Source organism: Hyla sarda, chromosome 2 (genome assembly GCF_029499605.1).
Source record: "Hyla sarda isolate aHylSar1 chromosome 2, aHylSar1.hap1, whole genome shotgun sequence".
NCBI lineage: Eukaryota > Metazoa > Chordata > Amphibia > Anura > Hylidae > Hyla > Hyla sarda.
In genome coordinates this window covers 514390550-514462638 of record NC_079190.1, presented here as the reverse complement: position 1 = coordinate 514462638, position 72089 = coordinate 514390550, and the positions used below count along the sequence as shown (strand labels likewise).

At 46.4% G+C, this 72089-nt stretch overlaps 2 protein-coding genes across 2 annotated transcripts; both read right to left on the bottom strand.

Annotated features, from left to right (window-relative positions):
* Positions 1-26413: 26413 nt before the first annotated feature.
* On the bottom strand, positions 26414-36321 carry LOC130357536 (leukocyte cysteine proteinase inhibitor 1-like). The gene is made up of 4 exons (XM_056560231.1): positions 36307-36321; positions 33968-34072; positions 27275-27376; positions 26414-26565 (listed from the first exon to the last, which is right to left on the bottom strand). Exons 1-4 carry the CDS (start codon positions 36319-36321, stop codon positions 26437-26439), a joined length of 351 nt encoding a protein of 116 aa, XP_056416206.1. The 3' UTR covers positions 26414-26436.
* Positions 36322-47441: 11120 nt separating this feature from the next.
* Positions 47442-54611, bottom strand: LOC130357535 (cystatin-A1-like). Its single transcript, XM_056560230.1, has 3 exons — positions 54504-54611; positions 49920-50021; positions 47442-47570 (listed from the first exon to the last, which is right to left on the bottom strand). Exons 1-3 carry the CDS (start codon positions 54609-54611, stop codon positions 47442-47444), a joined length of 339 nt encoding a protein of 112 aa, XP_056416205.1.
* Between the last annotated feature and the right edge of the window lie 17478 nt (positions 54612-72089).

The window sequence follows — 72089 nt, the reverse complement described above, 5'->3', positions numbered from 1 at the left end:
TGTACTGCCCACTTCAGTGCTCCGACCACCGCTCCTCCTGTCCGGCCATAGCATTAGTTCCCAGGAAGCGGTGGCCGGGACACCGAAGATGACGTCCCGCTGGTCACTTACCAAGCTGGCCAGCGCACGTCTTCCTCCTCCTCAATGTCTTCTGCGCCTCCGTTGCTATGGGCGCACGCACAGGATGTCAGTGACATCCCGGCGTGCGCTATCTCCCGGCAGAGAGTTAACGGGGGCATCCCTGTGCCCAAAAAACATCTTTCAGGACACAGGGATGTCCTTAATAGTGATGGGGGGAATTGCCCCGTCGCTACAGGACGGGCAAGCACTGGCTCTGCTCGGGGCCCCAAGCAATTGCTTGGTTTGCCTGTCCTGTAGCGACGGGTCTGGTCTCACCGCACACTGGTTTGGTACTGCGCTTCCCAGTTTGCCCTTGATATTTTTTGCACATTAATTATGTCAATTAATTTTTCCATAATTTTTCCATATCTTTATTCACATAGAAATTCATTGTACACAGATTTGTTGTATGATATGAATTGTATTCACTTTTTATATTATTTATTGCATTTTAAGCACTTTATGTAATTATAATATATATATTTTTTTCCCATGCTCACTGTGTTCACTTGCACTTTTTTCACGTTTTCACTTCCTCACGTGTGTATATATTATGAATTGTCATTATTATTTTAGTATTTACTATCCTTAGCACTTATATAATTCATGTATATATGGATATTTATCTATATATATTTACTTATTGATTATATTTTATTCACTGTTTTTTGTAAATAAGTTTCATTATCAGCATGATTATTGATCTAATGCTCATTCTAATATATATATTTTTTTTTATATGAACTTTTATTGGTATATTGCTAAACTCATTGTTCTATGTAATTTGTTTGTTCTCCACTAGATGTCCTCAGCATCCTCCTTCTATCATTTCGCCTGTGTTGATGTGCGCTGTGCGCGCCCCCGTACTGTATCCGTTTCCCGGCCCGGTGATGCGCTGTCATGTGGAGTATTTTGTAACTTGTCACGTGATGCCCGTATGACGCGCAGACCCAGAAGTTTGGGTTCCGGAGCAGCGTGGGCGCCCGGACACCGCGATCAGCCCGGTGTGTTACATTATTAAGTTAGGGATCTGTTTCCAGACTGGTCCTATCACATATATAAACCTATGTTTGTTCAGGATGCCGACACCCCCTGATGAAGGTCTTTGGACTGAAACACGTGTTGTGGTGGCGACATCCTGGGACGCACAGCATTCAGCCGCAGTGTGGTTAGTAGTTTTATTTACTAGGTCGGCATTTTCTTTTTCTGGTCTCTGTTACATATTGCACTTTGTTTTTATAGCCAGTATGCGACTCTGCCCAAAATGCAATATATATCTGCTGATACCAATTGTATTTATACCAGCAGGTTACAGGGTTTTGTTCTATTGACTCAGCCTTATATTGTAGCATCCTTATTTATGTATCCACACTGCTCCTTATAGATTTGGTCATTTATGCCTATTTATATATATATATATATATATATATATATATATATATATATATATATAGAGTCTACGATTAAGCTTTTTAGCGAAACGCGTCAGACTTTCTACCCTGTACCGCAGAATCTTGAAATAAAGGAATAAGAAGTTTTTACCTGCAACCTGGTGCCGGACCTTGTTTCTTCTTCTACAAGTGAGTAGCCGGAGGCGGTACCGGCCGGTCCACGGCACAGGTGGCGAGGTGGGCGTGCACGGGGTGAGCGACTCACAAATCAGCCTTGAGATATATATATATATACATATATATATATATATATGTATATGTCCCAGGCTGCCGCCCACGCATGCCTGGTGTAATACTGTCCATCCCTCGGATCCGGAGTAAGGAGGCATCACAGGTATGAATCTTCTTGAAGTGCTCGGGTATAGGTTTAAAGGGGTACTCCCCTGCCCCAGCATTTGGAACATTTTGTTCCGAACGCTTGGAGCAGTGGGGGTCGTGACGTCACTGCCACGCCCCTCGTGACATCACGTCACGCACCCTCAATGCAAGTCTATGGGAGGGGGCGTGGCAGCTGCCATGCCCCCTCCCATAGACTTGCATTGAGGGGGCGTGACGTGATGTCACGAGGGGCTTGGCAGTGACATCACGATCCCCACTGCTCCAATCGTTCGGAACAAAACGTCACTGCCACGCCCCTCGTGACATCACGTCACGCCCCCTCAATGCAAGTCTATGGGAGGGGCCGTGGCAGTGACGTTTTGTTCCGAATGCTTGGAGCAGTGGGGGTCGTGACGTCACTGCCGCGCTCCTCGTGACACCAAGTCACGCCCCCTCAATGCAAGTCTATGGGAGGGGGCGTGGCGGCTGCCACGCCCCCTCCCATAGACTTGCATTGAGGCGGCGCGGGGTGACGTCACGAGGGGCGTGACAGTGACGTCACAACCCCGCTGCCCACTCCAAGCGTTCCAAACGAATGTCGGGTACTGCACAGAGATCGCGGGGGTCCCAGCGATCCTTTATATAGAGGATAAGATGTCTAGGGACGGAGTACTCCTTTAAGATCGCCGACTACCTCAGCTGAACGTGCAAAATGAATAAGATAAATGTTGTGTATTCCTCCTTGTGTTAATACTGATTTTATTATATGTCACAATTTGTTATAATAAAGATTAATTACTTTGCAATTCATTTTGTGTAACTAGCTGCAGTTTTTCATTTGTTTTGCTTTAACTAATTGTAGTTTATACCTAAGGCTTTTATATATACAGTATAGTTGGGGCTAGCTCATAATTGTCAGCCCATTTTTTGGGCAGGTTATCTTATACCCTAGTAGACATTATTTTTGGCATTTTTAAGGCATTTATTAGGAAAAGAATAAAAGCCCAGGGTGTGTACTGATCACGTGTTTGTATTTGTATCCTAAAAGTCCTACAGAGGAAAGATGTCCCTGTCAGGTGGAGCCTGAAGAAGGGCCCAGAATTTCTAACAGTTTCAGGGTAGATGAATTGGCCATTTAATCTCTTTCCTTACATCCCCCGAGGGATTTGGTGCTCACTCATCCATGACAGCGCCACCTCCTGGGCAGGGAGAACAGAGCGTCCTTTATATCGTTATAATGCAGATCTTATGCTTAGATTGAAGGTCCTGCGGGCGATTATTCCTCCCTAGTTGTTTCCTAGTATTTCCTCACACGGGCGCTGCCAAGAGTGTTGGGAAAACAATAATTACAATAAAGACAATTATGACCTCAGGGTAGCTGATAATTCAGGGTTAAATATTCATTATCTTTCCACTATATGAGTATTAAAATGAAAGTTTGAATAAAAGCTAAAAACATTCTTGGTGCAACTAACTCCACGGGTGACTCTCCAGATGAGTTTAAGACATTTTGGAAGTTGTCGGGACTGGAGACCTGACTTCACGCCACACCCCCTCGTGATGTCACGCCACGCCCCCTTGTGATGTTACACCACGCCCCCTTGTGATGTCACGCCACACCCCCTCGTGATGTTATGCCACACCCCCTCGTGATGTCACACCACGCCCCCTCGTAATGTCACACCACGCCCCCTTGTAATGTCACACCACGCCCCCTCGTAATGTCACACCCCCTCGTGATGTCACGCCACGCCCCCTCGTGATGTCACGCCCCCTCGTGATGTCACACCACGCCCGCTCGTAATGTTACACCACGCCCCCTCGTGATGTCACGCCCCCTCGTGATGTCACGCCACGCCCCCTCGTGATGTCACGCCACGCCCCCTCGTGATGTCACGCCACACCCCCTCGTGATCTCATGCCACGCCCCCTCGTGATGTCACACAACGCCCCCTCGTGATGTCACACCACGCCCCCTCATGATGTCACGTCACGCCCCCTCGTGATGTCACGTCACGCCCCCTCGTGATGTCACGTCACGCCCCCTTGTGATGTCACACCACGCCCCCTAGTGATGTCACACCACACCCCCTCCATTGATGTCTATAAAGCTGACTGGCCCCATAGCTTTTGGTGACGGTATGGGTTATCCTTGGGGCCGCACCTATTCCTGTGATAGACTAGTATGAGGCTAAGTTTCCACTTGTTTTTTTTTTTATCTGGCAGTTTTTGGATATCTGCCACTGCAGTTTTTAAGCCAAAGTCAGAAGTGGATCCATAAGGGAGGAGAAGTGTAAGTTCTTCCTTTATATGTCCCATTTATTTTGACTACACTTCTGTCTTTGGCTCAAAAACTGCAGAGGTTGTTTTCCAAAAACTGCCAGAAAAAAAAAAACAAGTGGAAACTTATCCTCAGAGGTCTCTCTGCAGTCAGTGATGTCTCTACTATACCCAAGGTAACGTAGGTCAGGGACTTTTCTTGTCACCACGGACTGTCCAGGTATGGATCACAGTGCTGCGCACTTAGGGGGAAATTTATCAAAATCTGTCCTGAGGAAAAGTTGCCCAGTTTCCCATAACAACCAATCAGATCACTTATTTCATATTAAACAAGGCCTCTGGAAAATGAAAGAAGCGATCTGATTGGTTGCTATGATATAAAAAGTGAACAAAAATACGCTATTTTGGTAATTTTTTGCGCGTACGTCATTGACTGCGCGGTTTATTAATTATATATTTTATAGTTCAGACATTTACGCACGTGGCGATACCACATATATGTTTATTTTTATTATGGTTACATATTTTTATATGGAATTTGGGAAAAGGGGGGTGATTTAAACTTTTAACAAGGAAGGGGTTAATGTTTTTTTTTTTTTTTTTTTAACTTTTTACTCAACTTTTTTTAATTATTTTTTTCTTTTTTTACACCTTTAGTCCCCTTAGGGGACTTTTAGGAGGAATTATTAGATTCCTCATACAGATCAATGTGGTTCCACAGAACCACATTGATCTGTGTGCTCTGCGCTCGATTGATAAAGCCTGGTCCTGCCAGGCTTTATAATTGTCAGAGCCGCAGCAGCCACAGGACATGAGGTAAGCCCCCCAACCACCTCTGCAGTGGATCTCCCCCTCAGTGATCACGCTGCGGGGGGGGGGGGGAGGTGGTTTAAATGTCCCTTTAGATGCCACTGTCAAAGTTGATCTAAAGGGTTAATAGCCATCCGCAGCAATCGTTGCCCTCAGGCGGCAGCCGGTCAGCTGCTGATATCTTTCAAAGTGACAGATCAATGCAAATAAAGGAGCAGATTTTAAATGTAAAAGAGCAAACACATTTACAGTGCATAGTGAAAGTATTCGGCCCCCTTGAACTTTTCGACCTTTTTCCACATTTCAGGCTTCAAACATAAAGATATAAAACTGTAATTTTTTATGAAGAATCAACAACAAGTGGGACACAATCATGAAGTGGAACGAAATTTATTGGATATTTCAAACTTTGTTAACAAATAAAAAACTGAAAAATTGGGCGTGCAAAATTATTCAGCCCCTTTACTTTCAGTACAGCAAACTCTCGCCAGAAGTTCAGTGAGGATCTCTGAATGATCCAATGTTGACCTAAATGACTAATGATGATAAATAGAATCCACCTGTGCGTAATCAAGTCTCCGTATAAATCACCTGCACTGTGATCGTCTCAGAGGTCCGTTTAAAGCGCAGAGAGCATCATGAAGAACAAGGAACTCACCAGGCAGGTCCGAGATACTGTTGTGGAGAAGTTTAAAGCCGGATTTGGATACAAAAAGATTTCCCAAGCTTTAAACATCCCAAGGAGCACTGTGCAAGCGATAATATTGAAATGGAGGGAGTATCAGACCACTGCAAATCTACGAAGACCTGGCCGTCCCCCTAAACTTTCAGCTCATACAAGGAGAAGACTGATCAGAGATGCAGCCAAGAGGCCCCTGATCACTCTGGATGAACTGCAGAGATCTACAGCTGAGGTGGGAGACTCTGTCCATAGGACAACAATCAGTCGTATACTGCACAAATCTGCCCTTTATGGAAGAGTGGCAAGAAGAAAGCCATTTCTTAAAGATATCCATAAAAAGTGTTAAAAGGCAGGAAAGGTCAGCTCTCAGGATTCCCAACACGGCTATAGTACTCCAGCATAAGCAAAGAACGAAAAGGAAGTAACCAGTGGTAACGATTAAATTCTGTTTATTTGGATCCCATAAAACAGCAAGCAAGCGGGATTCAGCCAGCAAACAACAACCATAAATCAGCGTGGACGCGTTTCGGGTATGCACCCTTTGTCTTAGCACATTGTACTCTACTAAACAGCCAGGTTATATGTGGCTATCTGAAAGGGGGAGGGGTGGAGTTAGGTCATAGTCCAAAATTTAACCCACTCCATTCCCCCAAACGATTAGCCCTAACATCACATACATCATGAAAACCTGGTACATAATAGTAAGACATCATAATTTACACAAGTACAAAGACTTAAAATTATGAAAAAAGAGGATTTTTCTATGCTGAAAACATGAAAAACAAAATACAAAAAAAGGTAAGTATTTAAAAGGGAAAAACCGTAAGAGATACCGCACTATGTGAACAGAGATAAATACAAAAAATTTACATATAACATTAATAATGCAAGATTAAATCATTTCTTAAATTCAGGCCACCAGGATCGATGGTCTGGAGATTATGTATCCAAAAAGACCTCCCTATTACGTAGGGATCTAACGCGATCCCCTTCTCTTACATGTTTACGAACACATTCGATGCCGCAGAAAGTCATATTAGAAACATCACCAAAATGAACGTCCCGAAAATGTCTAGAGACAGTGGATCATTCACATGGTGCGGATTCACTGCGGCTCCAATGTGCTCCTGAATGCGTATTTTTCACCGGTCGTTTAGTACTACCAACATACAGGAGTTTATAATTTGTACAACAAATTAAGTAAACTGTAACGGTAGTTTGACAATTAATAAAGGACCGGATAGGAAAAAATTGGTTGGTATTATAATTAATAAACTATTTAGTAACATTTGTATGTTTACACACCACGCAGCAAGAGAGACCGTACGTGTAAAAACCTTTAACCTGCAACCAGGTGGGGGCAGTCCCGCTGCTGGGGGGAAAAACATGCTGGGAGACAAAATGTTTCCCAAGGTAGGAGCACGTCTGGATGAAAACCTGCAACCGCCTCGTGTGAACTTGGCCAAAAGTGGATCCTGCGACAAAATAGGCAAATATCTTTTCACAATTTTAGTTATCTCGTGATATTCAGCACTAAAGGTGGTAACGAACGTAACCTCATCTTCTCCATACCATTTATGTCCCGTGATATTTTTACGATTTTTATTTTTGTTTTTATTGGATGAAGTCAAAAGATCTTTTCTATCTTTATCTTGAACCCTAGTTAACGCTCTGTTAATTAAACCCTAAGGATGACCCCTATTTAAAAGTCGCTCCTTCACCACAACCGATTCTTTGCAAAATAGTTCCTGAGAGGAACAATTGTCTTTAGCACGGGGGGGGGGGGGGGGGGGAACTCACAGGCGCAGAAGAAATTGTACATAAGAAAAAGTCTATGAAAGAGGAAAACCAGCTCACCACCATATAAGTTCTTAGGAGGAGGAGGACTTCAAGTGTAGATAGGAAGCACGGACAACATCCAACCGCATGCTTGGAGTGAAGACTTGGAATGAAGAAAAAGAGCAGGGTCCAGCTCCCAAGAAAAACGAATAAAATCCAAAATTTTAATTCAAGCCATTAAAAGGTAGGTGAACAAAAGAAGGGGAATAAAATCATAGCAGAAACGCAGACGCGTTTCGGACTATATAGTCCTTAATCATGGCATCATGCCATGATTAAGGACTATATAGTCCGAAACGCGTCGGCGTTTCTGCTATGATTTTATTCCCCCTCTTTTGTTCACCTACCTTTTAATGGCTTGAATTAAAATTTTGGATTTTATTCGTTTTTCTTGGGAGCTGGACCCTGCTCTTTTTCTTCACAGAAGAAATTGTGTGTCTTGGGTGACAAGATTCAGCTCTTAAAAGAGAATTACCCGCAAAAACTTTACGGTAGGTGGAAGTACTTACATAAGGGGTTTCCGCGGTAAATAACACATCCAAAAAGGGAGTCTGAGTTTTAAAGTAAACCACAAATTAAATGGGTTATTGTTAACATAACCTATAAACTGTTGTACTCTGCTTTGATCTGATGTCCAAATTATAACCACGTCATCCACAAACCAACCAAAGTAGGTTATGTCTTTAGCAAATGGATTGTCTTCACAAAAAATGTATTGCAACTCCCACCAAAAAACAAAAATGTTAGCGATGGAAGGTGAGGCTTTTGCACCCATAGATGCGCCCGTTTTTTGGATTAAAAAAATCACCATCAAATGAAAAAAAGTTGTGTGATAAAAGATAGCGTAAAGCCTCAGTGACAAACTCCTGTAACTCATGTAACTATAGATGGAGAACGTGGACATAATATGATTAACAGCCAGAATGGATAAATAATGAGGTAAAGAAGAATATAAAGATTCTATATCCATAGTGAGCCGGGAGAAGGAAGAATCCCATTTTATCTGGTCCACTATGGATAATAAATGTTGCGAATCCTTTATATAACTGGGCCAAAGGGGAACCAAGGGTTTTAAAACTGAATCCACCCACTGACTAAGGCGTTCATTCAAAGAACCGATCCCCGCCACTATAGGTCTCGTAGGAGGGGGGGAATTGGTTCTTATGTGGAATAGTAGGATTAGGAACCAGGATGTAATCATATTGTTTCTGAGAAATTACACCTAACCCCAAACCAGAATTAAGCACAGTCCTCAGATCCTCCCTAAAATGGGATGTCGGATCAGAGGGCAAAGTGCCATAAGTATTCCGATCCTCAAGGATTTTTCTGTTTAGTAAACTATATAAACCTGCGTCCAAACAACCCCCCATACCCCCCTCATCAGCTGCCCTAACAACCACCTGTTTATTATCCCTAATTTGTCTTACGGACAGATTTTCCTGCTCGGACAAGTTTCCATGACCCTTGCGTGTACAAGAATTTTTAAGTTCCACTAAATCACACATGATAAGGTCTTGGAAACTATCCATAGCAGGAGATCCGGAATGAATTCGGATAAAAATCCGAATTACTCATAAAAAAATACCCAGAAGAATCAATCAATCACGTAAGATGCTTTCATAGATTCTGTTTCCTAAGATCTAAGATTACACAGAGACATTTGTTCTTGGAAAGATACACAATTAATTTCTGAAATATTAGACGGCGTGATGGACACAGATTCTGAAACATCATTATTAACAGAACCTACAGCATTACTAGAAGTAACAGTCACTGGTAAATCAGTCCCATCTTGTAAGGGTTCAGGAGGCAGAAGAGCGAAATGTCTTTTAACAGTCGAGGATCTAACAAACCGATTGACATCCAAAATAGTATCAAAAATATCAAAATGGTATGTAGGTGAAAAACCCAGGCCTTTGGCCAAAACTCTGATTTGAGATGAAGACAAAATGGTAGCGGACAAATTTAACACCTCACCAGTTTCGGTTATTGATTCCTCGGCTTGCTTTCCCGGGGGGGAGTGTCTGGTGCCGGTGTTTCCTCCCCGCTCTCCTACCCCGTTTTTTGGCTTTTTACCACGAGGATTGCGATGGGGTAAATTGGAAGATGGATTCTGAGTTGATGTAACAACACTGGATTCGGGAGCATCCGAAAAATCCAACATGGAATCCATTGTTTCAGATTCAGGTGAGGAAAACGTAACTCTCTGTGCAGATTTAGCATTTTTCTTTTTACGTAAGATAGATTTAGCAGGAATGACTTTGTCCCACTCTCCCCAGGCATATACCTTATTAGATTTCAGGTCATGAAGATCACGTTGAAACTTACAGAAGACTGATCAGAGATGCAGACAAGAGGCCAAGAGGTGGGAGACTCTGTCCATAGAAACATAGAATGTGTCGGCAGATAAGAACCATTTGGCCCATCTAGTCTGCCTAATAATCTGAATACTGTGAATAGTCCCTGGCCCTATCTTATATGAAGGATAGCCTTATACCTATCTCTATCTTATATGAAGGATAGCCTTATGCTTATCCCTATCTTATATGAAGGATAGCCTTATGCTTATCCCTATCTTATATGAAGGATAGCCTAATGCATATCCCTATCTTATATGAAGGATAGCCTTATACCTATCTCTATCTTATATGAAGGATAGTCTTATGCCTATCGCTATCCTATATGAAGGATAGCCTTATACCTATCTCTATCTTATATGAAGGATAGCCTTATACCTATCTCTATCTTATATGAAGGATAGCCTTATGCTTATCCCTATCTTATATGAAGGATAGCCTTATGCTTATCCCATGCATGTTTAAACTCCTTCACTGTATTTGCAGCGACCACATCTGCAGGAAGGCTATTCCATGCATCCACTACTCTCTCAGTAAAGTAATACTTCCTGATATTACTGCAGAAACCTTTGCTCCTCTAATTTATAACTATGTCTTCTATATAACACTATGTCCTCTATATAACACTATGTCCTCTTGTGGTAGTTTTTCTTTTCTTATACACCTTCTCCTCCTTTACCGTGTTGATTCCCTTTATGTATATAAAGTCTCCATCATATCCCTCAGTCTCTTCTTTCTTCTATACATGTTTAGGTCCTTTAACCTTTCCTGGTAAGTTTTATCCTGCAATCCATGTACTAGTTTAGTATCTTCTTTGAACTCTCTCTAGAGTATCTATAGCCTTCTGGAGATACGGCCTCCAGTACTGCGCACAATACTCCAAGTGAGGTCTCACCAGTGTTCTGTACAGCGGCATGAGCACTTCTCTCTTTCTACTGCTTATACCTCTCCCTATACACCCATGAGCACTTCTCTCTACTGCTTATACCTCTCCCTATACATCCATGAGCACTTCTCTCTTTCTACTGCTTATACCTCTCCCTATACATCCAAGCATTCTGCTAGCATTTCCTGCTGCTCTATTACATTGTCTTCCTACCTTTAAGTCTTCTGAAATAATTTCTCCTAAATCCCTCTCCTCAGATACTGAGGTCAGGGCTGTGTCAAATAAACTATATTCTGCCTGAGGGATTTTAAGCCCCAGGTCCATTATCTTGCACTTATCCACATTAAATTTCAGTGTCCAGAGTTCTGACCATTCTTCTAGTTTGCCTAAATCCTTTTCCATTTGGCGGATCCTCCAGGAACATCAACCCTGTTACATATCTTTGTGTCATCAGCAAAAAGACCAAAACCTTCTGTAATATCACTAATGAAGATATTAAACAATATTGGTCCCAGTACAGATCCCTGAGGTCCCCACTGGTGACAAGACCTTCTGTAATATCACTAATGAAGATATTAAACAATATTGGTCCCAGTACAGATCCCTGAGGTCCCCACTGGTGACAAGACCTCGCTCTGAATATTCTCCATTGACTACAACCCTCTGTTGTCTGTTACTCAGCCACTGACTAATCCACTCAACAATATGGAGTCCAAGCTCAATGACTGTAGTTTATTGATAAGTCTTCTATGTGGGACAGTGTCAAAAGCCTAAAATCTAGATATGTGATGTCTACTGCCCCTCCGCCATCTATTATTTTAGTCACCCAGTCAAAAAAGTCAATAAGATTTGTTTGACATGATCTCCCTGAAGTAAACCCCTTTTTTTTTCATCTTGCAATCCATGGGATTTTAGATGTTCCACAATCCTATCCTTTAGTAGGGTTTCCATTAATTTCCCCACTATTGATGTCAGACTTACTGGCCTGTAGTTGCTTGATTCCTCCCTACTACCTTTCTTGTGAATGGGCACAAGATTTGCTAATTTCCAATCTTCCGGGACGGCTCCTGTTACCATTGATTGGTTAAATAAATCTGTTAACGGTTTTGCTAGCTCACCACTAAGCTCTTTTAATAATTTTGTGTGTATCCCATCAGGCCCCTGGGTTTTATTTGTCTTCACTTTAGAAAGCAAACGTAGAACCTCTTCCTCTGTAACGACAAATGCATCAAACGATTCCTTAGTTTTCCTCTCTAATGGAGGTCCTTTTCCTTCTTTCTCTTCTGTAAAAACTGAACAGAAGTCTTCATTAAGGCCATCGGCTCGCCCCTTATTCTCTTCTACATTCCTTCCTTCCTTTGTTTTTAATTTAGTTATTCCTTGTTTTAATTTCCTTTTTTCATTGATTTATCTGAAGAATGTCTTATCCCCTTTTTTCACAGACTGAGCTAGTTTTTCTTCTGCCTGTGCTTTAGAAGTTCTTATAACTTGCTTGGCATCTTTCTGCCTAGTCTTGTAGATTTCCCTATCTTCATTGCTCTGGGTTGTTTTATAATTACTAAATGCTAGTTTTTTATGATTTTGGCCACTTCTGCTGAGTACCACAGGGGTCTCTTCCTTTTTCTGCTTTTACTGACAAGTCTAGTGCAATTTTCTGTTGCCTTCAATAAAGCGTCTTTTAAGTAGTGCCATTTCTCCTGGACTCCATGTAATTTGTTCCAGTCTGAGAGGGACTCATTTATGACTAATCTCATTTTTGAAAAGTCTGTTTTTCTAAAATCTAAAACTTTTGTTTTTGTGTGGTGTGACCCCTTCACTGTTCTTATATTAAACCACACTGATTGGTGATCACTAGATCCCACACTGACTGGTGATCACTAGATCCCAAGCTTTCGCCAACAATAACATCATATACCAAATCCCAATTTGTGAACACCAAATCCAAAATGGCCTCCTTCCGCGTCGGCTCCTCAACCACTTGTTGTAGAGATAATCCCAGTAGGGAATTTAGAATATCTGGACTCCTGGCAGAACCAGCTATTTTGGTTTTCCAGTTTATATCCGGAAGATTGAAGTCTCCCATGATGATAACTTCTCCTTTCATTGTCATTTTAGATATTTCTTCAACTAGTAGATCATCTACTTCTTTATCTTGGCCAGGTGGTCTGTATATCACACCTACACGAGTTACTGCATGATTACCCAACTACTGATAACGTAACCCAAACTGACTCTGTGGTTGCCTCACTAACTTGTATTAGATTAGATTTTATGCTATCTGTCACATATAGGGCCACTCCTCCTCCTTTCTTGCCTTCTCTGTCTCTTCTGTATAAAGAGTACCCTGGTATGGTTATGTCCCAGTCATTCCTTTCATTAAACCATGTCTCAAACCCAAGTTCATTGATTTTATTACCTAGACTGCGGGCATTTGTAGACAGGACTCTGAGCTTGTCATTTCTTAACCTCTGGGCTACTGACATGTTCTGGCATTGTTTTGGGGGGCAATTGGACTCATGGATTTTCACTCTTTTGTCCCTTCCTAGTTTAAATACTCCTTAGCAAATTCTTGGAATTGTTCACTGAGTACATGTGTTCCTTTGAGAGAAAGATGCAAACCATCTTTTTTGTACAGTTCCTTTCTATTCCAAGTAGAGCTATCATGAGACACAAAGCCAAATCCTTGCTCTTGACACCATTTACTGAGCCATAAGTTGAACTCTTTAATGTGCCTCTGCCTTTCATGCTAAACGTTAAGCACAGGCAGAACTTCAGAAGATGAAACAGTGGATGCAAAATCCTGTACATCCTTACCAAGTGTGATAAAAGATTCCTTCACCTCTGAAACTTCATTGCAAGCCAGGTCATTTGTCCCTTGATGGACAAGAACATCAACTTCCCCTTCCTGCTTTGCTTGCTTAACAATATTAAGAATACGTCTTCTATCTCTTCTAGCAGTAGCTCCCGGGAGACATCTCACAAATCCATTTTCCTTAAGCTCCACACTTCTTATGATTGAATCACCCAGCAACAGCTGCTTCCTTTTAGATTTTACTTTATCTTTTTGGTCCTTGGCTGCAGTCTTGTATAGATTAGACATAGGAGTCGATGGTTCCACACCTTCTGAGCTTGAGCCAATATCCATGTTGCTCTTACATTCTGAAAGTGCTGCAAATGAATTACGGAGACCCACAGACTGTGGAACATGTCTTCTATCCACAACTCTAAGTCTTCCCGAACCAACAGTAACCCATCTGCCATTTCTAGGGGTCCTCTGTGTCAGTGGAATTGCAGCAGTCCCAGTCTGAGTTTGTTTAACAGTTAATTTAAACATCTCAGATTTCAAAAATGCAATTTCCTGCTGCAGTAAGGAGAACTGTCTACAGATCTGACAGCATCCAAACCTCCTAAGAGTGGAACCTGAAATAAATGCACAACAATTCATGCACAGAACCAAGTCTGACATTTTAAATAGGAGAAAAATTCAAAAAAATAAATTAAAATCTTACCTTTTTTTTTAGAGTGTAGCCACTAGAGATGAGCGAACTTACAGTAAATTTGATTCGTCACAAACTTCTCGGCTCGGCAGTTGATGACTTATCCTGCATAAATTAGTTCAGCTTTCAGGTGCTCCCGTGGGCTGGAAAAGGCGGATATAGTCCTAGGAGACTCTTTCCTAGGACTGTATCCACCTTTTCCAGCCCACCGGAGCACCTGAAAGCTGAAATAATTTATGCAGGATAAGTTATCAACTGCCGAGCTGAGAAGTTCGTGACGAATCGAATTTACCGTAAGTTCGCTCATCTCTAGTAGCCACCTCCAGCCAACCTCCTGACTATCTCCTGCAATATCTCTCCAATTCACTTAGAAACAGCAGCACTTGTATACAGCAGCAAATGAATTAGGCCAGCTAATGAGTCAGAGCCTGTATATACACACACTCCCTCACAAGCTCCTCCCCCCAAAACAAATGTAACACCTTAATGAGCTAGGCTCACTAGCAAACACACACAATACCAAACACCTGAACAAATTCCTTACCTGTTCTCAAGCAGTGGTCAGCAGAAACACAGATGTTGTAGTTGAAATACTCCAAGTAAGTCTCATACAATATCTCTCCAATGCACTTAGAAACAGCAGCACTTGTATACAGCAGCTAATGAATTAGGCCAGCTAATGAGTCAGGACAACAATCAGTCGTATACTGCAGGACAACAATCAGTCGTATACTGCACAAATCTGGCCTTTATGGAAGAGTGGCAAGAAGAAAGCCATTTCTTAAAGATATCCGTAAAAAGTGTTGTTTAAAGTTTCCCACAAGCCACCTGGGAGACCAAACATGTGGAAGAAGGTGCTCTGGTCAGATGAAACCAAAATCAAACTTTTTGGCAACAATGTAAAACGTTATGTTTGGCGTAAAAGCAACACAGCTCATCCCCCTGAGCACACCATCCCCACTGTCACACATGGTGGGGGCAGCATCATGGTTTGGGCTTTTCTTCAGCAGGGACAGGGAAGATGATTAAAATTGATGGGAAGATGGATGGAGCCAAATACAGGACCATTCTGGAAGAAAACCTGATGGAGTCTGCAAAAGACCTGAGACTGGGACGGAGATTTGTCTTCCAACAAGACAATGATCCAAAACATAACACAAAATCTACAATGGAATGGACCACAAATAAACATATCCAGGTGTTAGAATGGCCAAGTCATAATCCAGACCTGAATCCAATCGAGAATCTGTGGAAACAACTGAAAACTGCTGCTCACAAACGCTCTCCACCCAACCTCACTGAGCTCCAGCTGTTCACAAACGCTCTCCATTCAACCTCACTGAGCTCCAGCTGTTCACAAACGCTCTCCATCCAACCTCACTGAGCTCCAGCTGTTCACAAACGCTCTCCATCCAACCTCACTGATCTCCAGCTGTTCACAAACGCTCTCCATCCAACCTCACTGAGCTCCAGCTGTTCACAAACTCTCTCCATCCAACCTCACTGAGCTCCAGCTGTTCACAAACGCTCTCCATCCAACCTCACTGAGCTCCAGCTGTTCTCAAACGCTCTCCATCCAACCTCACTGAGCTCCAGCTGTTCACAAACGCTCTCTATCCAACCTCACTGACCTCCAGCTGTTGAAAAACGCTCTCCATCCAACCTCACTGAGCTCAAGCTGTTCACAAACGCTCTCCATCCAACCTCACTGAGCTCCAGCTGTTCACAAACGCTCTCCATCCAACCTACTGAGCTCCAGCTGTTCACAAAAGCTCTCCATCCAACCTCACTGAGCTCCAGCTGTTCACAAACGCTCTCCACCCAACCTCACTGAGCTCCAGCTGTTCCCAAACGCTCTCCACCCAACTTCACTGAGCTCCAGCTGTTCACAAACGCTCTCCACCCAACCTCACTGAGCTCCAGCTGTTCACAAACGCTCTCCATCCAACCTCACTGAGCTCCAGCTGTTCACACACGCTCTCCATCCAACCTCACTGAGCTCCAGCTGTTCACAAACGCTCTCCATCCAACCTCACTGAGCTCCAGCTGTTCACAAACTCTCTCCATCCAACCTCACTGAGCTCCAGCTGTTCACAAACGCTCTCCATCCAACCTCACTGAGCCCCAGCTGTTCAAAACGCTCTCCATCCAACCTCACTGAGCTCCAGCTGTTCACAAACGCTCTCCATCCAACCTCACTGAGCTTCAGCTGTTCACAAACGCCAACCTCACTGAGCTCCAGTTGTTCACAAACCCTCTCCATCCAACCTCACTGAGCTCCAGCTGTTCACAAACGCTCTCTATCCAACCTCACTGACCTCCAGCTGTTCACAAACGCTCTCCATCCAACCTCACTGAGCTCCAGCTGTTCTCAAACGCTCTCCATCCAACCTCACTGAGCTCCAGCTGTTCACAAACGCTCTCTATCCAACCTCACTGACCTCCAGCTGTTGAAAAACGCTCTCCATCCAACCTCACTGAGCTCAAGCTGTTCACAAACGCTCTCCATCCAACCTCACTGAGCTCCAGCTGTTCACAAACGCTCTCCATCCAACCTCACTGAGCTCCAGCTGTTCACAAACGCTCTTCATCCAACCTCACTGAGCTCCAGCTGTTCACAAGCACTCTCCACCCAACCTCACTGAGCTCCAGCTGTTCAAAAACGCTCTCCATCCAACCTCACTGAGCTCCAACTGTTCACAAACGCTCTCCACCCAACCTCACTGAGCTCCAGCTGTTCACAAGCGCTCTCCACCCAATCTAACTGAGCTCCAGCTGTTCACAAACGCTCTCCATCCAACCTCACTGAGCTCCAACTGGTCACAAACGCTCTCCACCCAACCTCACTGAGCTCCAGCTGTTCACAAGCGCTCTCCACCCAATCTCACTGAGCTCCAGCTGTTCACAAACGCTCTCCATCCAACCTCACTGAGCTCCAGCTGTTCATAAACGCTCTCCACCCAACCTCACTGAGCTCCAGCTGTTCACAAACGCTCTCCACTCAACCTCACTGAGCTCCAGCTGTTCACAAACGCTCTCCATCCAACCTCACTGAGCTTCAACTGTTCACAAACGCTCTCCATCCAACCTCACTGAGCTCCAGCTGTTCACAAACGCTCTCCATCCAACCTCACTGAGCTCCAGCTGTTCACAAACGCTCTCCACCCAACCTCACTGAGCTCCAGCTGTTCACAAACGCTCTCCACTCAACCTCACTGAGCTCCAGCTGTTCACAAACGCTCTCCATCCAACCTCACTGAGCTTCAACTGTTCACAAACGCTCTCCATCCAACCTCACTGAGCTCCAGCTGTTCACAAGCACTCTCCACCCAACCTCACTGAGCTCCAGCTGTTCACAAACGCTCTCCATCCAACCTCACTGAGCTCCAACTGTTCACAAACGCTCTCCACCCAACCTCACTGAGCTCCAGCTGTTCACAAACGCTCTCCATCCAACCTCACTGAGCTCCAGCTGTTCACAAACGCTCTCCATCCAACCTCACTGAGCTCCAGTTGTTCACAAACCCTCTCCATCCAACCTCACTGAGCTCCAGCTGTTCACAAACGCTCTCTGTCCAACCTCACTGACCTCCAGCTGTTCACAAACGCTCTCCATCCAACCTCACTGAGCTCCAGCTGTTCTCAAACGCTCTCCATCCAACCTCACTGAGCTCCAGCTGTTCACAAACGCTCTCTATCCAACCTCACTGACCTCCAGCTGTTGAAAAACGCTCTCCATCCAACCTCACTGAGCTCAAGCTGTTCACAAACGCTCTCCATCCAACCTCACTGAGCTCAAGCTGTTCACAAACGCTCTCCATCCAACCTCACTGAGCTCCAGCTGTTCACAAACGCTCTCCATCCAACCTACTGAGCTCCAGCTGTTCACAAAAGCTCTCCATCCAACCTCACTGAGCTCCAGCTGTTCACAAACGCTCTCCACCCAACCTCACTGAGCTCCAGCTGTTCCCAAACGCTCTCCACCCAACTTCACTGAGCTCCAGCTGTTCACAAACGCTCTCCACCCAACCTCACTGAGCTCCAGCTGTTCACAAACGCTCTCCATCCAATCTCACTGAGCTCCAGCTGTTCACACACGCTCTCCATCCAACCTCACTGAGCTCCAGCTGTTCACAAACGCTCTCCATCCAACCTCACTGAGCTCCAGCTGTTCACAAACTCTCTCCATCCAACCTCACTGAGCTCCAGCTGTTCACAAACGCTCTCCATCCAACCTCACTGAGCCCCAGCTGTTGAAAACGCTCTCCATCCAACCTCACTGAGCTCCAGCTGTTCACAAACGCTCTCCATCCAACCTCACTGAGCTTCAGCTGTTCACAAACGCCAACCTCACTGAGCTCCAGTTGTTCACAAACCCTCTCCATCCAACCTCACTGAGCTCCAGCTGTTCACAAACGCTCTCTATCCAACCTCACTGACCTCCAGCTGTTCACAAACGCTCTCCATCCAACCTCACTGAGCTCCAGCTGTTCTCAAACGCTCTCCATCCAACCTCACTGAGCTCCAGCTGTTCACAAACGCTCTCTATCCAACCTCACTGACCTCCAGCTGTTGAAAAACGCTCTCCATCCAACCTCACTGAGCTCCAGCTGTTCACAAACGCTCTCCATCCAACCTACTGAGCTCCAGCTGTTCACAAAAGCTCTCCATCCAACCTCACTGAGCTCCAGCTGTTCACAAACGCTCTCCACCCAACCTCACTGAGCTCCAGCTGTTCCCAAACGCTCTCCACCCAACTTCACTGAGCTCCAGCTGTTCACAAACGCTCTCCACCCAACCTCACTGAGCTCCAGCTGTTCACAAACGCTCTCCATCCAACCTCACTGAGCTCCAACTGTTCACAAACGCTCTTCATCCAACCTCACTGAGCTCCAGCTGTTCACAAGCACTCTCCACCCAACCTCACTGAGCTCCAGCTGTTCAAAAACGCTCTCCATCCAACCTCACTGAGCTCCAACTGTTCACAAACGCTCTCCACCCAACCTCACTGAGCTCCAGCTGTTCACAAGCGCTCTCCACCCAATCTCACTGAGCTCCAGCTGTTCACAAACGCTCTCCATCCAACCTCACTGAGCTCCAACTGTTCACAAACGCTCTCCACCCAACCTCACTGAGCTCCAGCTGTTCACAAGCGCTCTCCACCCAATCTCACTGAGCTCCAGCTGTTCACAAACGCTCTCCATCCAACCTCACTGAGCTCCAGCTGTTCACAAACGCTCTCCACCCAACCTCACTGAGCTCCAGCTGTTCACAAACGCTCTACACTCAACCTCACTGAGCTCCAGCTGTTCACAAACGCTCTCCATCCAACCTCACTGAGCTTCAACTGTTCACAAACGCTCTCCATCCAACCTCACTGAGCTCCAGCTGTTCACAAACGCTCTCCATCCAACCTCACTGAGCTCCAGCTGTTCACAAACGCTCTCCACCCAACCTCACTGAGCTCCAGCTGTTCACAAACGCTCTCCACTCAATTTCACTGAGCTCCAGCTGTTCACAAACGCTCTCCATCCAACCTCACTGAGCTCCAGCTGTTCACAAACGCTCTCCATCCAACCTCACTGAGCTTCAACTGTTCACAAACGCTCTCCATCCAACCTCACTGAGCTCCAGCTGTTCACAAGCACTCTCCACCCAACCTCACTGAGCTCCAGCTGTTCACAAACGCTCTCCATCCAACCTCACTGAGCTCCAACTGTTCACAAACGCTCTCCACCCAACCTCACTGAGCTCCAGCTGTTCACAAACGCTCTCCATCCAACCTCACTGAGCTCCAGCTGTTCACAAACGCTCTCCATCCAACCTCACTGAGCTCCAGCTGTTCACAAACGCTCTCCACCCAACCTCACTGAGCTCCAGCTGTTCACAAACGCTCTCCACTCAACCTCACTGAGCTCCAGCTGTTCACAAACGCTCTCCATCCAACCTCACTGAGCTCCAGCTGTTCACAAACGCTCTCCATCCAACCTCACTGAGCTCCAGCTGTTCACAAACTCTCTCCATCCAACCTCACTGAGCTCCAGCTGTTCACAAACGCTCTCCATCCAACCTCACTGAGCTCCAGCTGTTCACAAACGCTCTCCATCCAACCTCACTGAGCTCCAGCTGTTCACAAATGCTCTCCACCCAACCTCAGTTAGCTCCAGCTGTTCACAAACGCTCTCCACCCAACCTCACTGACCTCCAGCTGTTCACAAACGCTCTCCATCCAACCTATCTGACCTCCAGCTGTTCACAAACGCTCTCCATCCAACCTCACTGAGCTCCAACTGTTCACAAACGCTCTCCACCCAACCTCACTGAGCTCCAGCTGTTCACAACCGCTCTCCACTCAACCTCACTGAGTTCCAGCTGTTCACAAACGCTCTCCACCCAACCTCACTGAGCTCCAGCTGTTCACAAACGCTCTCCATCCAACCTCACTGAGCTCCAGCTGTTCACAAACGCTCTCCACCCAACCTCACTGAGCTCCAGCTGTTCACAAACGCTCTCCATCCAACCTCACTGAGCTCCAGCTGTTCACAAACGCTCTCCATCCAACCTCACTGAGCTCCAGCTGTTCACAAACGCTCTCCACCCAACCTCACTGAGCTCCAGCTGTTCACAAACGCTCTCCATCCAACCTCACTGAGCTCCAGCTGTTCACAAACGCTCTCCATCCAACCTCACTGAGCTCCAGCTGTTCACAAACGCTCTCCATCCAACCTGTCTGACCTCCAGCTGTTTTGCAAGGAGGAATGGCCAAACATTTCAGTCTCTCGATGTGCAAAACTGATAGAGACCTACCCCCAAGAGACCTACCCCTAGAGAAAACCCAAGTTTTCTGTTTTTTATTTGTTAAGAAAGTTTGAAATATCCAATAAATTTTGTTCCACTTCATGATTGTGTCCCACTTGTTGATTCTTCACAAAAAATTACAGTTCTATATCTTTATGTCTGAAGCCTGAAATGTGTCAAAAGGTTGAAAAGTTCAAGGGGGCCGAATACTTTCACTATATTAACCTATAGATTCCCCTAGGGGAATCCAAAAATTACCCTGTTTTCCCATATATACACATATACTTTATGGTGATCCCACAAGCTTTATTAACTAATAATTTAATGTGTAATAAATGAACAAAACGACACACAGTTAAAAGGTTAAGCAACTTGATATGTATGATATATATTGGTGTTGATTATATGGATTGGCAGAAGATTCTCTGCTACTGTCAAAAGTCACTGTTAATTGTCAGTGGTCACTATTAATTGAGCTGAACGTGCCTGCAGTGCACGTTCTGCATCCAAGCTGCTGCTATGCTTCTGGTTTAAAAATTATCCCTACTCTGCCCCCCTCAACATATTTCGCTGCCCCTGCAGCTTTGTCAAGAGGTAGCGGGCCCGCTGCAGCACTATGTGGGTGCTGAATCTCCAGTTTTGGAAACCTCCAGGTTTCCGGGACTGGGGACATGACGTCATGACACGCCCCCTCCATTCATGTCTATGGGAGGGGGCATGACAGCCATCACGCCCCCTCCCATAGACATGAATGGAGGGGCGTGGCATGACATCACGTCCGCAGTCCCGGAAACCAGGAGGTTTCCGAAACTAGAGACGCAGTCCCCGCATAGAATGCGGGTGCTGCAGGGAGATTGCGGGGGGTGTCAGCAGCTGGACCCCTGCGATCAGACATCTTATCCCCTATCCTTTGGATAGGGGATGAAAGGTTTTTGCCCAGAATACCCCTTTATGATATATGTACGATATTCTTACATTATAAATATATGTAACTAATGGTATCTGATTTTTTATCTCTCTTTGTAGAAGTAAAATTTGGAAAACTGTATTATCCTATGGGCAAGGATCGTATGAGAAGTTTGATAATGTTAAGAAGTACAATAAATGTAAGATGTGTGACTGTATATTCAGTGAGTGAATGATTGTGCCGAGTCCGGGAAATGTATGTACTATAGCTGTATTTGAATTTTGTCACTGAACGTTTGTTTTTGCAGTATGCTAATGGTTAACCCCTTAAGGACGCAGGGTTTTTCCATTTTTGCATTTTCATCTCTTATACTGATCATTGTTATCCCATAGGAGACTATAACACGGCACACACTGATCTCTTATACTGATCATTGTTCTCCCATAGGGGACTATAACACTGCACACACTGATCTCTTATACTGATCATTGTTATCCCATAGGAGACTATAACACTGCACACACTGATCTTATACTGATCATTGTTATCCCATAGGAGACTATAACACTGCACACACTGATCTCTTATACTGATAATTGTTATCCCATATGAGACTATAACACTGCACACACTGATCTCTTATACTGATCATTGTTATCCCATAGGAGACTATAACACTGCATGCACTGATCTCTTATACTGATAATTGTTATCCCATAGGGGGCTATAACACTGCACACACTGATCTCTTATACTGATCATTGTTATCCCATAGGGGGCTATATCACTGCACACATTGATCCCTGCAAAGCCATAGCTTTGCATGGATCAGTGTTACAGGGGCTCGATTGCTCAAGCCTGTAGCTCAGGCTTGGAGCAATCAAACGCCGATCGGACGTGACGAAGCAAGGTAAGGGGAGCACCGGTTGCGTCCTAGCTGATCGGGACATCGTGATTTTATTGCGATAGTCCGGATCAGCCCGACTGAGCTGCCGCAAAGCTTTTACTTTCGTTTTTAGATGCGGCGATCAACTTTGATCTCTGCATCTAAAGGGTATAGTGCGCGGCACAATGATCAGTGCCGCGCGCTATTAGTCCTGGCTATCATTAACCGCCGGGACCGACCCGGTATGTTGCGGGGTCACCATGTGGGGGTGTGGGGTCACCGGGCGTACAGGTACACCCTGCGTCCTTAGACGGTTAAAATCAGAAAAGGTTTAATAATGATAATAGGTCTTATATGGAGTGAGATATGAGTGCACAATATTTCATTGTATATCAAATTATAGAAGGATAATTACACATTAGCAAATAAATATATATATTTTAATGCTAATATGAAAAGGATGACTGGATTACATGATTTTAAATGTTGTTATTGTAGGTTTTGGGGTATTTTGTCCTATTTTATTTTGTCAGTACATTATGGGTATTTTAATATAATCACAATGGGTTTTGAGTTAATTACTTTCATAATGTTGGTTCAATTATTAATTGTTCATTGTTTTACACGTTCAGTATATGAATATTCATATGGTAAATCAGGAATATACACAAATTCATATGATTGTGTGTCTGTGAATGTCTTATGTGTGATGTATACATTTTCCCATAAACGAATCTTAAAAATTAAAGGGGTACTCCGGCCCCAAGACATCTTATCTCCTATGTAAAGGATAGGGGATAAGATGCCTGATCGCGGGGGTCCCGCCGCTGGGGACCCCTGTGATCTTGCACGCCGCACCCCGTTTATAATCAGTCCCCGGAGCATGTTTGCTCCGGGTCTGATGACTGGTGATCACGGGGCCGGAGCATTTTGATGTCACGGCCCTGCCCCCGTGTGATGTCACGTTCCGCCCCCTCAATGCAAGCCTATGGGAGGGGGCGTGACAGCTGTCCCCTCAATGAAAGCCTATGGGAGGGGGCGTGACAAACTGGGAGTAGGCGCTGGGAGCTCATGACATCATAGCCCCGCCCCCTCATGATGCCACACCCCACACCCTCAATGCAAGTCTATGGGAGGGGGTGTGGCGGTTATAGATTGGGAGCGGACTCATGACGTACGCGTACATTATGGGTCCTTAAGAGGTTAAGAAGTAGTTAAAAGTTTATTGCCAATCATTGCGGGTCGGGCCCGGCCTCTAACAACGTCCGGGACCCGTGGCTAATAGCACGCGGCATTGATCACGGTGCCGCGCGCTATTAACCCTTTAGACGCGGCGTTCAAAGTTGAACGCCGCATCTAAAGTGAAAGTGAAACATTGCCGGTTAGCTCAGGGAGCTGTTCGGGATGTTCACGGCGAAATCGCGGCATCCCGAACAGCTTACAGGACAGCTGGAGGATCCCTACCTGCCTCCTCGCGGTCCGATCGCCGAATGACTGCTCCGTGCCTGAGATCCAGACATAAGCAGTCAAGCAGCAGAATCATTGATCAGTGGTTTCTTATGAGAAACCAGTGATCAATGTAAAAGATCAGTGTGTGCAGTGTTATAGTGTCCTATGGGAAAATAATGATCAGTATAAGAGATCAGTGTGTGCTGTGTTATAGGTCCCTATGGGATAATAATGATCAGTATAAGAGATCAGTGTGTGCAGTGTTATAGTCTCCTATGGGACAACAATGATCAGTATAAGAGATCAGTGTGTGCAGTGTTATAGTCTCCTATGGGATAACAATGATCAGTGTAAGAGATCAGTGTGTGCAGTGTTATAGTCTCCTATGGGATTACAATGATCAGTATAAGAGATCAGTATGTGCAGTGTTATAGCTCCCTATGGGATAACAATGATCAGTATAAGAGATCAGTGTGTGCAGTGTTATAGCTCCCTATGGGATAACAATGATCAGTGTAAGAGATCAGTGTGTGCAGTGTTATAGTCTCCTATGGGATAACAATGATCAGTGTAAGAGATCAGTGTGTGCAGTGTTATAGTCTCCTATGGGATAATAATGATCAGTATAAGAGATCAGTGTGTGCAGTGTTATAGGTCCCTATGGGATAACAATGATCAGTGTAAGAGATCAGTGTGTGCAGTGTTATAGTCTCCTATGGGATAACAATGATCAGTGTAAGAGATCAGTGTGTGCAGTGTTATAGTCTCCTATGGGATAACAATGATCAGTGTAAGAGATCAGTGTGTGCAGTGTTATAGGTCCCTATGGGGAAAAATGTGAAAAAAAAAAGTTAATAATGATCATTTAACCTCTTCCCTAATAAAAGTTTGAATCACCCCCCTTCCCCCTTTTAAAAAAAAAAAAAAAACTGTCCGAATTATAAAAATATATTGTTAATTAAACCGCACGGTCAATGGTGTACGCGCAAAAAAATTCCAAAGTCCAAAATTGTGTATTTTTGGTCACTTTTTATATCATGAAAAAAATCAATAAAAAGTGACCAATAAGTCCTATCAATGCAGTAATGGTACCGCTAAAAACTTCAGATCATGCAAAAAATGAGCCCTCATACCGCCCCATACGCGGAAAAATAAAAAAGTTATAGGGGTCAGAAGATGACAATTTTAAACGTTTACATTTTCCCGCATGTAGTTATGATTTTTTCCAGAAGTGCGACAAAATCACCTATATAAGTAGGTGATCATTTTAATCATATGGACCTACAGAATAATGATAAGGTGTCATTTTTACCAAAAAATGTACTACGTAGAAACGGAAGCCCCCAAAAGTTACAAAATGGCGTTTTTTTTTCAATTTTGTCTCTCAATGATTTTTTTCCCCATTTTGTCGTAGATTTTTGGTAAAATGACTGACGTCATTAAAAAGTAGAATAGGTGGTGCAAAAAATAAGCCATCATACGAATTTTTAGGTGCAAAATTGAAAGAGTTATGATTTTTTAAAGGTAAGGAGGAAAAAACGAGAATGCAAAAACGTAAAACCCCCGGGTCCTTAAGGGGTTAAACAGAATCTGAAATGATACAAATCCCTGCGGAGATGTGTTAAATAAAGTCACCACTAGGGGCCACTGTAATATACTTTATTTGTTCTTAATCGAAATCTGTTATCTATGTACAGTATTACTATAATTCTACCACTAGAGGGAGCAGGAACACAGGGTTATTACTGAGCTGCAAATCAGGATTCGGTAGTGTTTCCTAACCAGGGTGCCTCCAGCTGTTGAAAAACTACAACTCCCAGCATGCCCAGACAGCCAAATGCCCCCTCTGATAGACTTGCATTGAGGGGGCGCAATTGTGACGTCATGAGCCTCTGGCGCTCCGGTGCTGCACCCGACTCAAAACGAATGAGGGGTGGACTCACTTATGGGATATACTGTATATAAATTAAATGGTAAAGATTAAAGGACCATAAGACAAGGATTAATATATTTCCATTTATTTATTATTAACACAAATCTTCACATCAATATGTTGTAGAAGGATTTATGGTGGTTTCCCCATATATATATATATATATATATATATATATATATATATATATATATATATATATGTTCAGTGTTAGATTCCCCTTCTAAAAAGGAGTAATGGGATCTTTCTCAGTCTTCTCCAGCTGGTACCCATCCAGCCTTGGTGGTTCTCCCGTAAATGGTAGAGGGTCATATATTCTCAGATGACAGTACTTATCCCCTCCGAGACAGACCTGAGGAGACAGAGGGACTCAATATAGGACATGAAAGTATTTATTTCTTACAGGTAAAATCCTGTCACTGTTCACGCTGAGAGGATAAAGTGCTCAAGTTCTTTATCTCGAAGAATGAGCTTATTATCGCTTTTGTCAGAGAGAAGAAGGCTGAACAAGGACCTCTCTGCAATACACTGATCTCATCATTGGCCTCTGCTCAATGTTAGCGCTGCTTGACTGTCACATGATGAGAAGACTGATGAACACTGGGATAGCTGCACCCCCTGTCATTTGACATAACCGTTCGAGAACCATAACTCCAAGCTAGCCTGCACCATAGCTATCCTTGCACTAAGTTGCTACAGCACAGTCTGGAAGGAGCTGCACTCGGATTTTATGTAATATTGGATTATTCCATAGAGCTCTATGGTAGATACTTATAGTCACGTTTCTCAACCCCCACCCCCATTGTAAGACAAAGAGTTTAAAGGACAGTCCGGACCACTTGGACATGGTGGTATCCCCCAGGGAGACATTGTTAGAACTGATTCCTCCAGGCACCATTGTGTAGAGACGGTTACTCGATTCCTTCCTCTAAATGTGACTTGCTTGAGAGACTGAGCCTTTTCTGTCACCAGTCATCATCATCAGGAAGAGAAATAACCCTACTCATGTGGTCACTGACCCCCCCCCCCCCCCGCACCCCTCACACTTGTAGACCACTTACCTTCATATAGTAGTTGGTTCCAGCAACAACCTGACTTGCATATTTGATGACATTAAATTCGGTAGCATTGACCCCGGATTGGGCCTCAAATGCGGGTTTTACCTGATGATATAAAAGTATGATAGTAAGATATATGGCTGCTCATACACAGTGATGTCTTATCACCGCACCTTATAGGAATAATAACTTGTATTTATATAGATGTATAAAGCACTTTGAGTAAAATGTACAGTATGTAATATTTATGGTGTTGTCCCACTTCGGTACTTCCTATTTTTCCAGCTCCTTGGGCTTTTTGGCAGCTGTCGAAACTGATGGGAGAAGCCGAAAGCGGCTAAAGCAGGGAAGTTAGTGATTTGCTTTACTCCTATTGACTTTAATGGGAGTTGCACAAACATAGCCACATTTGTGTAACCTCCATTAAAGCCAATGGGAGTTACACATATTTCGTAGCTTCTGTTCATTGGCTGGGGTACAAATATATGAAGTTGTCCTGTGGTTGAGGAATCTCTGTTCCAAGTGTCTCAATCTGTATATGGGGTATATAGGAGTTCATATGTATAATTGCTGGTTTGTATGATACACTGAGGTATTACAGAAGCTTAAGGGTTAAAGAGATACTCTGCCCCTAGACATCTTATCCCCTTTGGATAGGGGATAAGATGTCTAGAGGCAGAGTACCACTTTAACATTTGCATAATATTTGTACAAGATGAGTGGATCGTTGGTCACATGACACTCCCTAATCAGTTTGTGTGTAAAAACTTCAGGAAGAGGTTGAGGAAGGTCTTCCCTAATCCAGTTCTCTCCTAGACCTAGGCCAGTTGAGTAGCTAAGGCCAGAGAATTGAGTAGTAAGGCCAGAGAATTGTGTAGCTAAGGTCAGAGAGTTGAGTAGCTAAGGCCAAAGAATTGAGTAGCTAAGGCCAGAGAATTGAGTAGCTAAGGCCAGAGAATTGAGAAGCTAAGGCCAGAGAATTGAGTAGCTAAGGCCAGAGAATTGAAAACATCCAGCCAGAGTAGTGCAACCATCTCCGCTCCTGCTAGGTGGATCAGTTTAACCTTCCAGATAGTAAAGTTCTGGCCTAGTTAGTGACCCCATTAAGCTAAAGCCTGCTGCAAGCAAGATAACCAAGACTTGTCTACACCCAAGAACCAAGTACTGTTTGAATTGTTAACGTTTTCCAACCTAAGACAGATTTTGGTCCCACGCACAGTGATCATGGCTGACGACTGTTTTAGGGTCCACACTGTGAGAGCATCTCTGTCCAAGTATCCAGTTTCCAGCTCTAAGAAGGTGATTCTAGTCAGAGGTGAGGAACTAGCTGAGAAAGGGCTCTTCTGTGAACACATCTCTATGTAAGTGCAGTGTGGCTAAAGAAGTCACAAAAATGGTGTGGAGAGGTGGGTGGTCTTCTCATAGAGATGGTATTCACACCATGCATTAATGCACCCTCAACATAAGGTATAAACAATGTAATATTATAATAATATATAATAATAATATAATATAACCATATATAATATAATAATAAATTATATTTATTAATAATAATATAATATTATAATAAGGTACAAGTGTCACGATCACACCTTATCGGTCCAGCTACGACGCTAGAGAGATTGTGATGGTGCAAGGGTTAAAGCCGCCAGACCTCTGGGTATCCACTACTAGTCCCAGCAAGTCACCAAATTAACCCTCAGATAAACGTGTTTGCACCAGAGCTGCCTTCAGAGAGGTGAGCTCATATATTTAGAGATCAAAGACCAGAGCTGATTAATTAAACATTTAGTCTGATAAAAGGTATCACAGTGCTATATATATAAAAATACAGGAACAAATGACATACAGGTATAACAATATATAAAAGAGTTTAGCAAGACAAGTTCAGAAAACAAAAGATGAAGTTCTTACAGCATGATGGTATCAGCTGTTCTTAGGATGGTCTTGTCAGCTTTGGGCACAGCCTTGAACACCCTGAATCTAGCATTGTTTTTAAATATCATATCTGCTTTCTTGGGAGGGAAACTCCATTCCCCCCTCCCCTCTGATCCCACCAGGGGGTCTTCTCTCTTCCTGGCCCCTTATCTGTTTGATTATAGGATGGGACCAGAGTGCATGACTTCAAAAAAGCCTTTGACTTCAAAGGAGATGTAAACAAACAGCCAGACCCCCAATAAAATGCAATACACAAACCCACAGTCTGAATGACCCCTCACCTATGGCTTGGATAATACATCACACAGTTATAATTATAATACACATATAGGATTGTAATAATCAGGTCTTGGGCTTGACACCTCCCCCTTAAGATGGGGACAGAGAGATCTTGCCTCTCCAGGTGGATAGATCTGTCTCCATTACTCCTCTATTTCTCCCTGACGCGATCGTACCAGTACTTCTGCCTGGACTGTGGTGCTGTGAGGTTGTCCTGTACCAGCCCAGTCAGTGTCTGCATCCTGTCCCTGAATCTCAGAACATACTCCACCACAGAAGTCTCAGGGGCATGTAGCCCCCCTCCCCATTTTCCCCTAACTAAATCTCGGGGTCCCCGCATTTTGCGAACATTCAATAACTCAAAGGGCGAGAAACCTGTAGACTCTTGGGGTACCTCCCTGTAAGCAAATAACAGATGGGGTAAATAATTTCCCCAGTCTCTGCCCTCCGATTCTACAAATGTTTTTAGCATTTGTTTCAAGGCGCCATTGTTACCGGACACTCTGTCCAACCAATGTAAAGGGTTGTGATCAGTTATGACAGTAAAATCCCTGCCATACATGTATGGCTGTAATTTTTGCAAAGCCCAGACCACAGCTAGACATTCCTTCTCTATGACCGCATAGGCCACTCCCAAATATCCTGCCAGGGGGGTCTCATGGGCCAACCTCAGCAGCTCTTTCCTGTACTGCCTAGGAACCACTAACAGCCTTTCTCCCTCCTGGGCCCCTAGCATGGCTTTGGAAAGGGACTCCCAGTACAAGATATAATTTTCCAAATATACCCGATGCCCATCTGTGTCAACACCTGTATGTTCAGCACGTTGTCTCAGCCCTTCAAGGGAAGGGTCACTGCGCAGAGCTTCCCAGAAATGCTCATTTCCCTTCCCCCATCTCGTGGTATCAGGGAGCACATTTCCCCCAGGTGAACTAGCATCTCCACCTTCCTCTGCTGTGGCTTGCAAGTCACACAGCTTGCCCCTTGCATCACCATCCTCCCTTCTTTTTAAAGCTGCAGCCCTGGCATGCTGCTGACGCGTTACCACTGCCACCATTGGTATGCCTCCCTGGGGTTTACCCTCCTCCCCCTCAGTTCCAGACATAACAATACAGGCATCATACACAGGGCTATCACTCCTTCCCTCCTCCTCCTTAGGCTCACAGGATTGGGATATATCACTCACTGCTGGTCCCTCATCCTTACATGTCACCAGGGGCACACCAACCCCTCCCCTTAGCCCATCTCCTAGGTTTTGGCATTGGCAATGCATTGTCACCACATTTTACAATACACCCCATGTCACTTTTGGAAAACATTACTGGTTCAGTCACAGGTAAACAATTATCAATCCCCTGCACTCCCTCCCAGTTACCACATTTCACAGTGTCTCCCAAAGTCTTGCACAGTACCTCAGAATGAACAGGGCTCTCTCCTAGCCCTTCCGGTGTGCAGGTAGTGTCCTCTGGAGCATAAAGACAGAGCATCCGACCCAAATCATTCCCCAGCAGAACATTAACAGGGATGTCCTCAGAGACCCCCACCTCCCGCAAACCCAGGCCTGTACCCCAATCCAGGTACACACGAGCCATGGGCACAGCAGGCCGCACACCTCCAATTCCTTTTAAAGCCGTGGTTCTTCCAGGGATGATGTCCTCTGTATCCACCACTTCAGGCCGCACCAAGGTAAAGGAGGCTCCAGAATCCCGCAAACCCACTGTCACCCGGTCACCCACAGTTACACTCTGCAGGTTATACGCTCTTTTCTCCACCGCTACGGAAACCAGAAGAACGGCTGTGTGTCCTCCAGCTACTGGTGGAGAATTCTTTTTGTTGGGGCAAGTGGCACTCAGGTGCCCAATATTGTTGCATCTGTAACATCGGCGGGTGTCCCCCTGACCCAATGTGGCTCCTGTTGCTTTTGGGAATGATGGCAAGAATTTTCCGGCTGACCTGGTGGTGCTCTGTGGGTGTGTGGCCCCCCTCCAGGTAGTTGCTCCGGCTTGTGCAGGTCCACGCTTTGCTGCTAGCGCCCGGTTATTGGCAAAGTTATCTCCTAGTTCTGCTGCTTCTGTTGCTGCCTTGGGCTTGCGGTCCAATATCCACTCTCTGGCTTCAAAGCTCCGTGTTTGGAGAAACTGATCCAGGATCATCAAGTCCTCCAGGGCCTCATAGGTAGTGACTTGTAGGCCCCCAGCCCATAGCCTGAATGCAGTCCTTAGCTGACCTGCATGTTGAGTGCAGCTTTCTGTGGCGCTTTGTTGCAAAGTCCGAAACTTTTTCCGATAAGTCTCTGGAGTCAGATTAAAACTTTTGAGCAGGACAGATTTTATTGCCTCATAGTCCTGGTCACTCTCAGAGGGAAGCGAAGCAAACACATCCAGAGCTTTCCCTCACAGCCGTGGGGTTAGATATCGTCCCCACTGTTCCTTAGGTAGAAGGAACTGCCGGCAAACCTTTTCAAATCCCCTCAGGAACACATCCAGATAACCATCTTTCTCCAACATGGGGAAATGTTCCAAGCGGGGTTTGTGGTCTCCTTGATCCTGCACATCACTCCGTGCGGATGAAGCATCCCCTCTCAGCCTCAGAACCTCCAGTTCATGCCTTCGCTGGGCCTCTCTTTCTGCGGCCTCTCTCTCTGCCACCTCTCTCTCTGCAGCTCGTGCCTGGGCCTCTCTCTCTGCAGCTCGTATCTGGTCCTCTCTTTCTGCGGCTCGTGCCTGGGCCTCTCTCTCTGCGGCTCGTGCCTGGGCCTCTCTATCTGCGGCTCGTGCCTCTCTCTCTGCAGTTTGGTACTGGAGAAGCAGTTGGAGTTTCATATTGGCCTCCACATTCCCAAGGTGTTGTAAGGCAGTCCGCATATAAGAGTCCAAGGCCTCATGTGGAGTACTGTCCTGATGGGGAGTAATGTTGTATTCCCCAGGAGATATCAGTCCTTGGATGGCAGTTCCAGCTGTAGGACTTTGCCTCATGTCACTCAGCTCTTCTGCACGGGCATCATACTCCACAAGATCAGCAATAAGTTGTTCCTTGTTCTTTCCTGCAGTAGGGATCTCCTTTTCTTGGCACATTAGCTCCAGTGCAGGCTTGGACTGCTTGCGATATGCCTCCATATTTCCGAGATGAGACAGAGGAGGTAAAACAGGAGATGGGGAGGACAGAACTGTCTTGCACTCTTTTTGTATGTCTTTTAAACCAGCACTGAGCTCTGTCTTTGGAATTTACTCACAAGAAGATATATGCAATTTCTTTTTAGTGCTAAGATTTCCTTACAGGTAAAATCCAGCAAGCACTAAAAATCTCTAAATATATCCCACCGCTGCTACCAGTTGTCACGATCACACCCTATCGGTCCAGCCAAGATGCTAGAGAGAGTGTGATGGTGCAAGGGTTAAAGCCGCCAGATCTCTGGGTATCCACTACTAGTCCCAGCAAGTCACCAAATTAACCCTTAGATAAACGTGTTACCACCAGAGCTGCCTTCAGAAAGGTGAGCTCATATATTTAGAGATCAAAGACCAGACCATATAATCTGATAAAAGGTATCACAGTGCTATGCATAAAAATAAACAAATGACATACAGTCACAAAAATATGAAAGAGTTTAGCAAGGCAAGTTCAGAAAACAAAAGATGAAGTTCTTACAGCATGATGGTATCAGTCCATGAGAGTGAGAGTCCAGCTGTTCTTAGGATGGTCTTGTCAGCTTTGGGCACAGCCTTCAACACCCTGAGTCTAGCATTGTTTTAATTATCATATCTGCTTTCTTGGGAGGGAGACAAAAAACCTTGGGGATGCAACTCCCCTCAGGGTAAACCCTGAATAAAGACCCTCTCTAGCCTAAAACTTAACTTTTAATAGTTCAAATAATAATCTGTATTAACGTGCTCAAAATTGCCCACTAGGTGGCAGTGTGAGATTAAAATTACAATCCCGTGTTCATTTATTTTAGTTTTATGGCATATTTATGCTTGGATGTATCTGACCAGGGGGCTCTGTATGCAGTACTCAATGCCGTCTACTGACTTAGCATCTCAGAGCTCCGTGGTCCATGTATTGCTGCCGGGATTGAGCTAAAATCTGTTCTCCTCTAAATCAACGTTTCGCCGGTAGGACCCGGCTTTTTCAAGAGTCTTGGGAGGGAGACTCCATTCCTGATCCCACCAGGGGGTCTTCTCTCTTCCTGGCCCCTTATCTGTTTGATTATAGGATGGGACCAGAGTGCATGACTTCAAAAAAGCCTTTGACTTCAAAGGAGATATAAACAAACAGCCAGACCCCCAATAAAATGCAATACACAAACCCACAGTCTGAATGACCTCTCACCCATGGCTTGGATAATACATCACACAGTTATAATTATAATACACATATAGGATTTTAATAATCAGGCCTTGGGCCTGACAACAAGCAATATAATATTATAATCGTGTAGCCACAAAGAGGAAGCTGAGGGGATCCCATGATGTTACTCACTGAGTCACAGATGATTTGTATCTCCAGGGTGGCCGGCCTTTCTGCTCCAACTCCTCCAACTAGTATTTTTGAGTCCATTCTGAGTGTTAGCTCTGCAGGCAGAACCTACTAAGAACACGTATCTACTTATATATCCATGGGGCGCACCACTGAACACTGGGTTCATTGCCTAATAGGACAGTGGTATGATCCATCTCCACCTATGCTTCTCAGGGTGCGGCTGACGGGAAGATGGAGCAATGGGATGTGTGTAATACTGACATGGGAGCGATGCCGACATTATTTATGAGCTATAAATGTCACCAACACTATAATTATCATATGTGAACTCTCCAGGAACTACACAATGGGAATGACGAAACTTTGAATAGAGTCGGTGAATAGAGATTGTAGAGAATTTTTGGACAAAATTTTGGGAAAATGTTTTATTGGACCATGTTATATGTAATACTTGTATCATTCATCAGATTTAGTTTTTCTCCTTATCAGTGATGGGTCCTCTCCTCTTTTCTCTATATACATCCCCTTTCTGGACAAATTATCAGCAGATTATGCTTCCAGTACAATCTCTACACTGATGACACCCAGTTATATATCTCTTCCCACGACATCACACCAGCTATATACCTCTTCCCATGACATCACACCAGCTATATACCTCTTCCCATGACATCACACCAGTTATATACCTCTTCCCACGACATCACTCCAGCTATATACCTCTTCCCATGACATCACACCAGCTATATACCTCTTCCCATGACATCACACCAGCTATATACCTCTTCCCATGACATCACACCAGCTATATACCTCTTCCCATGACATCACACCAGCTATATACCTCTTCCCATGACATCACACCAGCTAAATACCTCTTCCCATGACATCACACCAGCTATATACCTCTCCCCATGACATCACACCAGCTATATACCTCTTCACATGACATCACACCAGCTATATACCTCTTCCCATGACATCACACCAGCTATATACCTCTTCCCATGACATCATACCAGCTATATACCTCTTCCCATGACATCACACCAGCTACATACCTCTTCCCATGACATCACACCAGCTATATACTTCTTCCCATGACATCACACCCAGTTATATACCTCTTCACATGACATCATACCGGCTATATACCTCTTCCCATGACATCCCACCCAGTTATATACCTCTTCCCATGACATCACACCCAGTTATATACATCTTCCCACGACATCACACCAGCTATATACTTCTTCCCATGACATCACACCAGCTATATACCTCTTCCCACGACATCATACCGGCTATATACCTCTTCCCATGACATCACACCAGCTATATACCTCTTCCCACAACATCACACCAGTTATATACCTCTTCCCATGACATCACACCAGCTATATACCTCTTCCCACAACATCACACCAGTTATATACCTCTTCCCACAACATCACACCAGTTATATACCTCTTCCGATGACATCACACCAGTTATATACCTCTTCCCATGACATCACACCAGCTAAATACCTCTTCCCATGACATCACACCAGCTAAATACCTCTTCCCATGACATCACACCAGCTATATACCTCTCCCCATGACATCACACCAGCTAAATACCTCTTCCCATGACATCACACCAGCTATATACCTCTCCCCATGACATCACACCAGCTATATACCTCTTCCCATGACATCACACCAGCTATATACCTCTTCCCATGACATCATACCAGCTATATACCTCTTCCCATGACATCACACCAGCTACATACCTCTTCCCATGACATCACACCAGCTATATACCTCTCCCCATGACATCACACCAGCTAAATACCTCTTCCCATGACATCACACCAGCTATATACCTCTCCCCATGACATCACACCAGCTATATACCTCTTCACATGACATCACACCAGCTATATACCTCTTCCCATGACATCACACCAGCTATATACCTCTTCCCATGACATCATACCAGCTATATACCTCTTCCCATGACATCACACCAGCTACATACCTCTTCCCATGACATCACACCAGCTATATACTTCTTCCCATGACATCACACCCAGTTATATACCTCTTCACATGACATCATACCGGCTATATACCTCTTCCCATGACATCCCACCCAGTTATATACCTCTTCCCATGACATCACACCAGCTATATACCTCTTCCCATGACATCATACCGGCTATATACCTCTTCCCATGACATCCCACCCAGTTATATACCTCTTCCCATGACATCACACCCAGTTATATACATCTTCCCACGACATCACACCAGCTATATACTTCTTCCCATGACATCACACCAGCTATATACCTCTTCCCACGACATCATACCGGCTATATACCTCTTCCCATGACATCACACCAGCTATATACCCCTTCCCACAACATCACACCAGTTATATACCTCTTCCCATGACATCACACCAGCTATATACCTCTTCCCACAACATCACACCGGTTATATACCTCTTCCCACAACATCACACCAGTTATATACCTCTTCCCATGACATCACACCAGTTATATACCTCTTCCCATGACATCACTCCAGCTATATACCTCTTCCCATGACATCACACCTAGTTATATACCTCTTCCCACAAGATCACACCAGCTATATACCTCTTCCTATGACATCACACCAGCTATATACCTCTTCCCATGACATCACACCCAGTTATATACCTATTCCCACGACATCACACCAGTTATATACCTCTTCCCACAAGATCACACCAGCTATATACCTCTTCCCATGACATCACACCAGCTATATACCTCTTCCCATGACATCACACCAGTTATATACCTCTTCCCACAAGATCACACCAGCTATATACCTCTTCCCACAAGATCATATCAGCTATATACCTCTTCCCATGACATCACACCAGCTATATACCTCTTCCCATGACATCACACCAGCTTACTCCAAGTGCTTGAATGTCTCACTTTGGGACCTACACAACACCACTTCATGGGGAATCTGGAACTCTTGCCTCTTCTGGAGCTCTTGGAACCTCAGCAGCTGCAGCTAACTCTTCCTCGACAAATTCAAGAGCGGGTATTGGTCCAGGGCTGGCGGGACTCAGAGTTGCTGGCATCTGCGCTGGAGATGGAGTTAATACTCTGGAGACTGGCGTATAGGCCGGAGCCAATGGTGACAAGGCTGGTACTGGTGTATAGACTAGCGTGGGTTGAACCAGCCCTGGAGTTGGTGCGACACAGAAGATTGCTGGCTGATTTGGAGAAAACATGGGAAAATTCATAGATGGATGGATCCCCTCGCCTGGAACGTACTCTCTCACAGGTCTGGCAGCTGGAGGAGGTGGCGCTGGAAGCACTGGCAGATCTTCTTTCAGACACAACTTGATCCAGTTTCGGTGAACAACTTGCAGCTCATACCCATGCTTTTGTACTTCGTACACATCAGAATCTGGATAGGGTATTGCCATCACTGTGTATGGTTCTGTTTCCCAGATAGAGTCTAACTTGTGGGTCCTTGGAAACTTCTGCAGCCAGACTTTGTCGCCCAATTGAAGCAGTTTGGCAGAGGCCTGATGATTATAATCCTTCTGTTGTCTCTGCTGAGCCTCGCCCATCTTCTTGCTGACAATTTCTTTGGCTTCCTGGATTCTCCTCTGGTGGTCAGAGACCCATTCCAGGGAGGCTTGCGGAGAGTTGTTGAACGGGGTTTGGAGCCCAAATACTCGGTCTTTATGCAGCTGCCCATGTTGCCCCATCATCAAGTAGAACAATGGACTGTATTATTATAAATCTCCAACAGTTCGGGCAGCAGACAGGGCCACTCTTCATGTCTTGACACTGAGGCTGCTCGCAACATGTGGAAAAAGATTTGATTGATCTGCTCACAGAGCCCGTTCCCCTGGGGGTGGTAAGCAGTAGTCCGGAGTTTCTTGCAGGCATGGAATTGACACAGCTCTTGGAAGAGTTGGGCCTCGAAGGCCGTTACACGGTCTGTCAGGACAGACTCCGGACACCCAAGGGTTTGCACCCAATTGGAGTAGAACATCTGAGCCGCTGTCTTGGCTATGAGGTCTTTAACAGGTACAACGACAACCCACTTAGAGTAGTGATCCACCATGGTGAGAGCATAAGTGTACCCGGACCGGGTAGCAGAAAACTTGACATGGTCTAGCTCGACCAACTGGTTAGGCCTTTCACTCTGGATGGAATGGAGGGGTGCTCTTGCGTCCTTGAGCACATTCTTAGTGATGTTACAGACAGCACATTCACTGCACCATTTCTCAATGTCGCTTCGCATTCCGATCCAATAGAATCTTCTTTGCCTGACAGTAGCTTCGGTCTTGTGGACTCCAAAGTGTCCCAACTGATCATGGTATGCGTTGAGGACCATCGCCTTGTCTCTTCAGGGAACCAGAATCTGTTGAAGTCGATCACTAGAGACCGGATCCAAAGAATTTCGGCACAACAGCCCTTTGCGCACAGACAGTTGCTTCCTCTGTCACCACAGACATTTCAACTCATAATCACAATGGGCCCGGCGTAGTCGGGTTGGTACCTTTTTCATCTGAAGGTAGTCCAACAGATCCCCCATGACTTGACTTTCGTCTTGAAGAGTCTTCCAGGTGTATAGGTCTTCTTTAACCTTTTGAGATCTGGGTTCACCTTCCATGAGGGTGGTCACAACATTCTGGTTCACGAACCGTTGGTAAAATGGGCGAATCTCCACGTCTTCCCACACTTCTTCGACAGGGGGTTCTTTTCCGGGTGTCATCCAAGACAGTACATCGGCATTGACATTCAACTTGCTGCTTCTGTACTTGATGATCAAACTGTAATTATCCATGTAAGTATCCATGTCTGGGGACTGGCTGCCCATTACCCGAAACTACTCTGAAGTTAACATCATCAGGCTCACACAATAAACTAGCTTCGTAATGCTGATAGAAAACACTTAGATATAGAAGACACTTGTGACCCTGTATCTATCAACGCCTCCAAGTGTACACCTTCTACAATAACTTTTACATAGGGGCAGGAGGCGACATAAAGTTAGAGTCCTGACTTAGGTCATTCGGGGATTGGACCTGATGACTGTTTTTCTGGGGGCCGGTCCGCGAACTCAGGGAAAATCTGTTTAAATCCCAACACTGTCCAATGTCCTGACTTGGCAAGCTCCTTCATAGCCTGTTCAATGTCCTGCCTAACATTCTGGAGATCTGAGGCTGCAGTGTTTCCCAACCAGGGTGTCTCCATATGTTGCAAAACTACAACTCCCAGCATGCCTGGACAGCCGACAACTCTTCCCCTGCAACACAGGGCGGCTCTTTGGTTCTCCTCGCTTGATTGAAGAGGCGTAACTGCTGGGGTCTGATGGGGCGGAGCTGCGACCGCTCGAGCGTGTGGGAAACACCGGACCAACTTAACCCTTTCAGGTACTCACCGTAGCAGATAACAGTCTTTTCTTCACCTCCCCCTCTATTTCACAAGCGCCACGAGTAAAACACTTTCCTCTGACAAAGTCCCGAACACTTTCTGGTGCAAATTCATTCCTATTGGCATGCGGTTTTTGCAGACAATACTGGTCACAGTTCAGACTAGGAGGGGAGGACATGTGGCATAAGGCACACACCCGTATCCTGTTCGTGACGCCAAAAGTTGTGGTACCGGGGTGTGATGAGGGCAGATGTTGTTACCCTAGGGGCAGATGGCATTAACCCCTTGTATTCGTGACGCCAGGGCGTGGTTTATCCTCTATACCACGCGAAGGTATACCGCTAGATCCTGGGCTAGGCATGGGGGCAAATTATGACTCCGACGCCAAGTTACAGATAATGGTAAATACACTGTATGACCCCCCATTCTCTTAAACGGGTACTCCGGTGGAAATTTTTTTAATGTTTTTTTTTTAATCAACTAGTACCAGAGAGTTAAACAGATTTGTGAATTACTTCTATTAAAAAAATCTTAATCCTTCCAGTACTTATTAGCTGCTGAATACAACAGAGGAAATTATTTTCTTTTTAGAACACAGAGCTCTCTGCTGACATCACGAGCACAGTGCTCTCTGCTGACATCATGAGCACAGTGCTCTCTGCTGACGTCTCTGTCCATTTTAGGAACTGTCCAGAGCAGCATATGTTTTCTATGGGGATTTTCTCCTACTCTGGACAGTTCTTAAAATGGACAGAGATGTCAGCAGAGAGCACTGTGCTTGTGATGTCAGCAGAGTGCTCTGTGTTCCAAAAAGAAAAGAATTTCCTCTGTAGCATTCAGCAGCTAATAAGTACTGGAAGGATTACATTTTTTTTTAATAGAAGTAAATTTCAAATCTGTTTAGGTACGCACGCTGGGGGAAGACTCATGATTGAGTTTCGCCTAAGGCAGTGTTTCCCAACCAGGGTGTCTCCAGATGTTGCAAAACTACAACTCCCAGCATGCCTGGACAGCCTTCGGCTGTCCAGGCATGCTGTGAGTTGTAGTTTTGCAACATCTGGAGACACCCTGGTTGGGAAACACTGGCCTAAGGCCTTACAAAGTCTAGAGCCGCCTTTGTATTTCTGAATAGTTTTGCGCACAATGATGAATGAGGTTGTGACTAGGAACCGGTGTGATCACAAGGTGTAATCCCCAGAAGCGATGTGTCTTATTGGATTAGTAATTAATTCACAATTTATGCGGATTACATCTTCCTGGAAATGTTTTATTGATCTATATTTAAATCTCGATTTACCTTATAATGAGAGAAAAGGAGACCAGCGGGGAGGCACCTTGTGCGTTACCACAAAAAATAGATGGATAAAAGAATGACGAACACCGTCCTTAAGCTGTGTTCGCCCCTTAGGTAGTGGTCGCCTACCATTAGTGTTGCTCCGAATATTCGCAATGCGAATTTTATTTGCGAATATCAGATATTCGCAAATATAGCACTATATATTCGAAATGACAAATATTTGTTTTTTTTTGTTTTTTTTTCACATTACACAGTGATCATCCCTCTCTGCTTCCAGCTTGTGTGATGTAAAGAAGACTCTAATACTACTGTAGGAGACTGGCGTGCGAATTTTCGCATATGCTAATTTTCACCTATGTGAAAATAAAATGCGAATATTACGAATATGCAAATTAAGTGAATATATGGCGAATATTCATCCACATATTCGCAAAATATCGCGAATTTGAATATGGCCAATGGCGCTCAACACTATTTACCATGAGCGAAAGGAAAATTCGCATGTAGACCCAACTAGTGGGTTGCCAAGATGTGAACAGCCAACTGCTGAGCCCGAGTCTCAGGAGACTGAGTAAACCAATCCCAATCGCTTCTCGGCCTTTTGGCTAAGATGAAGTGTAGTACCTTTCCTGTTAGTTGGCGGTGTGGAAGACCACCAAGGCAGGATGGGGAACCACACAGTAGACGGGTGTACCAGGGATGGTTGTGGAGGGCAGCAGTCATCCCCGATGAGACTTGTTCCCTGCTGGATCTGGCCTTAAGGTCCGGGTAGAGTGAAGGCCGAGGTGCACAAGTGCCCTGGGAGTGGTGACCCCAGGGTGCCGGAATTCACTTGGGATTGGCAACCCCACTTGAATGAAAGCACATAGCACACGCTTTTTCTCTCACTCTTCTGGGCACTCACCCTTAGTATCCCGGCCTTCCGGCTAGGATCGGGGAATTTTTATAGATCCGGTCGGATGTCCGGGCAGTATTACACACTGCGCACATCCACTTATTTATTTATTTATTTATTGTTTGTCACTGTGTCCACTTTTTGTGTTCGTTTGTTCACTAGGATTTGGTGGGGTGCGGTAGCCCTTCTGGGTGTCCCTCCTGCCGGTCTAGGGGAGGTGTGTGTGGCCATTAGGTTTCTCACCTCCCTGCTATACCCCGTGGTATCCTGTTTCGGCAGGATGCCAAACCGGTTTTACTGGTTCCTTGGTGACAACCTGGTTAACGCCTAGTTGTTTACCGGGAACACTTTCGGTCCCTGAGTAGCTTCGGCAAAAGGGGATATCGTACCTGGAACCTCGCAGGTGCCTTTTGGCGCGGAGGCGAAGGGTTTGGTTTGTTAGGGGCCCTCTCTCCTTTCGGAGAAGGGCTTGCGATAGACCGCATCCTCGTGCACGTTTTTTTGTGTGAACACTTGCACTTTTTACTTGCACTTGGGTGATTTGAGAGCACGTACCTCGGCTTTCAATAAAAAATAAAAAAACAATCCCGACGGATATGATGCAGAGAAGAAAAAATGACCCTTGAAGTGGCGCCACTTCAAGGGTCATTTTTTCTTTTCTGCATCGTTTTACTTTATGTCCTGTCCCAATCCCAGAACTGAACGTATCCATAGTTCATCGCAAAAGAATATCCGTGTGGCGTACAGTACATTGGCCGGTCCGCGACCTCAGGGGAAATCCCAGCACTGTATTTTCCAATGTCCTGACTTGTACAGTAAGTGCAAAAGGGTCTTTGAGTCCCCGAGGGTCTATTGGACGGAGGATTGTGATAATTGAAATTGCGGAGAGCAGGAGCAGGGGAAGGTTTTCTAGGCAGGGGCGGTTGACGGTCAGGTATAGCGGCCCGGGTGGCAACCTCCTTCACAGCCTTAGTCAGCTGCTCAATGTCCTGCCGAACACTCTGGAGATCTGAGGCTGCGGTGACTGGCAAAGTAGATGATACTGGGGCGGGGGCTGGTGGTGGTATAGATCCGGCTACCGCCCCTAGTGTCTCTGGAACAGGTGTAAGGAGTGTACAAATGTCTACTAACTCGGTCCTGGAATCAATCACTTGGATGGTCAGTCTTTTAAAAGCATGGAAGGACAGACTGGGGTTTTGGACCACTATGATAGCCTGGGGGAGTAGGGTATGTGGGGTGTAGCTGTGCGGTGACTAAAGGCTGTCTGGTTAACCCTTTCTATTCGTGACGCCAGGGTGAGGGCTCCTCTGTAATGCTTGTCCTACCGCCACCCTTCCCAAGAGCGATAGGGAGGTATAGAATAATTGAATGTCCACAACCGGAGAGTTTGCTGAAAACAGTCGGAACTTTACTGAAGATTTTATGCAAGCTTCATAATCGGAACAGTCTCTATACATGCAAAGTCTCTTAGAGATTGACAGTGGTTGGTAACTTAAGCGTTTTAGAGTCCGTAGACTGATATGTGGTGTCCCACTGGATTTAGGGGGTTTAGTTGTGGTCCAGTAGTCACGCTAGCTTTAGCAGGGGTAGTTTAGAACTCATGGTTTAGTTCAGGCTGAGGCTGGTAGGTTTTCTGGCCTAACGTGTCTTTGAAAGTTGCGCAGATCCGTCCTGCTAGTCCGGCATCCACGAGAGCAGCAACCCAAGAGAGCGATAATTGGCTACAGCTCCCTTATATGGGCAGGGGCTGGACTTAAGCTCACTGGTCCATACAACTGTCAATCTTCTGTACAGAGAGTTATGGGTAAACATGTGACCCAAGGCCCTTCACAGGTCCTCCAACATATCATACAGGAATTAACATGGTAACAAGACCGAAGGTTCTGCAACGCTAACAAGGTAAGTAGACTAATATACACTATATTAAATATATACATAATAGCATTAAGAAATTAGAAAAGGAGGAGGCAACTAGGGGCTGTCCCACCTGGGGGACCCTACCTGAGCGTAGTAACTCTGACTTTGGGGACCACCATACAAGGTACGGTATGTAATACGGTACCGGGACACCACACCACTAACAATCTCAGCTGGGCTTTGTCCCACTTATTATGAGCCCCATCGATAAATCTGTCCATTAACACCTTGTTGCCCTGCACGGGAGTTATACCATCTAGTTTCTGGACAGTCTCCAGGGCATTCTGTAGGACTTTCAAGGTCTCACCTGGCTTCTGTCGCCTTTCATACAGCCGGAGACGTACCTCTGATGGAGAATGTGACTCAAATACCTGGTACAGTCCTTCAAAGATCTGCTCTACAGTCGCCTTCTCGGAGGCTGGCCCTCTAACGCTGGTTCCTGTAGTTGTCCTTTCATTTTTCAAAAATGAAAGCAGCGATCTGATTGGTTGCTATGGGCAACTCAGCAACTTTTCCTGTGGACAGGATTTGATAAATCTCCCCCATTTATGTTTCTAAACCTCAACCTGTGAGAAAATCCTGCATGCGCCCCCTGGTGAGCGGCGATAAATACACTGTATGACCCACCATTCTCTTAAAGTGGTACTCTGGTGGAAATTATTATTATTTTAAATCAACTGGTGCCAGTTATATGAGGGATACCTTATATGAAGGACACGTTATATGAGAGACACGTTATGTGGGGGACACGTTATATGAGGGACAACTGGTGCCAGAAAGTTAAACATATTTGTAAATTACTTCTATTAAAAATCTTAATCCTTCCAGTACTTATTAGCTGCTGAATACTACAGAGGAAATTCTTTTCTTTTTGGAACACAGACCTCTCTGCTGACATCACAGGCACAGTGCTCTCTGCTGACATCTCTGTCCATTTTAGGAACTGTCCAGAACAGCATATGTTTGCTATGGGGATTTTCTCCTACTCTGGACAGTTCCTAAAATGGACAGAGATGTCTGCAGAGAGCACTGTGCTCGTGATGTCAGCAGAGAGCTCTGTGTTCCAAAAAGAAAATAATTTCCTCTCTAGTATTCAGCAGCTAATAAGTACTGGAAGGATTAAGATTTTTTAATAGAAGTAATTTACAAATATGTTTAAGTTTATGTCCCTCATATAACATGTCCCTCATGTAATGTGTCCCTCATATAACGTGTCCCTCATATAATGTGTCCCTCATATAACGTGTCCTCATATGACGTGTCCCTCACATAACCTGTCCCTTATATAACGTGTCCCTCATATAACGTGTCCCTCATATAACGTGTCCCTCATATAATGTGTCCCTCATATAACGTGTCCCTCATATAATGTGTCCCTCATGTAACGTGTCCCTCATGTAACGTGTCCCTCATATAACGTGTCCCTCATGTAACGTGTCCCTCATATAACGTGTCCTCATATAACGTGTCCCTCATATAACGTATCCCTCATATAACGTGTCCCTCATATAATGTGTCCTCATATAACGTGTCCCTCATATAACGTGTCCCTCATGTAACGTGTCCCTCATATAATGTGTCCCTCATATAACGTGTCCCTCATATAATGTGTCCTCATATAACGTGTCCCTCATATAACGTGTCCCTCATGTAACGTGTCCCTCATGTAACGTGTCCCTCATATAACGTATCCCTCATATAACGTGTCCCTCATAAAACGTGGCCCTCATATAACGTGTCCCTCATATAACGTGTCCCTCATATAATGTGTCCTCATGTAACGTGTCCCTCGTATAACGTGTCCCTCATATAACGTGTCCCTCATATAACGGGTCCCTCATGTAACGTGTCCCTTATATAACGTGTCCTCATATAATGTGTCCTCATATAACGTGTCCCTCATATAATGTGTCCCCCATATAACGTGTCCCTCATATAACGTGTCCTCATATAACGTGTCCCTCATATAACGTGTCCTTCATATAACGTGTCCTTCATATAACGTGTCCTCATATAACATGTCCCTCATATAACGTGTCCTCATATAATGTGTCCCTCATATAACGTGTCCCTCACATAACGGGTCCCTCGTATAATGTGTCCTCATATAACGTGTCCCTCATATAACGTTTCCCTTATGTAACGTGTCCCTCATGTAACGTGTCCCTCATGTAACGTGTCCCTCATATAACGTATCCCTCATATAACGTGTCCCTCATATAACGTGTCCCTCATATAACGTGTCCCTCATATAACGTGTCCCTCATATAATGTGTCCTCATATAACGTGTCCCTCATATAACGTGTCCCTCATATAAAGTGTCCCTCATATAACGGGTCCCTCATGTAACGTGTCCCTCATATAACGTGTCCTCATATAATGTGTCCTCATATAATGTGTCCCTCATATAATGTGTCCCCCATATAACGTGTCCCTCATATAACGTGTCCTCATATAACGTGTCCCTCATATAACGTGTCCTTCATATAACGTGTCCTCATATAACATGTCCCTCATATAACGTGTCCTCATATAACGTGTCCCTCATATAATGTTTCCCTCATATAACGTGTCCCTCATATAACGTGTTCCTCATATAACGTGTCCCTCATATAATGTGTCCCTCATATAATGTGTCCCTCATGTAACGTGTCCCTCATGTAACGTGTCCCTCATGTAACGTGTCCCTCATATAACGTGTCCTCATATAACGTGTCCCTGATATAACGTATCCCTCATATAACGTGTCCCTCATATAACGTGTCCCTCATATAACGTGTCCCTCATATAACGTGTCCCTCATATAACGTGTCCCTCATATAATGTGTCCTCATATAACGTGTCCCTCATATAACGTGTCCCTCATATAAAGTGTCCCTCATATAACGTGTCCCTCATATAATGTGTCCTCATATAACATGTCCCTCATATAACGTGTCCCTCATATAAAGTGTCCCTCATGTAACGTGTCCCTCATGTAACGTGTCCTCATATAATGTGTCCTCATATAACGTGTCCCTCATATAATGTGTCCCTCACATAACGGGTCCCTCATATAATGTGTCCCCCCATATAACGTGTCCCTCATATAACGTGTCCTCATATAACGTGTCCCTCATATAACGTGTCCCTCATATGATGTGTCCCTCATATAACGTGTCCCTCATATAATGTGTCCCTCATATAACGTGTCCCTCATTTAACGTGTCCCTCATATAACGTGTCCCTCATATAATGTGTCCCTCATATAACGTGTCCCTCATATAACGTGTCCCTTATATAACATGTCCCTCATATAACGTGTCCCTCATATAAAGTGTCCCTCATATAACGTGTCCCTCATATAACGTGTCTCTCATATAAAGTGCCCCTCATATAACGTGTCCCTCATATAACGTGTCCCTCATATAACGTCTCCCTCATATAACGTCTCCCTCATATAACGTGTCCCTCATATAACGTGTCCCTCATATAACGTGTCCCTCATATAACGTCTCCCTCATATAACGTGTCCTCATATAAAGTGTCCTCATAAAACGTGTCCCTCATATAACGTGTCCCTCATATAACATGTCCTGTAAATGTTTTATTGATCTATATTTACATCTCACTTTACCTCATGTCCTCTCCCAATCCCAGCACTGAACGTATCCATAGTTCATCGCAAAAGAGCGTCCGCGTGGTGTAGAGTACATCGGCCGGTATGCGTTATATGAATTGCATCCTTTGCCGTATTTTATCAACTCATAAAGTTCACATTTATGTAATAGTTTATAAAATGTTTTATTATTTTGTTGACGATAATTAATAATGAATAATTGAGTAATATGACATTATTTCCAGCATTTATTGATGAGCCATTAGACATTTAACCCTTTTCTAGTTTGAGTCGGATTTCAGAGTTGGATCCATCTTCTAAAAATACGTAATAGGATCGCGTTCGGTTGACCCTAGATGGAACCCGGCAAGACTCGGCTTCTCTCCGGTATGAGGAAGAGGTTTATATATCTTCACATGACAGAACTGATCCCCTCCGAGCCAGACCTGAGGAGAGACAGAGGGACACGTTATATGAGGGACACGTTATATGAGGGACATGTTATATGAGGGACACGTTATATGAGGGGCACGTTATATGAGGGACACGTTATATGAGGGACACGTTATATGAGGGGCACGTTATATGAGGGACATGTTATATGAGGGACACGTTATATGAGGGACACGTTATATGAGGGACACATTATATGAGGGACACATTATATGAGGGACACGTTATATGAGGGACACGTTATATGAGGGACACATTATATGAGCGACACGTTATATGAGGGACACGTTATATGAGGACATGTTATATGAGGGGCACTGTATATGATGGACACGTTATATGAGGACACGTTACATGAGAGACATGTTATATTAGGGACACGTTATATGAGGACATGTTATATGAGGGGCACGTTATATGAGGGACACATTATATGAGGGACACGTTATATGAGGGACACGTTATATGAGGGACATGTTACATGAGGGACACATTATATGAGGGACACATTATATGAGGACACGTTATATGAGGGACACGTTATATGATGGACACGTTATATGAGGACATGTTATATGAGGGGCACGTTATATGAGGGATACGTTATATGAGAGACACGTTATATGAGGACACGTTATATGAGGGACACGTTATATGAGGGGCACGTTATATGAGGGACATGTTATATGATGGACACGTTATATGAGGGGCACGTTATATGAGGGATACGTTATATGAGAGACACGTTATATGAGGACACGTTATATGAGGGACACGTTATATGAGGGACACGTTATATGAGGGACACGTTATATGAGGACACGTTATATGAGGGACACGTTATATGAGGGACACGTTATATGAGGACACGTTATATGAGGGACACGTTATATGAGGGACACGTTATATGATGGACACGTTATATGAGGACACGTTATATGAGGACACGTTATATGAGGGACATGTTATATGAGGGACACGTTATATGAGCGGCACGTTATATGAGGGACACTTTATCTGAGGGACACGTTATATGAGGGACACGTTATATGAGGGGCACGTTATATGAGGGGCACGTTATATGAGGACACGTTATATGAGGACACGTTATATGAGGGACACGTTATATGAGGGACACGTTATATGAGGGACACGTTATATGAGGGACACGTTATATGAGGACACGTTAAATGAGGGACACGTTATATGAGGGACACGTTATATGAGGGAAACTTTATATGAGGGACACGTTATATAAGGGACACGTTATATGAGGACACATTATATGAGGGACACGTTACATGAGGGACACTTTATAAGGTGGACACGTTATATGAGGGACACGTTACATGAGGGGCACGTTATATGAAGGACACGTTATATGAGGGACCCGTTATGTGATGGACATGTTATATGAGGGACACGTTATATGTAGGACACGTTATATGAGGGACACGTTATATGAGGGACACGTTATATGAAGGACACGTTATATGAGGGACACGTTGTATGAGGGACACGTTATATGAGGAAACGTTATATGAGGGACACATTATATGAGGGACATGTTATATGAGGGACACGTTATATGAGGGACACGTTATATGAGGACACGTTATATGAGGGACATGTTATATGAGGGACACGTTATATGAAGGACACGTTATATGAGGGACATGTTATATGAGGGACACGTTATATGAGGACACGTTATATGAGGGACAAATTATATGAGGGACACGTTATATGAGGGACACGTTATATGAAGGACACGTTATATGAGGGACACGTTATATGAGGGACACGTTATATGAGGGACATGTTATATGAGGGACACGTTATATGAGGGACACGTTATATGAGGGACATGTTATATGAGGACACGTTATATGAGGACACGTTATATGAGGGACACGTTATATGAGGACATGTTATATGAGGACACGTTATATGAGGACACGTTATATGAGGGACACGTTATATGAGGGACATGTTATATGAGGGACACGTTATATGAGGGACACGTTATATGAGGACACGTTATATGAGGGACACGTTATATGAGGGACACGTTATATGAGGGACATATTATATGAGGGACACGTTATATGAGGGACATGTTATATGAGGGACACGTTAGATGAGGGACACGTTATATGAGGGACACGTTATCTGGCAGGAAAGGATTCGGCTCAGTGCTCGGTCAAACCAGATTATATTCTATGGCCGATACATATCCCCCCAGTATGGCCCCCTCTCCCACCATATCATCAGACAATCTATATGTTAGTTATGGTGTCTGGACCTACCTGGACCCTGGTGCACCATTGCAGAACACTTACCCTGACAAAGTAGTTGGTTCCGGCAACAACCTGGCTTTTGTATTTCATGGCCTTAAACTCTGCGGCATTAACCCCGGATTGTTTGAGAAACTCGGATTTTATCTGGTGACAAAAGGAACGATAGTGAAAATAATGCAATAAAAAACGAAAAGAGAAAAGTTATTCTCAACTAATCACCAGTACAGGGTAGTGAGTGCACAACTGGTATCCTGCACCTCCAGGATTGAAACCACAGGCTCTACGACCGAAATCACAGGCTCTACGACCGAAATCACAGGCACTATGACCGAAATCACAGGCTCTACAACCGAAATCACAGGCTCTACGACCGAAATCACAGGCTCTACGACCAAAATCACAGGCACTACGACCGAAATCACAGGCTCTATGACAAAAATCATAGGCTCTACGACCGAAATCACAGGCACTACGACCAAAATCACAGGCTCTACAACCGAAATCACAGGCTCTACAACCGAAATCACAGGCTCTACAACCGAAATCACAGGCACTATGACCAAAATTACAGGCACTATGACTGAAATCACAGGCTCTACGACCGAAATCACAGGCACTACGACCGAAATCACAGGCTCTACAACCAAAATCACAGGCTCTACAACCGAAATCACAGGCTCTATGACCGAAATCACAGGCTCTATGACCAAAATCACAGGCACTACGACCGAAATCACAGGCTCTATGACAAAAATCACAAGCTCTACGACCGAAATCACAGGCACTACGACCGAAATCACAGGCTCTACAACCGAAATCACAGGCTCTACAACCAAATTCACAGGCACTACGATCAAAATCACAGGCTCTACAACCGAAATCACAGGCTCTACAACCGAAATCACAGCGAAATCACAGGCTCTACGACAGAAATCACAGGCTTTACGACCGAAATCACAGGCTCTACGACCGAAATCACAGGCACTATGACCGAAATCACAGGCTCTATGACCGAAATCACAGGCACTATGACCGAAATCACAGGCACAATCAAGTTATTCTCAACTAATCACCAGTACAGGGTAGTGAGTGCACAACTGATATCCTGCACCTCCAGGACCGAAATCACAGGCTCTATGACCGAAATCACAGGCACTATGACCGAAATCACAGGCACTACGACCGAAATCACAGGCACTACGACCGAAATCACAGGCTCTACAACCAAAATCACAGGCTCTACGACCGAAATCACAGGCTCTACGACCAAAATCACAGGCACTACGACCGAAATCACAGGCTCTATGACAAAAATCACAGGCTCTACGACCGAAATCACAGGCACTACGACCGAAATCACAGGCTCTACGACCGAAATCACAGGCTCTACGACCAAAATCACAGGCTCTATGACCAAAATCACAGGCTCTACGACAGAAATCACAGGCTCTATGACAGAAATCACAGGCTCTACGACCAAAATCACAGGCTCTACAACCGAAATCACAGGCTCTACGCCCGAAATCACAGGCTCTATGACACCTCCTCAGAAACAGGAATATCTGATGTATCACAGACGCCAAAGGTGTATGCATGAAAAGTATGTTAATTTAGGAGAAGGGTGGCTCAACCACAATATGAAAGGCTGGGTGCTACTTGCAGTGTAAAATGCTAAACACAACACACTACTAGAAAGTTAAAGGTGTACTCCGGCCCTAAGACATCTTATCCCCTATCTAAAGGATGCGGGGTCCCGCCGTTGTGGACCCCCGTGATCTTGCATTCGGCACCCACCTCTTTGAGCTGCATGCCGCGCTGCCAGCTCACAAACTGCGGGGTGCCGACCACGAGGCTGGAGTATCGTGACAATACAATACGGCCTCCAGTACTGCCCACAATACTCCAAGTGAGGTCTCACCAGTGTTCTGTACAGCGGCATCAGCACTTCTCTCTACTGCTTATACCTCTCCCTATACACCCATGAGCACTTCTCTCTTTACTGCTTATACCTCTCCCTATAAACCCATGAGCACTTCTTTCTCTGCTTATACCTCTCCCTATACACCCATGAGCACTTCTCTCTCTACTGCTTATACCTCTCCCTATACACCCATGAGCACTTCTCTCTCTACTGCTTATACCTCTCCCTGTACACCCATGAGCACTTCTCTCTCTCTACTGCTTATACCTCTCCCTATACACCCATGAGCGCTTCTCTCTTTCTACTGCTTACACCTCTCTCTATACATCCATGAGCACTTCTCTCTCTACTGCTTATAACTCTCCCTATACACCCATGAGCACTTCCCACTACTGCTTATACCTCTCCCTGTACACCCATGAGCACTTCTCTCTCTCTCTCTCTCTACTGCTTATACCTCTCCCTATACACCCATGAGCACTTCTCTCTCTACTGCTTATACCTCTCCCTGTACACCCATGAGCACTTCTCTCTCTCTACTGCTTATACCTCTCCCTATACACCCATGAGCGCTTCTCTCTTTCTACTGCTTACACCTCTCTCTATACATCCATGAGCACTTCTCTCTCTACTGCTTATAACTTTCCCTATACACCCATGAGCACTTCCCACTACTGCTTATACCTCTCCCTGTACACCCATGAGCACTTCTCTCTCTCTCTCTACTGCTTATACCTCTCCCTATACACCCATGAGCACTTCCCACTACTGCTTATACCTCTCCCTGTACACCCATGAGCACTTCTCTCTCTCTACTGCTTATATCTCTCCCTATACACCCATGAGCACTTCTCTCTTTCTACTGCTTATACCTCTCTCTATACATCCATGAGCACTTCTCTCTCTACTGCTTATACCTCTCCCTATACACCCATGAGCACTTCCCACTACTGCTTATACCTCTCCCTGTACACCCATGAGCACCTCTCTCTCTACTGCTTATACCTCTCCCTATACACCCATGAGCACTTCTCTCTCTCTACTGCTTATACCTCTCCCTATACACCCATGAGCACTTCCCACTACTGCTTATACCTCTCCCTGTACATCCATGAGCACTTCTCTCTCTACTGCTTGTACCTCTCCCTGTACACCCATGAGCACTTCCCACTACTGCTTATACCTCTCCCTGTACACCCATGAGCACTTCTCTCTCTCTCTCTACTGCTTATACCTCTCCCTATACACCCATGAGCACTTCCCACTACTTCTTATACCTCTCCCTGTACACCCATGAGCACTTCTCTCTCTCTACTGCTTATATCTCTCCCTATACACCCATGAGCACTTCTCTCTTTCTACTGCTTATACCTCTCTCTATACATCCATGAGCACTTCTCTCTCTACTGCTTATACCTCTCCCTATACACCCATGAGCACTTCCCACTACTGCTTATACCTCTCCCTGTACACCCATGAGCACCTCTCTCTCTACTGCTTATACCTCTCCCTATACACCCATGAGCACTTCTCTCTCTCTACTGCTTATACCTCTCCCTATACACCCATGAGCACTTCTCTCTTTCTACTGCTTATAACTCTCTCTATACATCCATGAGCACTTCTCTCTCTACTGCTTGTACCTCTCCCTATACACCCATGAGCACTTCCCACTACTGCTTATACCTCTCCCTGTACACCCATGAGCACCTCTCTCTCTACTGCTTATACCTCTCCCTATACACCCATGAGCACTTCTCTCTCTCTACTGCTTATACCTCTCCCTATACACCCATGAGCACTTCCCACTACTGCTTATACCTCTCCCTGTACACACACGAGCACTTCTCTCTCTACTGCTTATACCTCTCCCTATACACCCATGAGCACTTCTCTCTTTCTACTGCTTATACCTCTCTCTATACATCCATGAGCACTTCTCTCTCTACTGCTTGTACCTCTCCCTATACACCCATGAGCACTTCCCACTACTGCTTATACCTCTCCCTGTACACCCATGAGCACCTCTCTCTCTACTGCTTATACATCTCCCTATACACCCATGAGCACTTCTCTCTTTCTACTGCTTATACCTCTCCCTATACATCCAAGCATTCTGCTAGCATTTCCTGCTGCTCTATTACATTGTCTTACTACCTTTAAGTCTTCTGAAATAATTCCTCCTAAATCCCTCTCCTCAGATACTGAGGTCAGGACTGTGTCACATGTTCTATATTCTGACCGAGGGTTTTTACGCCCCAGGTGCATTATCTTGCACTTATCCACATTAAATTTCAGTTGCCAGAGTTCTGACCATTCTTCTAGTTTCCCTAAATCCTTTTCCATTTGGCGGATCCTCCAGGAACATCAACCCTGTTACATATCTTTGTGTCATCAGCAAAAAGACCAAAACCATCGAGACCTTCTGTAATGTCACTAATGAAGATATTACACAATACTGGTCCCAGTACAGATCCCTGAGGTCCCCACTGGTGACAAGACCTCGCTATGAATATTCTCCATTGACTTTAACCCTCTGTTGTCTGTCACTCAGCCACTGACTAATCCACTCAACAATATGGAGTCCAAGCTCAATGACTGCAGATTATTGATAAGTCTTCTATGTGGACGGTGTCAGAAGCCTAAAATCTAGATATGGGACACAGACACAGAGGACTTTGGGATTTCCCCATGATGTTACTCACCGAGTCACAGGCGGCTTGTATCTCTGGGTCAGCGACCTTTTCTGCACCTATTCCCCCAACCAGACTTGGTGGGTTGTGAACGCCACCTTTACGGTGAGTAGCGGCCATTGTAGGTGCTATAGTATGGGCCTAGACAATGTACACATCAGCTTATATATCCATGGAGGGCGCCACCTGGTGGGAGAGGGGGTTATCTCATCTCTGATCACATAGACTCTCTGTAGTCTCTTCCTCTATATTCGCCTTATACCAGGACCTGGTATGAACCGTCTACAGACCGGAACATCTCAGGGTGCGGCAATAGGAAGGAGCGGAGGGGCTTATACATAAACTACTCCAGAAATACTTCTCCAGCGCCTCAGATTACTGATCTACTGCAAAACTAGTTTAGAAACAGGAGTAAGTAAGACATTTGCCCCAACTGGAGGAACCATGTCTGAAATATTGTCTGCTGAGCAGGATTCTGTGTCATAGGTCACAGGTCAGGGATTGTGCCGTCCCCTCATATAAAGTGCCGTCCATGTTGTTACTGAATAGTTTTGCAAGCGATGTTGAATGAGGTTGTGACTAAGAACAGGTGTAATCTCCAGAAGCGACGTGTCTTATTGGATTAGTAATAAAGTGTCTTTATTTATGAGGATTACACAGTCCTCTCTATCCCCTCCCCGCACTCATCTCTATGATCATAGACAGAACTGTGTGGTAATACAGATACAGCTGCACAGTCCTCTCTATCCCCTCTCTGCACTCATTTCTATGATCATAGAGAGAACTGTGTGGTCATACAGTTACAGCTGCACAGTCCTCTCTATCCCCTCCCTGCACTCATCTCTATGATCATAGAGAGAACTGTGTGGTCATACAGTTACAGCTGCACAGTCCTCTCTATCCCCTCCCTGCACTCATCTCTATGATCATAGAAAGAACTGTGTGGTCATACAGTTACAGCTGCACAGTCCTCTCTATCCCCTCCCTGCACTCATCTATATGATCATAGAAAGAACTGTGTGGTCATACAGTTACAGCTGCACAGTCCTCTCTATCCCCTCCCTGCACTCATCTCTATGATCATAAAGAGAACTTTGTGGTCATACAGTTACAGCTGCACAGTCCTCTCTATCCCCTCCCTGCACTCATCTATATGATCATAGAAAGAACTGTGTGGTCATACAGTTACAGCTGCACAGTCCTCTCTATCCCCTCCCTGCACTCATCTATATGATCATAGAGAGAACTGTGTGGCCATACAGTTACAGCTGCACAGTCCTCTCTATCCCCTCCCTGCACTAATCTCTATGATCATAGAGAGAACAGTGTGGTCATACAGTTACAGCTGTACAGTCCTCTATATCCCCTCCCTGCACTCATCTCTATGATCATAGAGAGAACTGTGTGGTCATACAGTTACAGCTGAACAGTCCTCTCTATCCCCTCCCTGCACTCATCTCTATGATCATAGAGAGAACTGTGTGGTCATAGTTACAGCTGCACAGTCCTCTCTCTCCCCTCCCTGCACTCATCTCTATTATCATAGAGAGAATTGTGTGGTCATACAGTTACAGCTGCACAGTCCTCTCTATCCCCTCTCTGCACTCATTTCTATGATGATAGATGTTAGGATTCGGCAGGCTGGATGTGGATCCTCTGTGTCAGCGAGGGATTGGCGTGGACCGTGTCGGTGGACCGGTTCTAAGATGCTACTGGTATTCACCAGAGCCCGCCACAAAGCGGGATGGTCTTGCTGCGGCGGTAGCAACCAGGTCGTATCCACCGGCAACGGCTCAACCTCGCTGAATGCTGAGAAGGCGTGGGACAGAAGGACTAGGCAGAGGCAAGGTCAGACATAGCAGAAGGTCGGGGCAGGCGGCAAGGTTCGTAGTCAATGGCGATAGCAAGAGGTCAGGAACACTGGTATGGCAAACACTATAAACGCTTTCTCGGGCACAAGGCAACAAGATCCGGCAATGCAGGGAAGGGGAAGTGAGGTTATAAGAGCAGGGAGCAGGTGGAGGCTAATTAGACTGATTGGGCCAGGCACCAATCATTGGTGCACTGGCCCTTTAAATCTTAGAGAGCTGGCGCGCGCGCTCGTCCTAAGGAGCGGAGCCGCGCACACCAGGACGTGACAGCCGGGGACCGGGACAGGTGAGTGACTTGGGATGCGATTCGCGAGCGGGCGCGTCCCGCTATGCGAATCGCATCCCTGCCGGCAATGCCAGTGCAGCGCTCCCGGTCAGCGGGTCTGACCGGGGCGCTGCAGAGAGAGGAACGCCGCGAGCGCTCCGGGGAGGAGCAGGGACCCGGAGCGCTCGGCGTAAAAGTACCCCCCCCCCCCTTAGGTCTCCCCCTCTTTTTGTCCGGTTGTCGCTCCACAAGGGACGAGGACATTGGGAGCGATTGTAGAGTCTCCTTCTGGAGGACAGAGAAGTCCTGGGTATACACATCAACGGCAGGCAGTTCAGAAGGAGTGGGAATGGGGAGGGGGGGGGCAGAGGGTGAAGCTTGGCACGGGGCAGAGAGTTACCAGGACGGGGGCTATGAGGAGGAGACACTGAGGTTTGACTGACGGGACTGGGAGCAGACGTGAGACATTTTTTGTGGAAAGAAGCACCCCAGCTCTTGATCTCCCCGGTGGTCCAGTCAAGGGTAGGAGAGTGGCGTTGGAGCCATGGTAGACCGAGGAGGACTTCAGAGGTGCAGTTGGGCAAAACAAAAAATTCAATTTTTTTGTGATGCCATCCAATGCTCATGAGCAGGGGTTCTGTGCGGTAACGCACAGTGCAGTCCAACTTTACTCTGTTGACCGAGGAAATGTAGAGCGGCTTGACGAGATGGGTCACAGGGATGTTGAACTTATTAACAAAAGAGGCCAAAATGAAATTTCCCGCAGAACCAGAGTCCAAGAAGGCCACAGCTGAGAAGGAGGAGTTGGCAGAAGGAGAAATCCGCACGGGCACAGTGAGACGTGGAGAAGCAGACTTCGTACCAAGAGACGCCACTCCCACGTGAGCTGGATGCGTGCGTTTCCTAGACGTGGAGGACGAATAGGGCAATCCACCAAGAAATGTTCGGTACTAGCGCAGTACAGACATAAATTTTTGTCCCTACGGCGAGTCCTCTCTTCATGGGTCAGGCGAGACCGATCCACTTGCATAGCCTCCTCAGCAGGAGGCACAGGGGTAGATTGCAAAGGATACTGGGAGAGAGGTGCCCAGAGATCAAGGTCTTTTTCCTGGCGGAGCTCCTGGTGTCCTTCAGAAAAACGCATGTCAATGCGGGTGGCCAAATGGATAAGTTCATACAGGTTGGCAGGAATTTCTCGTGCGGCCAGTACATCCTTGATGTTACTGGATAGGCCTTTTTTAAAGGTCGCGCAGAGGGCCTCGTTGTTCCAAGATAATTCAGAGGCGAGGGTACGAAATTGGATGGCGTATTCGCCTACAGAAGAATTTCCCTGGACCAGGTTCAGCAAGGCAGTTTCGGCAGAGGAGGCTCGGGCTGGTTCCTCGAAGACACTATGAACCTCAGCGAAGAAGGACTGGACTGTGGCTGTGGCAGGATCATTGCGGTCCCAGAGCGGTGTGGCCCATGACAGGGCCTTCCCAGACAGGAGACTAACCACGAAAGCCACCTTAGACCGTTCTGAAGGAAATTAGTCCGACATCATCTCCAAGTGTAGGGAACATTGTGACAAGAAACCACGGCAGAGTCTAGAGTCCCCATCAAATTTGTCCGGCAGAGACAAGCGGAGGCCAGGAGCGGCCACTCGCTGCGGAGGATGCTACTGGTATGTACCAGAGCCCGCCGCAAAGCGGGATGGTCTTGCTGCGGCGGTAGCAACCAGGTCGTATCCACCGGTAACGGCTCAACCTCGCTGACTGCTGAGAAGGCGTAGGACAGAAGGACTAGACAGAGGCGAGGTCAGACGTAGCAGAAGGTCGGAGCAGGCGGCAAGGTTCGTAGTCAATGGCGATAGCAGAAGGTCAGGAACACTGGTAAGGCAAACACTATAAACACTTTCTCTGGCACAAGGCAACAAGATCCGGCAAGGCAGTGAGGGGAAGTGAGGTTATAAGAGCAAGGAGCAGGTGGAGGCTAATTAGACTGATTGGGCTAGGCACCAATCATTGGTGCACTGGCCCTTAAAATCTTAGAGAGCTGGCGCGCGCGCCCTAAGGAGCGGAGCCGCGCGCGCCAGGATGTGACAGCCGGGGATCGGGACGGGTAAGTGACTTGGGATGTGATTCGCGAGCGGGCGCGTCCCGCTATGCGAATTGCATCCCCGCCGGCAGTGTCAGTGCAGCGCTCCCGGTCAGCGGGTCTGACCGGGGCACTGCAGAGAGAGGAACGCCCCGGGGAGGAGCAGGGACCCGGATCGCTCGGCGTAACAATAGAGAGAATTGTGTGGTCATACAGTTACAGCTGCACAGTCCTCTCTATCCCCTCCCTGCACTCATCTCCATGATCATACAGAGAACTATGTGGTCATACAGTTCTAGCTGCACAATCCTCTCTATCCCCTCCCTGCACTCATCTATATGATCATAGAGAGATCTGTGTGGTCATACAGTTACAGCTGCACAGTACTCTCTATCCCCTCCCTGAACTCATCTCTATGATCATAGACAGAACTGTGTGGTCATACAGTTACAGCTGCACAGTCCTCTCTATCCCCTCCCTGAACTCATCTCTATGATCATAGACAGAACTGTGTGGTCATACAGTTACAGCTGCACAGTCCTCTCTATCCCCTCTCTGCAGTCATCTCTATGATCATAGACAGAACTGTGTGGTCATACAGTTACAGCTGCACAGTCCTTTCTATCCAAAATGCCTAATCCTTATCTCCTCTGACGTCTGCTGACAGGGAAGAGTTGGGGTCCACCATATATACTAGATGGTCATCCAGTCCTGCTGAAAGGAGTTGGTTAAGAAGAAGAACATAGTATCTATTGTGTATGGTCTGCTATAGGGTATGGTGGAATATCCGCGCAGAATTCCGCCAGAATATTCCGCTTTGAAATCAATGGGATTCTGCTGCACGGTGCACATGGTGGAAATGGTGGAACATCTGCCGAGAAAATTCCATCAAACAGAAAGAATAGACTTGTCTCTTCTTTCTGAGGATTTCGCTCAGACAAGCACCCCATTATACTGTGCCTCCTACCCCCATTATACTGTTCCTCCAACTCCCCATTATACTGTTCCTCCAACTCCCCATTATACTGTTCCTCCTGCCCCCATTATACTGTTCCTCCTGCCACCCATTATACTGTGCCTCCTACCCCAATTATACTGTTCCTCCTGCCCCCCATTATACTGTTCCTCCTGCCCCCATTACACTGTGCCTCCTACCCCCCCATTATACTGTTCCTCCTGCCCCCATTATACTGTTCCTCCTGCCCCCATTATACTGTTCCTCCTGCCCCCATTATACTGTTCCTCCTGCCCCCATTATACTGTTCCTCCGGCCCCCTTTATACTGTGCCTCCTACCCCTCATTATACTGTTCCTCCTGCCCCCATTATACTGTTCCTCCTGCCCCCCATTATACTGTTCCTCCTGCCCCCCATTATACTGTTCCTCCTGCCCCCATTATACAGTGCCTCCTACCCCCCCATTATACTGTTCCTCCTGCCCCCATTATACTGTTCCTTCTGCCCCCATTATACTGTTCCTCCTGCCCCCCATTATACTGTTCCTCCTGCCCCCATTATATTGTTCCTCCTGCCCCATTAGACTGTTCCTCCTGCCCCCCATTATACTGTTCCTCCTGCCCCCATTATACTGTTCCTCCTGCCCCCATTATACTGTTCCTCCTGCCCCCCATTATACTGTTCCTCCTGCCCCCATTATACTGTTCCTCCTGCCCCCATTATACTGTTCCTCCTCCCCCCATTATACTGTTCCTCCTGCCCCCATTATACTGTTCCCCCTGCCCCCATTATACTGTTCCTCCCACCCCCATTATACTGTTCCTCCTGCCCCATTATACTGTGCCTACTACCCCCATTATACTGTTCCTCCAACTCCCCATTATACTGTTCCTCCTGCCCCCATTATACTGTTCCTCCTGCCCCCCATTATACTGTGCCTCCTACACCCATTATACTGTTCCTCCTGCCCCGCCATTATACTGTTCTTCCTGCCCCCCAATATACTGTTCCTCCTGCCCCCCAATATACTGTGCCTCCTACCCCCATTATACTGTTCCTCCTGCCCCCATTATACTGTTCCTCCTGCCCCCATTATACTGTTCCTCCTGCCCCCCATTATACTGTTCCTCCTGCCCCCATTATACTGTTCCTCCTGCCCCCATTATATTGTTCCTCCTGCCCCCATAATACTGTTCCTCCTGCCCCCATTATATTGTTCCTCCTGCCCCCATTATACTGTTCCTCCTGCCCCCATTATATTGTTCCTCCTGCCCCCATTATACTGTTCCTCCTACCCCTCATTATACGGTTCCTCCTGCCCCATTATACTGTTCCTCCTGCCCCCCATTATACTGTTCCTCCTGCCCCCCATTATACTGTTCCTCCTGCCCCCATTATACAGTGCCTCCTACCCCCCCCCCATTATACTGTTCCTCCTGCCCCCATTATACTGTTCCTTCTGCCCCCATTATACTGTTCCTCCTGCCCCCCATTATACTGTTCCTCCTGCCTCCATTATACTGTTCCTCCTGCCCCCATTATACTGTTCCTCCTGCCCCCATTATACTGTTCCTCCTGCCCCCATTAAACTGTTCCTCCTGCCCCCATTATACTGTTCCTCCTGCCCCCATTATACTGTTCCTCCTGCCCCCATTATACTGTTTCTCCAGCCCCCATTATACTGTTCCTCCTGCCCCCATTATACTGTTCCTCCTGTCCCCATTAGACTGTTCCTCCTGCCCCCATTATACTGTTCCTCCTGTCCCCATTATACTGTTCCTCCTCCCCCCATTATACTGTTCTTCCTGCCCCCATTATACTGATCCCCCTGCCCCCATTATACTGTTCCTCCCGCCCCCATTATACTGTTCCTCCTGCCCCCATTATACTGTTCTTCCTGCCCCCATTATACTGTTCCTCCTGCCCCCATTATACTGTTCCTCCTGCCCCCCCATTATACTGTTCCTCCTGCCCCAATTATACTGTTCCTCCTGCCCCCATTATACTATTCCTCCGGCCCCCATTATACTGTTCCTCCTGCCTCCCCCCATTATACTGTTCCTCCTGCCCCCCATTGTACTGTTCCTCCTGCCCCCATTATACTGTTCTTCCTGCCCCCATTATACTGTTCCTCCTGCCCCCTTTATACTGTTCTTCCTGCCCCCATTATACTGTTGCTCCTGCCCCCCATTATACTGTTCCTCCTGCCCCCATTATACTGTTCTTCCTGCCCCCATTATACTGTTCCTCCTGTCCCCATTATATTGTTCCTACCACCCCCCATTATACTGTTCCTCCTGCCCCCATTATACTGTTCCTCCTGCCCCCATTATACTGTTCCTCCTTCCCCATTATACTGTTCCTCCTGCCCCCATTATACTGTTCCTCCTTCCCCCCATTATACTGTTCCTCCTGCCTCCATTATACTGTTCCTCCTGCCCCCCATTATACTGTTCCTCCTTCCCCCATTATACTGTTCCTCCTGCCCCCCATTATACTGTTCCTCCTTCCCCCCATTATACTGTTCCTCCTTCCCCAGTATACTGTTTCTCCTGCCCCCATTATACTGTTCCTCCTGCCCCCATTGTACTATTCCTCCTGCCCCCCATTATACTGTTCCTCCTGCCCCCATTATACTGTTCCTCCTGCCCCCATTATACTGTTCCTCCTGCCTCCCCCCATTATACTGTTCCTCCTGCCCCCATTATATTGTTCCTCCTGCACCCATTATACTGTTCCTCCTGCCCCATTATACTGTTCCTCCTGCCCCCATTATACTGTTCTTCCTGCCCCCATTATACTGTTCCTCCTGCCCCCCATTATACTGTTCCTCCTGCCCCCATTATACTGTTCTTCCTGCCCCCATTATACTGTTTCTCCTGCCCCTCATCAGACTGTTCCTCCTTCTCCCCCATTATACTGTCCCTCCGTCCCCCATTATACTGTTCCTCCTGCCCCAATTATACTGTTCCTCCTACCCCCATTAAGCTGTTCCTCCTTCTCCCCCATTATATTGTTCCTCCTGACCCCATTATACTGTTCCTCCTGCCCCCATTATACTGTTCCTCCTGCCCCCCATTATACTGTTCCTCCTGCCCCCATTATACTGTTCTTCCTGCCCCCATTATACTGTTCCTCCTGTCCCCATTATACTGTTTCTTCTTCCCCCCCATTGTACTGTTCCTCCTGCCCCCATTATACTGTTCTTCCTGCCCCCATTATACTGTTCTTCCTTCCCCCATTATATTGTTCCTACCACCCCCCATTATACTGTTCCTCCTGCCCCCATTATACTGTTCCTCCTTTCCCATTATACTGTTCCTCCTTTCCCATTATACTGTTCCTCCTGCCCCCCATTATACTGTTCCTCCTGCCCCCATTATACTGTTCCTCCTGCCCCCCATTATACTGTTCTTTCCGCCCCCATTATACTGTTCCTCCTGCCCCCATTATACTGTTCCTCCTGCCCCCATTATACTGTCCCTCCTTCCCCCCATTATACTGTTCCTCCTGCCTCCATTATACTGTTCCTCCTGCCCCCCATTATACTGTTCCTCCTGCCCCCATTATACTGTTTCTCCTGCCCCCCATTATACTGTTCCTCCTTCCCCCCATTATACTTTTCCTCCTGCCCCCATTATACTGTTCCTCCTGCCCCCATTATACTGTTCCTCTTTCCCCAGTATACTGTTTCTCCTGCCCCCATTATACTGTTCCTCCTGCCCCCATTATACTATTCCTCCTGCCCCCCATTATACTGTTCCTCCTGCCCCCATTGTACTGTTCCTCCTGCCCCCATTATACTGTTCTTCCTGCCTCCCCCCATTATACTGTTCCTCCTGCCCCCATTATATTGTTCCTCCTGCACCCATTATACTGTTCCTCCTGCCCCATTATACTGTTCCTCCGGCCCCCATTATACTGTTCTTCCTGCCCCCATTATACTGTTCCTCCTGCCCCCCATTATACTGTTCCTCCTGCCCCCATTATACTGTTCTTCCTGCCCCCATTATACTGTTCCTCCTGCCCCCATTATACTGTTCCTCCTTCCCCCCCATTGTACTGTTCCTCCTGCCCCATTATACTGTACCTCCTGCCCCCATTATACTGTTCTTCCTGCCCCCATTATATTGTTCCTACCACCCCCCATTTTACTGTTCCTCCGGCCCCCATTATACTGTTCCTCCTGCCCCCATTATACTGTTCCTCCTGCCCCCATTATACTGTTCCTCCTGCCCCCATTATACTGTCCCTCCTTCCCCCCATTATACTGTTCCTCCTGCCTCCATTATACTGTTCCTCCTGCCCCCATTATACTGTTCCTCCTTCCCCCCATTATACTGTTCCTCCTGCCCCCATTATACTGTTCCTCCTGCCCCCCCCATTATACTGTTCCTCCTGCCCCCATTATACTGTTCCTCCTTCCCCCATTATACTGTTCCTCCAACCCCCCCATTATACTGTTCCTCCTGCCCCCATTATACTGTTCCTCCTTCCCCATTATACTGTTCCTCCTGCCCCCCATTATACTGTTCCTCCTGTCCCCATTATACTGTTCCTCCTGCCTCCCCCATTATACTATTCCTCCAGCCCCCATTATACTGTTCCTCCTGACCCCATTATACTGTTCCTCCTGCCCCCATTATACTGTTTCTCCTGCCCCTCATCAGACTGTTCCTCCTTCTCCCCCATTATACTGTCCCTCCGTCCCCCATTATACTGTTCCTCCTGCCCCAATTATACTGTTCCTCCTACCCCCATTATACTGTTCCTCCTTCTCCCCCATTATATTGTTCCTCCTGACCTTATTATACTGTTCCTCCTGCCCCCATTATACTGTTCCTCCTGCCCCCCATTATACTGTTCCTCCTTCTTCCCCATTATACTGTTCCTCCTTCCCCCATTATACTGTTCCTCCTGCCCCCATTATACTGTTCCTCCTGCCCCCATTATACTGTTCTTCCTGCCCCCATTATACTGTTCCTCCTGCCCCCATTATACTGTTCCTCCTGCCCCCATTAGACTGTTCCTCCTGCCCCCATTATACTGTTCCTCCTGTCCCCATTATACTGTTCCTCCTTCCCCCATTATACTGTTCCTCCTGCCCCCATTATACTGTTCCTCCTGCCCCCATTATACTGTTTCTCCAGCCCCCATTATACTGTTCCTCCTGCCCCCATTATACTGTTCCTCCTGCCCCCATTAGACTGTTCCTCCTGCCCCCATTATACTGTTCCTCCTGTCCCCATTATACTGTTCCTCCTCCCCCCATTATACTGTTCTTCCTGCCCCCATTATACTGATCCCCCTGCCCCCATTATACTGTTCCTCCCGCCCCCATTATACTGTTCCTCCTGCCCCATTATACTGTTCTTCCTGCCCCCATTATACTGTTCCTCCTGCCCCCATTATACTGTTCCTCCTGCCCCCCCATTATACTGTTCCTCCTGCCCCAATTATACTGTTCCTCCTGCCCCCATTATACTATTCCTCCGGCCCCCATTATACTGTTCCTCCTGCCTCCCCCCATTATACTGTTCCTCCTGCCCCCCATTGTACTGTTCCTCCTGCCCCCATTATACTGTTCTTCCTGCCCCCATTATACTGTTCCTCCTGCCCCCTTTATACTGTTCTTCCTGCCCCCATTATACTGTTGCTCCTGCCCCCCATTATACTGTTCCTCCTGCCCCCATTATACTGTTCTTCCTGCCCCCATTATACTGTTCCTCCTGTCCCCATTATATTGTTCCTACCACCCCCCATTATACTGTTCCTCCTGCCCCCATTATACTGTTCCTCCTGCCCCCATTATACTGTTCCTCCTTCCCCATTATACTGTTCCTCCTTCCCCCCATTATACTGTTCCTCCTGCCTCCATTATACTGTTCCTCCTGCCCCCCATTATACTGTTCCTCCTTCCCCCATTATACTGTTCCTCCTGCCCCCCATTATACTGTTCCTCCTTCCCCCCATTATACTGTTCCTCCTTCCCCAGTATACTGTTTCTCCTGCCCCCATTATACTGTTCCTCCTGCCCCCATTGTACTATTCCTCCTGCCCCCCATTATACTGTTCCTCCTGCCCCCATTATACTGTTCCTCCTGCCCCCATTATACTGTTCCTCCTGCCTCCCCCCATTATACTGTTCCTCCTGCCCCCATTATATTGTTCCTCCTGCACCCATTATACTGTTCCTCCTGCCCCATTATACTGTTCCTCCTGCCCCCATTATACTGTTCTTCCTGCCCCCATTATACTGTTCCTCCTGCCCCCCATTATACTGTTCCTCCTGCCCCCATTATACTGTTCTTCCTGCCCCCATTATACTGTTCCTCCTGCCCCCATTATACTGTTTCTCCTGCCCCTCATCAGACTGTTCCTCCTTCTCCCCCATTATACTGTCCCTCCGTCCCCCATTATACTGTTCCTCCTGCCCCAATTATACTGTTCCTCCTACCCCCATTAAGCTGTTCCTCCTTCTCCCCCATTATATTGTTCCTCCTGACCCCATTATACTGTTCCTCCTGCCCCCATTATACTGTTCCTCCTGCCCCCCATTATACTGTTCCTCCTGCCCCCATTATACTGTTCTTCCTGCCCCCATTATACTGTTCCTCCTGTCCCCATTATACTGTTTCTTCTTCCCCCCCCATTGTACTGTTCCTCCTGCCCCCATTATACTGTTCTTCCTGCCCCCATTATACTGTTCTTCCTTCCCCCATTATATTGTTCCTACCACCCCCCATTATACTGTTCCTCCTGCCCCCATTATACTGTTCCTCCTTTCCCATTATACTGTTCCTCCTTTCCCATTATACTGTTCCTCCTGGCCCCCATTATACTGTTCCTCCTGCCCCCATTATACTGTTCCTCCTGCCCCCCATTATACTGTTCTTTCCGCCCCCATTATACTGTTCCTCCTGCCCCCATTATACTGTTCCTCCTGCCCCCATTATACTGTCCCTCCTTCCCCCCATTATACTGTTCCTCCTGCCTCCATTATACTGTTCCTCCTGCCCCCCATTATACTGTTCCTCCTGCCCCCATTATACTGTTTCTCCTGCCCCCCATTATACTGTTCCTCCTTCCCCCCATTATACTGTTCCTCCTGCCCCCATTATACTGTTCCTCCTGCCCCCATTATACTGTTCCTCTTTCCCCAGTATACTGTTTCTCCTGCCCCCATTATACTGTTCCTCCTGCCCCCATTATACTATTCCTCCTGCCCCCCATTATACTGTTCCTCCTGCCCCCATTGTACTGTTCCTCCTGCCCCCATTATACTGTTCTTCCTGCCTCCCCCCATTATACTGTTCCTCCTGCCCCCATTATATTGTTCCTCCTGCACCCATTATACTGTTCCTCCTGCCCCATTATACTGTTCCTCCGGCCCCCATTATACTGTTCTTCCTGCCCCCATTATACTGTTCCTCCTGCCCCCCATTATACTGTTCCTCCTGCCCCCATTATACTGTTCTTCCTGCCCCCATTATACTGTTCCTCCTGCCCCCATTATACTGTTCCTCCTTCCCCCCATTGTACTGTTCCTCCTGCCCCATTATACTGTACCTCCTGCCCCCATTATACTGTTCTTCCTGCCCCCATTATATTGTTCCTACCACCCCCCATTTTACTGTTCCTCCGGCCCCCATTATACTGTTCCTCCTGCCCCCATTATACTGTTCCTCCTGCCCCCATTATACTGTTCCTCCTGCCCCCATTATACTGTCCCTCCTTCCCCCCATTATACTGTTCCTCCTGCCTCCATTATACTGTTCCTCCTGCCCCCATTATACTGTTCCTCCTTCCCCCCATTATACTGTTCCTCCTGCCCCCATTATACTGTTCCTCCTGCCCCCCCCATTATACTGTTCCTCCTGCCCCCATTATACTGTTCCTCCTTCCCCCATTATACTGTTCCTCCAACCCCCCCATTATACTGTTCCTCCTGCCCCCATTATACTGTTCCTCCTTCCCCATTATACTGTTCCTCCTGCCCCCCATTATACTGTTCCTCCTGTCCCCATTATACTGTTCCTCCTGCCTCCCCCATTATACTATTCCTCCAGCCCCCATTATACTGTTCCTCCTGACCCCATTATACTGTTCCTCCTGCCCCCATTATACTGTTTCTCCTGCCCCTCATCAGAGTGTTCCTCCTTCTCCCCCATTATACTGTCCCTCCGTCCCCCATTATACTGTTCCTCCTGCCCCAATTATACTGTTCCTCCTACCCCCATTATACTGTTCCTCCTTCTCCCCCATTATATTGTTCCTCCTGACCTTATTATACTGTTCCTCCTGCCCCCATTATACTGTTCCTCCTGCCCCCCATTATACTGTTCCTCCTTCTTCCCCATTATACTGTTCCTCCTTCCCCCATTATACTGTTCCTCCTGCCCCCATTATACTGTTCCTCCTGCCCCCTTTATACTGTTCTTCCTGCCCCCATTATACTGTTCCTCCTGCCCCCATTATACTGTTCCTCCTTCCCCCCATTGTACTGTTCCTCCTGCCCCCATTATACTGTTCTTCCTGCCCCCATTATACTGTTCTTCCCCCATTATATTGTTCCTACCACCCCCCATTATACTGTTCCTCCTGCCCCCATTATACTGTTCCTCCTGCCCCCATTATACTGTTCCTCCTGCCCCCATTATTCTGTTCTTCCTGCCCCCATTATACTGTTCTTCCTGCCCCCATTATATTGTTCCTACCACCCCCCATTATATTGTTCCTCCTGCCCCCATTATACTGTTCCTCCTGCCCCCATTATACTGTTCCTCCTTCCCCATTATACTGTTCCTCCTGCCCCCCATTATACTGTTCCTCCTGCCCCCATTATACTGTTCCTCCTGCCCCCCATTATACTGTTCTTTCCGCCCCCATTTTACTGTTCCTCCTGCCCCCATTATACTGTTCCTCCTGCCCCCATTATACTGTCCCTCCTTCCCCCATTATACTGTTCCTCCTGCCTCCATTATACTGTTCCTCCTGCCCCCCATTATACTGTTCCTCCTTCCCCCATTATACTGTTCCTCCTGCCCCCCATTATACTGTTCCTCCTTCCCCCCATTATACTGTTCCTCCCTGCCCCCCATTATACTGTTCCTCCTGCCCCCATTATACTGTTCCTCCTTCCCCAGTATACTGTTTCTCCTGCCCCCATTATACCGTTCCTCCTGCCCCCATTATACTGTTCTTCCTGCCCCCATTATACTGTTCCTCCTGCCCCCATTATACTGTTCCTCCTTCCCCCATTGTACTGTTCCTCCTGCCCCCATTATACTGTTCTTACTGCCCCCATTATACTGTTCTTCCTGCCCCCATTATATTGTTCCTACCACCCCCCATTTTACTGTTCCTCCTGCCCCCATTATACTGTTCCTCCTGCCCCCATTATACTGTTCCTCCTGCCCCCATTATACTGTTCCTCCTGCCCCCATTATACTGTCCCTCCTTCCCCCCATTATACTGTTCCTCCTGCCCCCATTATACTGTTCCTCCTGCCCCCATTATACTGTTCCTCCTGCCCCCCATTATACTGTTCCTCCTGCCCTCATTATACTGTTCCTCCTGCCCCCCATTATACTGTTCCTCCTGCCCCCATTGTACTGTTCCTCCTGCCCCCATTATACTGTTCCTACTGCCCCCCATTATACTGTTCCTCCTGCCCCATTATACTGTTCCTCCTGCCCCCCCATTATACTGTTCTTCCCGCCCCCATTATACTGTTCCTCCTGCCCCAATTATACTGTTCCTCCTACCCCCATTATACTGTTCCTCCTTCTTCCCCATTATACTGTTCCTCCTTCCCCCATTATACTGTTCCTCCTGCCCCCATTATACTGTTCCTCCTGCCCCCATTATACTGTTCTTCCTGCCCCCATTATACTGTTCCTCCTGCCCCCATTATACTGTTCCTCCTTCCCCCCATTATACTGTTCCTCCTGCCTCCATTATACTGTTCCTCCTGCCCCCATTATACTGTTCCTCCTGCCCCCATTATACTGTTCCTCCTGCCCCCATTATACTGTTCCTCCTGCCCCCATTATACTGTTCTTCCTGCCCCCATTATACTGTTCCTCCTGCCCCCATTATACTGTTCCTCCTTCCCCCCATTGTACTGTTCCTCCTGCCCCATTATACTGTTCTTCCTGCCCCCATTATACTGTTCTTCCTGCCCCCATTATACTGTTCCTCCTGCCCCCATTATACTGTTCCTCCTTCCCCCCATTGTACTGTTCCTCCTGCCCCCATTATACTGTTCTTCCTTCCCCCATTATATTGTTCCTACCACCCCCCCCATTATACTGTTCCTCCTGCCCCCATTATACTGTTCCTCCTGCCCCCATTGTACTGTTCCTCCTGCCCCCATTATACTGTTCCTACTGCCCCCCATTATACTGTTCCTCCTGCCCCATTATACTGTTCCTCCTGCCCCCCATTATACTGTTCTTCCCGCCCCCCATCATACTGTTCCTCCTGCCCCAATTATACTGTTCCTCCTACCCCCATTATACTGTTCCTCCTTCTCCCCCATTATATTGTTCCTCCTGACCCCATTATACTGTTCCTCCTTCTTCCCCATTATACTGTTCCTCCTTCCCCCATTATACTGTTCCTCCTGCCCCCATTATACTGTTCCTCCTGCCCCCATTATACTGTTCTTCCTGCCCCCATTATACTGTTCCTCCTACCCCCATTATACTGTTCCTCCTTCCCCCCATTGTACTGTTCCTCCTGCCCCCATTATACTGTTCTTCCTGCCCCCATTATACTGTTCTTCCTTCCCCCATTATATTGTTCCTACCACCCCCCATTATACTGTTCCTCCTACCCCCATTATACTGTTCCTCCTGCCCCCATTGTACTGTTCCTCCTGCCCCCATTATACTGTTCCTACTGCCCCCCATTATACTGTTCCTCCTGCCCCATTATACTGTTCTTCCTGCCCCCCATTATACTGTTCTTCCCGCCCCCATTATACTGTTCCTCCTGCCCCCATTATACTGTTCCTCCTGCCCCCATTATACTGTTCCTCCTGCCCCCCATTATACTCTTCCTCCTGCCCCCATTATACTGTTCCTCCTTCCCCATTATACTGTTCCTCCTTCCCCCATTATACTGTTCCTCCTGCCCCTCGGTATACTGTTCCTCCTGCCCCCATTATACTGTTCCTCCTGCCCCCCATTATGCTGTTCCTCCTGCCCCCATTATACTGTTCCTCCTGCCCTCATTATACTGTTCCTCCTGCCCCTCATTATACTGTTCCTCCTGCCCCCATTATACTGTTCCTCCTGCCCTCATTATACTGTTCCTCCTGCCCCTCATTATACTGTTCCTCCTGCCCCCATTATACTGTTCCTCCTTCTCCCCCATTATACTGTTCCTCCTGCCCCCATTATACTGTTCCTCCTGCCCCCATTATACTGTTCCTCCTGCCCCCATTATACTGTTCCTCCTGCCCCCCATTATACTGTTCCTCCTGCCCTCATTATACTGTTTCTCCTGCCCCTCATTATACTGTTCCTCCTGCCCCCATTATACTGTTCCTCCTTCTCCCCCATTATACTGTTCCTCCTGCCCCCATTATACTGTTCCTCCTTCTCCCCCATTATACTGTTCCTCCTGCCCCCCATTATACTGTTCCTCCTGCCCTCATTATACTGTTCCTCCTGCCCCTCATTATACTGTTCCTCCTGCCCCCATTGTACTGTTCCTCCTGCCCCCATTATACTGTTCTTCCTGCCCCCATTATACTGTTCTTCCTTCCCCCATTATATTGTTCCTACCACCCCCCATTATACTGTTCCTCCTACCCCCATTATACTGTTCCTCCTGCCCCCATTGTACTGTTCCTCCTGCCCCCATTATACTGTTCCTACTGCCCCCCATTATACTGTTCCTCCTGCCCCATTATACTGTTCTTCCTGCCCCCCATTATACTGTTCTTCCCGCCCCCATTATACTGTTCCTCCTGCCCCCATTATACTGTTCCTCCTGCCCCCATTATACTGTTCCTCCTGCCCCCCATTATACTCTTCCTCCTGCCCCCATTATACTGTTCCTCCTTCCCCATTATACTGTTCCTTCTGCCCCCATTATGCTGTTCCTCCTGCCCCCCCATTATACTGTTCCTCCTGCTCCCATTATACTGTTCCTCCTGCCCCCCATTATACTGTTCCTCCTTCCCCCATTATACTGTTCCTCCTGCCCCTCGGTATACTGTTCCTCCTGCCCCCATTATACTGTTCCTCCTGCCCCCCATTATGCTGTTCCTCCTGCCCCCATTATACTGTTCCTCCTGCCCCTCATTATACTGTTCCTCCTGCCCCCATTATACTGTTCCTCCTGCCCTCATTATACTGTTCCTCCTGCCCCTCATTATACTGTTCCTCCTGCCCCCATTATACTGTTCCTCCTTCTC

Coding starts and splice junctions, on each gene's coding strand:
- LOC130357536 (XM_056560231.1), bottom strand. Junction 27,377..33,967: donor TACAAATCATCTGTGACTCA/GTGAGTAACATC, acceptor TTATATCATCAG/GTAAAACCCGCATTTGAGGC. Junction 26,566..27,274: donor GAACCAACTACTATATGAAG/GTAAGTGGTCTA, acceptor CTGTCTCCTCAG/GTCTGTCTCGGAGGGGATAA.
- LOC130357535 (XM_056560230.1), bottom strand. CDS start 54,611: ATGGCCGCTACTCACCGTAAAGGTGGCGTTCACAACCCACCAAGTCTG. Junction 50,022..54,503: donor TACAAGCCGCCTGTGACTCG/GTGAGTAACATC, acceptor TTTTGTCACCAG/ATAAAATCCGAGTTTCTCAA. Junction 47,571..49,919: donor GAACCAACTACTTTGTCAGG/GTAAGTGTTCTG, acceptor GTCTCTCCTCAG/GTCTGGCTCGGAGGGGATCA.